The sequence below is a fragment of the Zingiber officinale genome, chromosome 11A (genome assembly GCF_018446385.1).
Source record: "Zingiber officinale cultivar Zhangliang chromosome 11A, Zo_v1.1, whole genome shotgun sequence".
Classification (NCBI taxonomy): domain Eukaryota; kingdom Viridiplantae; phylum Streptophyta; class Magnoliopsida; order Zingiberales; family Zingiberaceae; genus Zingiber; species Zingiber officinale.
The window spans coordinates 6857684-6929772 of record NC_056006.1 but is presented as its reverse complement, the minus strand read 5'-3'; the positions used below and the strand labels follow the sequence as shown (position 1 = coordinate 6929772).

General features: G+C 38.5%; 1 protein-coding gene and 1 long non-coding RNA gene across 2 annotated transcripts; both read left to right on the top strand.

Moving 5' to 3' along the window:
• The first annotated feature begins 30153 nt into the window (after positions 1 to 30153).
• On the top strand, positions 30154 to 30621 carry LOC122031196 (extensin-like). The gene has a single exon (XM_042590342.1). It carries the CDS (start codon positions 30154 to 30156, stop codon positions 30619 to 30621), a length of 468 nt encoding a protein of 155 aa, XP_042446276.1.
• Positions 30622 to 35150: 4529 nt separating this feature from the next.
• Positions 35151 to 36163, top strand: LOC122032381. The gene is made up of 3 exons (XR_006126057.1): positions 35151 to 35684; positions 35766 to 35885; positions 36103 to 36163. It is a non-coding gene; the product is annotated as an uncharacterized LOC122032381 (long non-coding RNA).
• The last annotated feature ends 35926 nt before the right edge of the window (positions 36164 to 72089 follow it).

Genomic DNA, 72089 nt, shown 5'->3' with positions numbered 1-72089 from the left:
AGAAAAGGAACGAGTTCGGCTGATGCTCAAAATGTTGAGGCCGGAAATAGCGATGAATGTGGCCGGTGGCATCCATAGGCCACAAACCACAGAAGAACTAGTGAGTAGTGCTCTGATCACCGAGCACTACCAGAACAGCATCAAGCAGCAGAAGCAAACCTCCTCAGATTCCAAGGGCCAAGGAAGTTCAGATACTCAGAAATCTCAAGGCCACAGCTCTAACTGGAAAGAGAACTCCAACAGCAAGCGCAAATCAGGGAGTGATCCAAAAGGAGGACCATCTAGCAAGCGACCCAGTTATCCAAAGTGTGCTACTTGTGGAAAATTCCACCCAGGGGTTTGTCGCAAGGGCACACGAGGATGCTTTGAATGTGGACAAGAAGGGCACATGGCTAAGCAGTGCCCGAACAAGACTGGTCTTCCTCAGCCACAACAGATTCAGTATGCAGGCCAGCCAGCTCAGTTATATCAGATGCAGTCCGCTCTAGAAGGTCCACTTATCAACCAGGGCAGATTAGAAGCCCCTCCAGCTATGGCGAATGCGAGGATCTACTCACTCACCAGAGAGGACGTAGCCAATGCCTCGACAGTTGTCACAGGTCAGATTAGCATTTTATGGTATAGTGCTACTGTTCTATTTGATACTGGGGCAACCCATTCTTATATAGCCAGGGCATTCGCCGAAAAGTTAGCAATACCCCCAGAGGTACTCAGTAGTCAGTTTCTGACAACATTACCTTCGGGAGAAGTTATGACATCCACGCACTGGTTCAGAACAGTGCCAGTCATGATAGCAGACAGAGAACTCTTTTGTGATCTGATAGTGCTAGACATGACTGACTACGATGTCATATTTGGAATGAACTTCCTGATCAGATACGGTGCCTCCATAGAGTGCCGTAAACAGAAAGTCGTATTCCAACCTGAAGCAGAAGCACAGTTTGAGTACATCGGAGAACCCAAGAGAAAAAGAGCAAGTTAAGTCCTCGCTATGTAGGACCTTACCTGATCAACAGAAAGGATTGGGAAAGTAGCTTACAAGCTGGGTTTACCACAAGACATGTCAGCAATACACAATGTATTTCATGTCTAAGTTCGAGGACGAACTTTTTATAAGGGAGGGAGAATTGTAACAACCCAATTTTCCCTATTTCGAGTTCTAAAAGCCCTTAAAAATATTTAGAAATGTCATAGAAATATTCTAGAGATTTTTAGAAATTTTTAGAGTATTTTTATGCAATTTTTGGAGTTCATTTGGTATTTTCACCAAGGAGAATAAGTTTTAAATATAAACTAAAATAAAGAAAAAAAAATTTAAGTTTGTAGAAGCTGGGGTTCGAACCCAGCTCCTCGGCCCGAGCAGAATCCGGCCCAGCCAGCTGAGCTACACGGACTTTGTCAATTCAATATGGAGAAAATTGATATTAAAGCATAGTTGTGATTTAAGCCGAGTATAAGAAAGGGAGTTAGGTTTTGATTTTCCAAAAAACCAAAACAATTCCTCCCGAAAACCCCTCTTCGCTCTTCTCCCTCGCGACGGCGCAATCTCGGCGGAAAACCTAGAGACAGCTAGGTCTTGAGATCCCGGCGCCGGCGAAGCTTCCCTCCGGCTAGTCTTCATCCACGGTGGTTGTCTCGAAGAAGAGAAGATCGGGAACACAAAGGGTTGCCGAGAGGATCCGCCCGAACCCTAAAAAGTTCCCCTTTCCTTCTTCTCGGTAGTAAGTGCAAGAAACTCTAGGTGAGTTGCTACTCACCTGCAGTAGGATAGTTTCGATTCCTTGTTCCTTTTCATCTCGAATTTCCTGTGAAGATTGGGGTTTAGGGCTTACTGCCGTGAGTTGTTAAGAAAGAGGGAAATGGTTTTGTTTTTATATTGGATTAGATTCTGAACCTTGCTTATTCCTGTTTTCAGATTATCTGTGAAGTTTTGTTTAGCACAGCAATTCATTTCTTTTGAAATTTTTGCTGCGAGTTCAAGGTTAGGCATATGAATTCGGTTTAGTTTGAGTTCTCCAAGTTGTAGCATAGTTCTAGCATTCGGATAAATAAGATGAGTTCCTGGTTTATAGATTGCCCTGTATAGGTTCAAGTCATGTATCAGTTTCATATAGGATTCTGTTCGAACTTTCAGCAAGCTTAATTTGGTTAGTTGGAAGGGATACAAGCCTTAGATTCCTGCTGCTAGGCTATGAATAAGAAAAGTTCAGTTTAATTAGCATGTAGTTCTGTTTTTGGTGGATTTCTGCCGAAGGGTTATGCTTTTGTTCCCTTACCGTAGCACTAAATAGAGAATGCTTGGGTTCGGTTGTGTTATGTAATAGGTGTGAACAACTTTAGTTATGGAAACATTCAAATGGATTTTAGTAGCTATATTAGACCCTCCTTTGTCAATTCTGTAACATGAGGGTAGACTTGGTGTTATTAATGTTGTTTTGACATGCAGATTTAGATTCCTTTGCAGTGCAGATTTTAGTTTAGTATTTCAGCTTCAGCTTCAATCTGCAGGTTTAGATTTCAGTAGAACAGCCCTCCTCCTTGTGTAGTTTTCCATGTTTCATTTAGTTCCTTAATAATAGCCTATGTTAGCTTTGCAGAATAGGTTTGTATGCCATTAACTGGACATGAACAACATATGCTTTAGTATATCATGTGGTAACTTTTGATTGTAGCAGAAATCATCCTTTCCTTATGTTCCACTTTGTTGGGATTAATTAGAATGAGCAGATTTCTTTTACATTGCTAATAGAAGAACAGTTTTCTTTTTCTAGCTTTTCCTTAGCTATTTGTAAGCATGAGCATACTTCTTTTCTATTGCTATTAGACGTACAGTTTCCTATTTGCTATTGGAATAACATGAGCAGTCCTATTTTTATAGCATGCAAATTTTAGATAAGCTTAGTATGCAGATTTTGATAAGCTTAATATGCAGATTTTTGTTAAGCTTTGCATGCAGATTTATGTTAAGCTTTGTATACAGATTTTCAGTACGTAGGGTGTGTTCTAGTGCACACCAAGTGCTTGATAAAATGCTTAGCTCAATATAATGCTACAGTAGGCATTTTAATAGCTCAGTGAATGCATTAGAAGCATTTAAAATAACTTATTTAGTCTTGCTTCAGCTTATATGGGACTACGGTCCAATGGGTGGGCTCCCACAGTCGCCTCTAGGTTCAGATAACCTAGTTCTAGGTTCAGATAACCTAGTAAAAGCAAGATAAGAAAATTAGCTATGAAATCAGTATTTTATTTTCAGCAGTGGCACTGTACTGGATTAGATATCCATTGGGTTGGGCTCCCACAGTCGTCCCTAGGTTTAGATAACCTAGTAAACCCTACTAGACTCGGAACTTGCAATCCCGGGTTTAGTTAGGGATGCGCGCACAGCAAGTACAGTTGCCGGGCCCATCAGCAGCATGATTACTATTTTTATCTATTATGTAAATAGTTTTCAAAACTTCACAAATTAGTTATGTGAATACAAGTTAGACTCAGTTTAGCATTAATTAGTTCAGCTTAGGTATTAGTTCAGTTTCTTATTGATACACATGATAGTTCCATGATTAGCTATACCTGTTTAGCATTTCAGTTAGTATGATTCCTTTATGGCTATATATGAGCATGAGTAGCTATACATGTTAGCTTTTCAGTTAGTTGATTTCTTTGCTATTTATGAGCATGAGTAGTTTTACATGTTAGCTTTCAGTTTTAGCATGTTCTTATTTATATACATGCATATCGAGTTTTTGTGAGTAGGATAGCACTCACTAAGCTTTTAGCTTATAGATATTATTTTCCTCCTACTGCAGATAAAGGAAAAGCTAAAGTATGAGGAAGAAGGCGACAAGGAGATGCTGTGACGGTGTGTGATGTGTGGACTATGGAGATCCTTGAGACTTAGCTAAAGAACTCACTTAGTTTAAGATTTGTTATGTTTCCTTTTCTTTTCTCCTTAATGCTATGATGAGGTTGAGATTGTAATTGAGTTTATTTCCGCATTTGTAGTTTGATACCTCCTATTGTTGGAGTGATATGGTTGTTTGCCATTGCTAGAGTAGTTTCATATTTGTATTGTGCTATTATACTGCGTGGTTGTGAAATTATATGTTCCAGCCGCCTGTGGCTGAGTATACATGTTATGTATCCCAGTTTGGGGTCACCGGTACAGGGGAGACTCTGCCGAAATTTTTCGGTAGAGTTTCTATGTGATTTTTAATCATACCGGTTAAGTAGAGTTAGCAGTTAAGTAAGCGTCCACCTTTAGAGAATAGTAGTAGTGTAGAAAGGTGGGTCGTTACAAAGGTTCGGTTATGTTGGATCTTTTTTAAAAGCTTAGGAGAATTTAAAGCAAAATCTAAGATGCTCATGATCTCCTTGATGAAATGACATGTAGCTAATCTAGTGGGCTCATGTTTATTGTTGTAAGGAAATTTAAATTCATGCTCTATATCATTCGGCCACATCATGATTTAGGACTTAGGGAACTTAGAACCTAACTCAAATATGCTCATGTTACTCCTTGATATATATGCTATGAAAGTTGTTTAAGATTTCCATGCTTTTAGGACACTTGAACCTAAATTTTTAGTCCTATAGTATTCGGCCATTACATGATGTATAACTTAGGAAACCTAGAACCTAACTCAATTATACTCATATTATTCCTTAATATTTTTGCTATGAAAGTTGTTTAAGGTTCCCATGTTTTTAGGGCACTTGAACCCTAATTTTAAACCCTACATGTTTCGGCCACATCAAGACCTAGGGCTTAGGGAACTTAGAACCTAACCCAACTATGCTCATGTTATTCCTTGATATATATGCTATGAAAGTTGTTTAAGGTTTCCATGCTTTTAGGACTTTTGAACCTAAATTTTTAGTCCTATAGTATTCGGCCATGTCATGATGAAGGACTTAGGGAACCCAGAACCTAACTAAACTATGCTCATGTTATTTCTTGATATTTTTGCTATGAAAGTTATTTAAGATTCTCATGTTTTTAGGGCACTTGAACCCTAATTCTAAACCCTACATGTTTCGGCCACATCAAGATCTAGGGCTTAGGGAACTTAGAACCTAGCTCAACTATGCTCATGTTATTCCTTGATATATTTGCTATGAAGGTTGTTTAAGGTTCTCATGTTTTTAGGGCACTTGAACCCTAATTTCAAACCCTACAAGTTTCGGCCAATACATGATGAAGGACTTAGGAAACTTAGAACCTAACTCAACCATGCTCATATTATTCCTTGAAATGTTTGCTATGAAAGTTGTTTAGGGTTCACAAGCTTGAATGATAGTCTTTAACCCAATGCATGCTTGATAGGGTTCGGCCATGATAAGTTGTAAGTCTAAGTAACCTAGAACTCTACCTATACTTGCTCATGATAGTTCTTATGGTATAAGAAGTGATGCTTGCTTAGGGTTCACATGTTGGGATGAAGTTTTCACCATAAACCTAAACTATATGGTTCGGCCACAAAGAGATATTAGGGTTAGAGATCGAATTATGTTTTCCATGTATCTTATATGCCATGATTGTAAGATTTCCATGCTTCTATGTTTAATTATGCACACTTATGATCTATATATGATGGAAAACCTTATGCTATGGTGTGTATTATTTATGATGAAGCTATGTGCAAATTTATGCATGAAGGATATGATGTGCTGTGTGCCTAATTTATGCATGAAATATATGATGAGCTATGTGCCCAAAAGTCTATATGGTATGATATGATAAGTGACACAATGTACAAGAAGAGATAAGAACCATGATATGTAAGAACATGCTATTTTACTTTATGTATGGCTTGTACCAAGGGTGGGCTCCATAAGCGCCCCGGGGTCGATGGACTAAGAAACGGGCCTCGTTAGGGATGGACTCCTAAGTGCCCCTAGGTCGATGGACTAAGAAACGGGCCTAGTATGTATGCCTTGTAGGGTTCAAGACTTGCTACCTTGGACCTACATAGGACGCGCGCATTTATGTATGTGGTACAAGCCAGGGCCCTAATCATGTTAAGATTATGTTTAAGTATGTATATTATAAGTTTTCAAAGGACATATTTGCATATGTTTTCATGATACATGGTTAGGAATTTACCTTGCATATACCTTATGATTATGCCATGATATTTATGATGATGTTATGATATGTCAGGGTGAAATTGATGATTTTGTTATGTTATGCCATGCTACTTTACGCTTATGTTGTGATATGCTATGATATGCTGCATGATATAATGAATTTCCTTCATGTGTTATGTCTTATGATTTTGATATATGTCATACGGTTTTTGTGAGTAGGAAAGGAACTTACTGAGCCATGAGTGCTCACAGCTTACTTTCTTGTACTACAGATAAATGCAAGGAATGGATGAACTAGGGGAGCAGCAGGAGGGGCTGGAAGGATGTGTGTGGTAGTGTCCTGGCTAAAGGAGAAAGACCTGCTTTTGTTTAATAAGAACCATGCCTAGTTATGTTACTGCTTTATGACTCCATGACATTTAATTTTGTGTTTGGGCATTATGACTTACAAATCATGTTAAGTATGCTATGTGATTTCTACATGTCCAGGTGATTAGTCACGTTGATTCATATAGGAAAAAAAAAAGAAATGTTTCTAAGTTTTATAAATAAGACTTCCGCTGTAGTAAGTAGGTATGTATATATATGTGTAAGTAACCCCCGTCTCCTTAGCAGGAGGGGCGGGGCGTTACACCTTGCTTGGGCACCAAGCAAAGGTGGCCGACCACTTATTGGAAGAAATAATTTTTTTTTTATAAAATTTTACAAGAAGAAATCCTCTTATAAAATTTTACAAGCTCTCTTTCCTAAAGTGGATTTTAAAAAGGAAAGTTTGAAAAATTAAAACTATGTTTTAAAATTTAAAACTTCTCTTCAAAAGTTTCTTTTTTTAACATGAATAGAAAATTTTAATTTTTAAAACTTCTCTTCCTTTTTTTCTAAAACCATGAGGATGGTTTAAAAAGGAAAGTTTTAAAACTTTTAAAACTCTCTATTAAACCATGTGGCCTAATTCAAATAAGGAAAGTTTTTAAAATTAAAATATCTCTTTTAAAACTTATAGTTTTCTACAAAGAGAAGATTTTAAAAATTCAAAACAACCCTCCTTGTTTGATTAATGTGGTCGGCCCCTACTTGTTTGGTCACCAAACAATTGGGCCAGCACCCATAGAAGAGGATGTAGCCGGCCCTTGCTTGGTCACCAAGCATTGGACCGGCCCCCTTTCTTGGACACCAAGATGGACTTATATTTGGATGGACTTGAGGCTTTAATGAGGCTACGACAGGGACTGAGAGGAAAAATTGGTTTTCGCCTTCCGATGAGCTTGAGTATCCCGTGTTCGCCCCGAACACACAACTCATGTTTATCGATAATAACTCATTCCACTAGAGAGTTATTATCGCACTACCGCACCAATCCCAAATTACATTATGGGCTCCTTCTTATCATGAGTGTGTTAGTCTCCCTGTGTTTAAGATAACGAATGTCCACTAATTAAGTAAGTTACTGACAACTCACTTAATTAATATCTAGCTCCAAGAGTAGTACCACTCAACTTCATTGTCATGTCGGACTAAGTCCACCAGCAGAGTTTAACATGACAATCCTTATGAGCTCTTCTTGGGGACATTCTCAACCTAAATAACTAGGACACATATTCCTTCTATAATCAACAATACACACTATAAGTAATATCATTTTCCAACTTATCGGTCATATTGATTTATCGAGCTAAACCTCGCCCTTTGATAAGTCAAAGAAATAAATATTAAATATATGTGCTTGTTATTATATTAGGATTAAGAGCACGTATTTCCATAATAACTAAGGTCTAGTTATTTTATTAAGTCAGTACAAAAAGAACTTACCTACAATGGTCCTACTCAATACACTTAGAGTTTATCAGTGTAATTTATTAATCAAGATAAACTAATACTTAATTACACTACGACTATTCTGATGGTTTGTTCCTTTTCATCTTAGTCGTGAGCAACTGTTTATAATTTATAAAGAACCGACAACATGATCTTCTATGTGTCACACCACTGACCATGTTTCTACTATATAAATTAATTGAACAATTATATTTAACAAATAAATGCAGATATTGACCAATGTGATTCTTTTATTTCAAAAATAAATGTTTACAAAAGCTAGGCTTTTAGTATACATTCCAACACTCACAACTCCAGCTATCACTACCCATGAGTAAGCGAGTGGGAGCATGACAGGACAAGCAGCACGCTCCAGCTACCACTATCCATGAGTAGCCGAGCGTGTGGCCCTGACCAACGACCCTCTCAACCACAAGGGAGAAATGGTCGCCGCCATGCGTGCAATGACATTGTAATACCCCGGTTCTGAGATTCTAGTTAAGTATGACTTAAAGGATAGATGGTACTATCCATATCACCAAGGTGCACCTTCCTTTTCGGAAGCCCAAACTTAAGAACTCCAAAGTTAAGCGTGCTTGGCTTGGAGAAATCTGAGGATGGGTGACCTCCTGGGAAGTTTTCCAGGGTGCGTGCGAGTGAGGACAAAGCACGCTGAAAGGACCTCCGGTGGTCTGTGGAGTTAGTCATCAAACCGATAGGTAATTCTGGTGTCGTTCCTGGTTCGGTTCGGGTGGGGCCCGCCCGGGCCGGGGCGTTACAGATGGTATCAGAGCGACCTTGCGACCGTGAGTGCGCCTGTGGTAGGAGCACCCAGGGCACCACCTAGCGAGGGAGATTCTGGGATTTATTTGTGGTGTGATTTGTGGTTACACAACGAGGACGTTGTGTCTTTAAATGGGGGTGATTGTAATACCCCGGTTCTGAGATTCTAGTTAAGTATGACTTAAAGGATAGATGGTACTATCCATATCACCAAGGTGCACCTTCTTTTTCGGAAGCCCAAACTTAAGAACTCCAAAGTTAAGCGTGCTTGGCTTGGAGAAATCTGAGGATGGGTGACCTCCTGGGAAGTTTTCTAGGGTGCGTGCGAGTGAGGACAAAGCACGCTGAAAGGACCTCCGGTGGTCTGTGGAGTTAGTCATCAAACCGATAGGTAATTCTGGTGTCGTTCCTGGTTCGGTTCGGGTGGGGCCCGCCCGGGCCGGGGCGTTACAGACATGATGCAGAAAATGTAGCAGTCTTCATATATATATAAATAGAAATCAGGTATGCTACATGAAGCCAGCATGCTTAGTAAGGTGTGTAATAAACAACATTTGAGCAAGTAAGCACGGTATCTAGTATATGCTAAATATCATAGATGATAAGAGAGACTGTATAGATATAGAAACGAGTAGCTCAAAGATCGGGTGGATAAGCACCAACTACAAGAAAAATATGAGTGGAGTTAGGATTCACACGGTAACTATCTAAATATTTAGCTCATGCACTAAGATCAATGTATTAAAGAGATAAAGCCAGAAGTACTTGCCTTTATATGTTGATCATGGTAAAAAATCTCACGTCGATACACTTATCTCGAATCAACATCCTACAAATAATATAATATATGGTTTAGCTAATACCATATACAACAACTAGCTAAACCCCAAAACTCAACCCTAATTCGATTAGGTAACTATGTTTCCATTCCATTTGGTAATCCAATACTTCTTCGTACATAAAATCTTGGTGAATTAATTCAACTAGAGAAATCAACTTATAAATGAATCTCTAATTTCATAACTAAACAGATTAAGCAACCCTAACCATTTAACTTCCAATTAGAGTATACTAGAAGCATAATCAATCTAAAACTCAGTTACTTCATTATCAATCGATGAACCCATCCACAAAGAATCACAACTACACTGGATTAAGCTAACATTAAGCATCATAAACCCAACCTACGTAGTCCATCCACATGATTAGTTTAGGTTTAATCATATCATCCAACAAATCCAATAATCCTCAATCAACACAATCATTTTCTTCTCCAATTCACTTTCATATTTAGCAATCTATATACAACCAAACTTAACAACATCATCAATTAACAAATCAAATCAAAGCAGAATTGAAATTCAACACTAAAACTCACACAAATTGGATTTCTCCGCTGTCAACTCATGGATGGAGGAGTTTCGTGTTAGTAATTATCCCTAAGAGCCAATCATGAGATGATTAGGCCTTTTGGTTACTAATTGAGTTAGAATCAAATGAACCCACTCATTGGATTGAGTCCAATCCGAATTAGACACATTGGATTAATGGGTTAGACTCAATGGGTTAGATTTATTGGGTTATTGGATTAATGGTTAATCCAATAAAATAAATCCAACCCATTAAGAGGAATATAAATAGACAAAAAAACCCTTGGTATTCATTAGATGAATATAAATAGGTTTTTAGATTTTATTTATCATTAGATGAAAAAAAGGTGACTCTTGAGATTCCATCTTCTTCCTCCTCCTTCCATGGCTGATTCTTGATGTTTGGCCGAAGGCTTTGTTCGTATGACGAACGAAGGATATATTCGTGTGGATACCGTAGAGGCGCGAACGCTTGAACGCGCTAAGATCTGGATCCAAAGAAAAGGTTGCTGTCGGGATTGCGAAGGGCACGCAACAATGGTATAATCCTATCATATAGCTTAGCATAGATTATTGCAATGAAAATTGTTTCTTCCCTTCGCATGGATCTACTGGATAAGAGGATCTAGTATTTTTTCGCTCATGATAGAAATGGATCACTAATATGGTTATGATAATTTTTAAAAAAATTAAATAATAATGTGAAATTTTCTTACATATTTTTTTGTTGGCATCATAATTTCCATGACCATTTAGGTAACTTAAAAATATTATAATTATCAATTTAATTTTATACAAAATAAACATTTCTTTACATACTTTAAATAACTTCCTACGTTGAAACTATAAAATCTTAAGTTATCCTTATCAGATAAAAGTAACATATGTTTCTAACCATATAAAATTAGAAACGGACATATTATTCAATTAAATTTAAAAGCTAATCAAGTTTGTGTTTCACATCCATCTTAATATTAGAGACATGATAATGGACACAAGGAAAATTAGCTTAGCTATCCTCTTTATGTTATCCATTTTTATTATTCCGACAACATCTAGAGAGCTTGCTCCTACACCATCTTTGACAGGAATAGATTTTTTTGAATTACTATGTAAGTTATTACTAATATGCAGTTAACCAACTTGCTGAAATTGCGAAAAAAGGACATGACATATTTTTCCCAAGGAATCAATTAATTGGAAATCATAACATGCATTGTTGGCTTTGCTTGGATCCCCCTAGACAGTATGATTAGTCATATCTATAAGAAATAAATATATCTTAAATAAACTATTTTTAAAAATATGTAATTTAGGTATGTGCATGAATTATATTTAAGTAATCTGAGATATTATACTTCAAATTATTTTCTAAAAAATTAATAGAAATATTGAGCCTATCAAAAATGAATATACATTTTATAAAAGCATTTAAATTAAAAATAAATTTATCATTTGAAAAATTATTGAAATTTTTATTAGTAAACTTAAGAATATACAAAACGATATTATAGTTTATATTAATATTAACTAAAATAAAGATGCAATGAACAAGTAAATATCAAACTATTCAATTAACAAATTATAACAATGCTTATAAGTGTCAATATTTGGTAACTACAATCCCCACGAGGTTCCCATTTAGCTAAAGGGGGGCAGACTAGGTACGGGGCAAAGGACCAATTCTCCGAGGGTGCATATTCTTTTGAGAAAAAAAACCCCTTCCACCCCCTAACCACTTGGCAATAGGCTATAAATTAAACCCGTGATTTACCTCACTTTATATAACTTAGGGACCAGTTGTAAGGGGCTCATAGGGTGAGCGTAATCACCTTTTATAATAAAAATATTTGTTACATATATGTCGATCATGGTAAAAAATCTCATGTTGATAGACTTATCTCGAATCAACGTCCTGCAAATAATATGATATATGTTTTAGCTAATCACATATACAATAACTAGCTAACCCCCAAAACTCAATCCTAATTCGATTAGGTAATTATGTTTCCATTCCATTTGGTTATCCAATACTTCTTCGTAGAAAAAATTTTGGTGAATTAATTCAACTAGAGAAATCAACTTATAATGAAGCTCTAATTTCATAACTAAATAGATTAAGCAACCCTAACCATTTAACCTCCAATTAGAGTATACTAGAAGCATAATCAATCTAAAACTCAGTTACTTCATTATCAATTGATCAACCCATCCACAAAGAATCACAACTACACTAGATTAAGCTAACTTGAATCAACTATTAAGCATCAGAAACCCAACCTACATAGTCCATCCACATGATTAGTTTAGGTTTAATCATATCATCCAACAAATCCAATAATCCTCAATCAACACAATCATTTTCTCCTCCAATTCACATTCATATTTAGTAATCCATATACAACCAAACTTAACAACATCATCAATTAACAAATCAAATCAAAGCAGAATTGAAATCCAACTCTAAAACTCACCCAAATTGGATTTCTCCTCTATCAACTCATGGCTAGAGGAGTTTCGTGTTAGTTATTATTTTAAATACTGAAATAGAGCAGATAACCATAAGGGAATTTGTCGTATTTTTTAGAAATGTTTTGAGAATTTTTCGGAGCTCGTATGACTTAGGTTACGAGGATAAAACAGGGTCCCGGGAAAGCCTGTTTAGTCTACCGATTTAAATGAAGAAAACTTTATTTATTTTATTCTTTTCATTTTTCTTTTCCTTCTCCCCTAAATGTCGCTGATTCTTTTCTTCCCCGAAGCCGCTCCAGTCGTTTCTCTTCTCTTCCCCCATGGCCGCGCCGACGCCGCCTTCGTGCCCGTTCCCCTCTTCCCCTCCAGTACAAAAGCGAGCCTTTCCCTGCATCGATTCAATTCCTCTTCACCTGTGCTCCTTCCCATCGCAGCACCGAGAGTCGCCGAGCCTCCTCTTGCTGAGGTTGTGCCCTAGCCTCTACGTAGTTCGCCATCGTCGAACGGAGAGCACTGACCGCCCTTCCTCTGCCCTAGATTCGCTCATCGTCGCCTTCCCTCGTGCCCTAGTGTCGATCCACCGCCTCCTCTGCCTGAGCCATTCCGCACGGGTCAGATTATGATTAGAGCCCTAAATTGGTGGAGATGATTGTGATCAGATTCCAGGCGATAACAGTGATCTTGGAGGTAGAGGAGCTGCTAGATTCCATCCGACCCCCATCACTGTTAGATGGAAGTTTGCATCGCCGGATCTGTGATTATTGTTAGCTAGAGCCATAGAGCCAATCATTTGATGATTGTATTTTGGACTTGTTGTATCATATTCTATATAAATAAAGGCATTTGGTTTTTGGTTATTATACTTACTTGTATTGGTGCCAAATAAACTAAGTATAATAACGTCCTTGAGTAGAAGGTTCTCACCTATATCAATCGGTTAGTTGAACCGATAGTGAGATTATATAGGGAACACTACTCTTAATCATTCCTATTCGAGTATTAACATTCAGGGACAATGTTAATGCAATAAGACTAGCATGTAGGCCAACTCGATGACTTGATCTCACAAGTCATGGATATAGAGATATCAAGTTGACATATGGGTATGCATTGGAGAATGTATACTGAATGACCCGCCATGAGAAAGTATCATGGATCGTTATATGATTGTCATATACTTTCTCATGTGACTATTAGTATGACTACTAGTCCTTAGACCTGAAGTCACTATGGTTCCCTACATAAGGAGTTATGTACTTTGGTTTCGTCAAATGTCACCCGTAACTGGGTGGACTATAAAGGCGATTACTGGGTATGTAACAAATTATGCGGAGGGATGTGAGTGACGTAGATGAAATCTATCCCTCCTATATGACGGGAGAGACATCGGTATTCTTGATAGAGTGAGATCACAAAGTGCATGGCCATGCCCAAATGAGCCAATATGAGATATTGAGCTCATTTGATTGAGTGAGTCTACTTGGAGTTCAAGATTTAGATTGATTAGAGGATGAAACGGTCTATGCCTCACATTGATCAATCTAGATATCTAGGATAGAAGGACACTTGTCATATATTGTGAGGAGTCACAATTAGTAGTCACAAGGTGATGTTGGATCTCAACATTCTTGTAACTTGGGTAGTAATGATGTATTGCTAGATACCGCTCATTACTTATGTTTCTAAATGAGTTTAGGGGCATTGCCAACGTTACAAGAACCTATTGGGTCACACACAAAGAACAAGTGGATGGAGATTAGGTTCATATGATGAACCAAGAGGATTAGATTCATTTGATGAATCAAATTGGATTAAGAGTAATCCTAATTGGGCTAATTGAGTTGGACTCAAGTTGATTCATGTGTTCAATGAGTCTAATTTAGATTATGACTCATTGAATCAATTTAATTAAATGAATTAGATTCATTATATTAAATTGACTTGAATTAAATGGTTGGATTAGATCAACCATGAGAGAGATTAAGTCAAGTTTGACTTGACTTTATGTCACCTCATTGGTGAGTTGGCATTAATTGGACCAATGATGATGCTCCACATCATCATGGTTACTTAAGTGAAGTGCCACCTCATGGGAGTTACCAAGAGTTGTGACTCTTGGTATCCCATGGAGGTTACAAACCACTTAATTAGATGAAAAGAGTTTCATTTTGCAAGTGTAACTCTCATTCAAGTGATCTTCCTCCTCCTAAGCTCTCTTCTTGCTCCTTCTCTTCTCTTGGTCGTGGGTTTCAAGCAAGGGAGAAGAAAGGAGAGTGAATCTAATCCAAGAAGAAAGGTTAGTGAAAGTCACATAGAGATTTTAGAGGAGTGTGTTCTCTTCTTTTCCTTTCTTCTTCTACCAATCCTACCCGAGAGCCCTAGAGAGTGCTAGCACACTTGTGGTGCTCTCTTCTCCGTCCTTGTGTGTTAGAGAACACATCTTGTTCGTGTGGATACTTCTAGAGGATTGTCTACGTTGACAATCACGAGATCCGGCGTACCATTGGACGAGCGGGATTTGCGAGGGCACGCATCGAAGGTATAAAATGTTTTTCCTTTGTAGATCTACTGTAGATTGAAGTTTGAAACTCATACTCATATTTTCGAAAGTTTTCTTCGCACGGATCCAATGGCTAGGGGGTTTCGGGGTTTCTGCGACGCGAAAAAATGATTTTCGTGGCCCGTAAAACCCAACTATGGTATCAGTGCCACGTGCGAAACTTGTATGAGTTTAGTTTTTTTTTTTTATGACAAAAATTCAGTTCTGTGATATTCTGTAATTTTATGATTTTTAGAGTTTTTATGGGTATTTTTCTCGTAGAAGCGAAGCACAAGTGTTTCGGCACTTGTAGGCTTCGACTACCGAGAAGAATTTACCAAAACGGCAAAGTTTCGCCCCAAAATTTTTTGGGACAGCGGGCTTAGGTGCTGTTAGATCGCAGAGGAACCCTCGCGATGGTTAGATCACGGGTAGGGGCACTGCCCCTGACCCTGCAAGGGAATTCGTTCCGCGATTGCGCCCGAAAACGCTAAACGGGACCGTCGGAAAAAATTTACTCATAAAATCTGTAAAATTATGAAAAATTACAGAAAATTATAAAAATATATAATTTTGAATTATATATTAATTTTGTGATAGTCATGGCCCAAAAGGACCCAATGTGATTGGATTTGTGTTGTAATTCATAATACGGCCTGCGTGCCGTCATGTGATGTGTGTGCTGTATTTTGATTCGCGACCTCCGCGTCGTGCTTTCTATTTTATTCTTGTTGTAAATTAGATTTAGACTCGAATGTAACTCGAGTTTCTAAAATTGTAATGTACAAAAATTGGAGCGGTGGAAGATCCACTCGAGACGGAGTTACGAGGAAGGCGCGAGCAACACAAGGTGGTCAAAAGGAAGGAGCTTGAGAAGCTATTGACCTTAGGTTGACCATCCGATCTTCTCATTGGCTTGAGAAGATCGTAGTAGGGCCATGACTAAATTACAAATTAATTTAATTAATTGCTTTTGTGTGTATGTGATGCATGCTAGTTAATTAAGTAATTAATTAGTGCCTAACGATTAGATTAGATCTAAGTCGTGCACATGATGCACCCTTCGATTAGATTAGATCTATCGAGTATATGATACGCATCATCGTTTAGATTAGATCTAAATCACGTCAACTCGTAATGCCTACCATGCCGTGATACCTACCACTACCTCGATCGCATGAAGTTGTTGAATCTGCCAAAGTAGAGCAACACATACTATCTTGGTAGGGTACGGAGGGACAATCTTGGTCCCGCCCATCAATGCATGGGTGAGTACAACTCAATTAGATTGAGTATTCCTAGTTAACTCGGTTGGATCGAGTATAACTATAGACATTCTTCCAATGGTTGGAAAGATAGGTCAAAATCACATATATATTAACTCTCGGGCGTATTAGCCAAAGCTAACTCGAGTTTTAATATAAATGCGGATATTGATCCTATAAACAAGAGTTGCATAGAGATGTAATTGGTAATCGTTACCTACCGATCATACTAAGTCTTGGGCGTATTAGCCAAAGCTAACTCAAGGGTTAGTATGATGTGGATCTTGTCCCACATGAATTATAGAATTCAGTGAGAGCATCATTTAGTTAAAGGCCTAATTAAATGATTAAGAATATGATATTTATTTCTGCATTTATTTCTGTTGTAGATTACCATGACGTCAAATACGAACACCTTCTCTCTGCGATCTGTCCTTAAGAAGGACAAGCTCAACGGAGCAAATTTCCTGGACTGGTACAGGAACCTAAGAATAGTTTTCACCCAAGAACGTAAACTGTACGTTCTGGAGCCTCCTGCCACTGCCACGCGAGCAGATCGAGATGCTTACAAGAAGCATCAAGATGACGCATTAGATGTGTCCTGTCTTATGCTCGCGACCATGAACTCTGAGCTTCAGAAGCAACATGAGTTGATGGGCGCTTACGATATGGTTGAACATCTTTGTCACCTATATCAAGGACAAGCAAGGCACTGGAAGAGGAACTCCAAAGAATACCTAGAAGATCTTAAGAAGAAGAGAAATAAGATTTCTACTTCAGGTATACATGTTATAGAAGTCAACCTCTCTATTTCTTCATCATGGGTATTAGATACCGGATGTGCTTCGCACATTTGTACTAATGTACAAGCGCTGAGAAATAGCAGGGCATTGACGAAGGGTGAGATAGACCTATGAGTAGGCAATGGAGCACGGGTTGCTGGCTGTAGGAACTTACCATCTATCTTTGCCCTCTGGGCTTGTACTAGAATTAGATGATTGTTGTTATGTGTCTGCTTTAATAAAGAACATTATATCTGTTTCTTGTTTGGACAAGAAATGTTTTTCGTTATAATAAAGAACAAATATTGTTCCGTCTATTTAAATGATATGTTTTATTGTAGTGCACCTCTGATAAACGGACTCTATATTCTAGACCTTGAGAGCCCTATCTATAACATAAATACCAAGAGGTTCAAGTCAAATGACATGAACCAAACCTACCTCTGGCACTGTCGCTTAGGTCATATAAATGACAAGCGCTTATCCCAGCTCCATAAGGATGGTTTGTTGGACTCATTTGATTTTGAATCATATGAGATATGCGAGTCATGCCTACGAGGCAAGATGACCAAGACTCCCTTTAGTGGGCCTAGCGAGAGAGCAACTGATTTGTTAGGACTCATACATAGTGATGTATGTGGCCCTTTCAATGTTGCTGCTAGAGGCGGTTATAGATACTTCATCACATTTACTGATGACTTCTGTAGATATGGTTATGTGTACTTGATAACACATAAGTCAGAATCCTTTGAAAAGTTCAAAGAATTCAAGAATGAAGTACAGAACTAGCTTGGCAAGAGTATTAAGATACTTCGATCCGATCGAGGTGGAGAATACCTTAGCCATGAGTTCCGTGACTATCTAGCTGAGTGTGGGATTCTATCCCAACTCACTCCTCCTGGAACACCACAGTGGAATGGTGTATCCGAAAGGAGAAATCGTACCCTATTAGATATGGTACGATCTATGATGAGTCACACAGATCTTCCGACATACCTTTGGGGTTATGCTCTAGACATGACAGATTTTATACTCAACCGAGTTCCATCCAAGGCCGTGATAAAGACACCATATAGGATATGGAATGGGAGAGATGCCCAGGTGTCTTTCATGAGGATTTGGGGTTGTGAGGCTTACGTTAGACGTCAAGTCTCAGACAAATTAGGACTCAAATCCGACAAGTGCTATTTCATTGGATATCCCAAGGAAACTAAGGGATATTACTTCTACATTCCCAGTCAGCACAAGGTAGTTGTGGCAAAGACTGGGGTTTTTCTAGAAAGGGACTTTATTTCTAGAAAGACTAGTGGGAGCGCGTTCGATCTTGAAGAAGTTGAAGATGCGAACAATAGCACTGATGCCTTGATGGAAATTGAACTAGAACCACAAAGTGTTGTGGATGATGATGTTCCACAAAGAGTTGAGGAACAACAACCAGTTCAAGTAGACATACCTCTTCGCAGGTCTAATAGGGTACGTCGTCAGCCTGAGAGATACTCATTTCTCTTGTCTGACCATGATGATGTTATGCTCATAGAGGATGAGCCTACCACCTATCAGGAAGCTGTGATGAGACCAGATTCCGAGAAATGTCTAGAAGCCATGAGATCCGAGATGGAATCCATGTACACTAACCAAGTATGGACTTTGGTTGATCCACCTGAAGGGGTGAAACCCATTGGGTGCAAGTGGGTCTTTAAGAGAAAGACTGACATGGATGGACTTATCTATAAGGGTCGCTTGGTAGCTAAAGGTTTCAAGTAGATTCATGGTATTGACTATGATGAGACCTTTTCTCCAGTAGCGATGTTTAAGTCCATTCGGATCATGCTTGCTATTGCAGCCTACCATGACTATGAGATATGGCAGATGGATGTCAAAACCGTGTTTCTGAATGGAAACCTACTCGATAATGTGTACATGACACAACCTGAGGGTTTTGTAGATCCACAACATACTAGCAGAGTATGCAAGCTGCATAGGTCCATTTATGGACTAATTTAAGCTTCTCGGAGCTGGAATCTTCGATTCGATGATGCAATCAAATAGTTTGGTTTCATCAAAAACGAAGATGAGCCTTGTGTCTACAAGAAGGTTGTAGGGGATATAGTTGTCTTCCTCATATTGTATGTGGATGACATACTACTCATTGGGAAGGACATCCCTATGCTTCAGTCTGTCAAGACCTGGCTAGGGAGTTGCTTCTCAATGAAGGACTTAGGTGAGGCATCCCGCATTCTAGGGATACAGATCTATAGAGATAGATCTAAGAGGTTGCTTGGCCTAAGTCAGAGTACATACATTGACAAGGTACTCTTTCGGTTTGCCATGCAGAACTCCAAGAAGGGATTTCTGCCGATGTCACATGGCGTGAGTCTTTTGAAGACTCAAGGTCCCTCTTTTAGAGAGGAGAGAGACCGCATGGATCAGATCCCTTATGCTTCAGCCATAGGATCTATCATGTACGCCATGCTATGTACTCGACCTGATGTCTCGTATGCTTTGAGCATGACGAGTAGATACCAATCAGATCCAGGTGAAAGTCACTGGATAGCGGTCAAGAATATTCTTAAGTACTTAAGAAGGACTAAATGTAACACCCACTAAGCTTTTAAGATAAATATGAGAATGATGAATTTACCTTAGAAAAATATTAGTAGAATGTTGAACCAAAAAGAAATAAAAAGAAATAAAATAGGGAGTTGTCTAGGATTGAACCTTCAACCTCTCATGATGTAAATGATAGGATTAATGGGTAATAACCAGTTGGGATAGGAATAATATATTGATAGCAAAGGAGGGAAACTCATGATAAGGGTGAGAGTAAATGCTAGCCAAAAGAAAACAAGAAAAGAACAAAAGAAAGGCAACTTGCCTTCCTTCTTTTCTCTCCCTCTTCTTCATTCTTTGCAATGACTTAAAGAGGAGAATTAAGGGGATTCATTCCCCCTTGTTTCATCATGAATGATGAGAACAAATAAATAAATAAAAATAAAAAGGAAATGAAAAAAAGGGCTAAGGGAGAAGGAAAGTAAAAACCGATTTTGCTACCTCTTCCCCCTTAACATAAAAGAGAGTATGTAAAGAGGAGATTTTATTTTTCTCTCATTTCTCTCATTCTCTCCTCTCCCTCACCGAGAACCTCAGTCCCTTCTCCTCCATCTTCGGCCCAAGCCAAGGTTTTCTCCTAAGAAAGCCTAAGATACAAGGAGGACTTAGCAAGGAATCAAGGGAAAGGAACTAGAAGAAGAGGCTACTTCTTCCATCACCACACCTTAGATCCACAAGAGAAAAGGAAGTAAGCTTCCCCTCACCTGTGGTACAAGGTGTTTTATGTGCTTTTCAGATTTTATGAGGATTATAAAACCTAGAATAGAATTTAAGAAAAATTCGGCCAAAGAAGAGTTTTCAAATCTAGGAAGGTTTAAACAAGTCCTCATTTCATGATATTTTTCTATGCTATGTAGGAAGGTTTTCCTTCATGTTTTTATACCTATATGATGCTTGGTCAGAGGAGTACCTAACCCTAGAATTTCAGCCAAAAATATTTTAAAGAGGTTAGGGAAATCATTGTTTTACCAAACTAGTACAAGATTCCCTCCATGAATTACTAAGGGTCTTTTGTTGGTTTTTCTTGCTTAAAAGTTACTTGGAACCAAAAGAAATCCACTCATATGTTTCGGCCAAGAAAAGAGCTTAGGGTTAGGAAGACCTTTAAATTTAAGTAACCATTTTTATATGATAGAATATAGAGTTCTCTTAAAGAATTGCATGTTGAATATTACTAGAAATTCATGAACTCTTCATTAAGATTTTTGGCCATGATAAGATGGATAGCTTAGAAAAGCTTAAACAAAATTTTAACATGCTCAAGACCTCTGTGATATTAAGATATGAAAATTGTTTAATACTCTCATGCTTAATTAGGGTATAGAGAATTTAGTTACATGATATATGACATGTAAGATCACAAGGGTCCTAGCTTGTTTATGAACCAAATTTGTATATGATGTTCTTAGTAATTTTTGCCATGAAACTTACTTAGGTTTTCCATCCTTTAGGCCACTTAAAACCTAGTTTAGAGATTGGTAGGTTTCGGCCATGAGGAAAAATAAAAGAAAAAGGAAAGAAACCTAGGAAGCCTAAGACACAATTCACATGTATGTTTATTATGCTTGTCTTTATACATGCTATGAAACTTGTATGACTTCCTATGCTTTTAGTCTATTTGAAGCAAATTTAAACACTGATGAGTCTCGGCCAAGTAGGATTTAAATGACCTAGAGGCCTTAGAATTGAAACCAATTGTGTTAAAAATGCTTCTTATGGAAATATGATAATATGTTGATTGAGTCACATGCTTGTATAATTTTTCCATGACCTAAATGGACCATTGTATGTTTCAGCCATGAAGGGATAGATGCCCTAGAAACCCTAGAACAAAAATTAAATATGCTTATGTCACTCTACATGAAATATGATAAGTAGAAAGACAAAGTTCTCATGCTATATGTTGTTTAATGACCTAAAATGAGGCTAGGGTAAGTTTCGGCCATACCCATTGTATGATGCCTTATTATGAATTTATACATGATGTTAGTTCAAATTCGCATGCTTGTATGCTTGCTTTTAGCCCTAATGAATACTTGTTAAATTTCGGCCATGACATATGTTAAGGGCTTGAAGAACTTAGGAACTAGCTCAAATATGCTTACGATGTTACTTGGAAAAAAAATGCTATAAATATGGTTTAAGGTTTCCATGCTTTCATGACATTTGGGACCTTGTTTCACACCTGATAGGGTTCGACCACATGAAGTTTAGGGACTTGGAGAACTTAGAAACCAAGTTAATCATGCTTATAATGCTTCCTATGAAATTGATGTGATGATAATTTAGGTTCCACATGCTTGGAGGTTGTTTTTACCTAAATTGAGATCTAAGGGGGGGTTCGGCCATGATAAGAACCCAAGGGATTAGGAAGCTTAGAACCCAAGCTAACTATGTTACCATGTTTCTTATGATAGTATAATCACATGATACACCCTTATGCTTAAACATGTATGCTTGTGATTTATACTTTCCATGATATGATATGTGCTTAGAAATATGCATGCTTTGATGATATGCTATGTGCTTAAAATATGCATGCTTTCATGATATGCTAGGTGGATAGAAATATGCATGCTTTGATGATATGCTATGTGCTTAAAATATGCATGCTTTCATGATATGCTATGTGGATAGAAATATGCATGCTTTGATGATATGCTATGTGCTTAAAATATGCATGCTTTCATGATATGCTAAGTTGATAGAAATATGCATTCTTGGATGATATGCTATGTGCTTAAAATATGCATGCTTTCATGATATGCTATGTGGATAGAAATATGCATGCTTTGATGATATGCTATGTGCCTAAAATATGCAAGCTCTCATGATATGCTATGTGGTGAAAATATGCATGCTTTTATGACATGATGTATGCCTAAGTGATGCATACTTTTTTTATGACATGATGTATGCCTAAGTGATGCATACTTTTTATGACATGATGTATGCCTAAGTGATGCATACTATTTATGATATGATGTATGCCTAAGTGATGCATACTTTTATGACATAACGTATGCCTAAGTGATGCATACTTCTATGATATGCTATGTGACTAAATGATGCATTTTTATACATGCTACTTTACTTTGTAAGGCTTGTACCAAGGGTGGGCTCCTAATCAGCCCCTAGGCCTTTGGCTGTGTGATCCAGGCTAGTAAAAACAAAGGGATGGGCTCCTTAGTACACCCCTAGGTCTATGGCTGTGTGATCCGGACCTGGTTCCTAGTATGATTCAAGGCTTGCTACCTTGGATATACTTAGGAAGCGCACATATCTACGTGATTTATCTATGTGTGGTACAAGCTGGGGCCCTGATTATATTGATATTATGTTCAAGTATATATGTAAGAAGAAATGGTTTTAAAGATCATGAGACATACACATGTTTTTCGGATACATGTTTTCAAAATCATATTGCATATACCTTATGATCATGTTGTGATGATGCTATGATTTATGATATGCCATGATTAGATACGATTATGTTATGTTTCAAGCTATGCTTTAAGAGCTTGATATGCCATGCCACCTTATGATGATACTATGATATGCCATGATTAGATATGATTATGTTATGTTTCATGCTATGCTTTAAGAGATAATATGCCATGACTAGTTATGATTTTGTTATGTTGCATGATATGCTTAAAGAGTATGATATGTTATGCCATGACTAGTTGAGATCATGTTATGTTGAGACATTCTTTGATCATGTGATGATTTTTGGTTTTAGTGAGTAGGAAAGGAACTTACTAAGCCATGAGTGCTCATACCTTACTTTCCTTGTACCACAGATAAAGGAAAAAGCTGGATGAGCTAAAGGAGCAGCAGGAGAGGCAAGGAGATGTGTGTGGCAGTGGCTAGGCAACCAAATAAGAACCTGCTTTAAAAACTTTTAAAGAACTATGCTTTGGTATCATTAATTGTAGTACCGTATGTGTGACTTGATGTTATGTTTCTACTAATTTTGATATCATGTTATTGATGCCATGATAGTGTAGTTCAGATTTGATGAAAAGAAAAATAAAAGAAAAGTTTTTATTAAACTAAGAAAATTATTTTAAGTCTTCCGCTGTTTTAAAAAAAGAAAAATTTGTACATGGAGTATCGTAGCCCCGTCCCTTAGGGTTAGCAGGGAGGGCGGGCGTTACACTAAAGAATATTTATTGATACATGGAGGCAATGATGAGCTAGCTGTAAAGGGTTACAGTGATGCCAGCTTCCAAATCGATCAGGATGATTACCGATTGCAATCAGGGTTCGTATTTTGCATTAATGGTGGTGCTGTCAGCTGGAAGAGTTCGAAGCAGGACACAATAGCTGATTCTACAACAGAGGCCGAGTATATTGCTGCATTAGAGGTAGCAAAGGAGGGAGTTTGGATCCGCAAGTTCATCACTAAACTTGGGGTGGTTCCTAGCATTGCTGACCCCATTGAGCTCTATTGTGACAACAATGGAGCTATAGCACAGGCGAAGGAACCTCGCTCACACCAGTGGACCAAACACATACTACGACGCTTCCATCTCATTCGAGAGATCATCGAGAGAGGAGATGTGAAGATTTGCAGAGTACCTACAGAGGCTAACATCGCAGATCCCTTGACCAAGGCTTTGGCACAGAGGAAGCATGATGGTCACACTAGGTCATTGGGGCTTAGAGCCTACACTGATTGGCACTAGTGCTAGTGAGAGATTGTTAGCTAGAGCCCTAGAGCCAATCATTTGATGATTGTATTTTGGACTTGTTGTATCATATTCTATATAAATAAAGGCATTTGGTTTTTGGTTATTATACTTACTTGTATTGGTTCCAAATAAACTAAGTATAATAACGTCCTTGAGTAGAAGGTTCTCACCTATATCAATCGGTTAGTTGAACCGATAGTGAGATGATATAGGGAACACTACTCTTAATCATTCCTAGTCGAGTATTAACATTCAGGGACATTGTTAATGCAATAAGACTAGCATGTAAGTCAACTCGATGACTTGATCTCACAAGTCATGGATATAGAGATATCAAGTTGACACATGGGTATGCATTGGAGAATGTATACTGAATGACCCGCCATGAGAAAGTATCATGGATCGTTATATGAGTGTCATATACTTTCTCATGTGGCTATTAGTATGACTACTAGTCCTTAGATCTGAAGTCACCATGGTTCCCTACATAAGGAGTTATGTACTTTGGTTTCATCAAACGTCACCTGTAACTTGGTGGACTATAAAGGCAATTACTGGGTATGTAACAAATTATGCGGAGGGATGTGAGTGATGTAGATGGGATCTATCCCTCCTATATGACGGGAGAGACATCAGTATTCTTGATAGAGTGAGACCACGAAGTGCATGGCCATGCCCAAATGAGTCAATATGAGATATTGAGCTCATTTGATTGAGTGAGTCTACTTGGAGTTCAAGATTTAGATTGATTAGAGGATGACACGGTCTATGCCTCACATTGATCAATCTAGATGTCTAGGATAGAAGGACACTTGTCATATATTGTGAGGAGTCACAATTAGTAGTTACAAGGTGATGTTGGATCTCAACATTCTTGTAACTTGGGTAGTAATGATGCATTGCTAGATACCGCTCATTACTTATGTTTCTAAATGAGTTTAGGGGCATTGCCAACGTTACAAGAACCTATTGGGTCACACACAAAGAACAAGTGGATGGAGATTAGGTTCATATGATGAACCAAGAGGATTAGATTCATTTGATGAATCAAATTGGATTAGGAGTAATCCTAATTGGGCTAATTGAGTTGGACTCAAGTTGATTCATGTGTTCAATGAGTCTAATTTAGATTATGACTCATTGAATCAATTTAATTAAATGAATTAGATTCATTATATTAAATGGTTGGATTAGATCAACCAAGAGAGAGATTAAGTCAAGTTTGACTTGACTTGAGAGGAAGATAAAGAGTCAAGTTTGACTTGACTTTATGCCACCTCATTGGTGAGTTGGCATTAAGTGAACCAATGATGATGCTCCACATCATCATGGTTACTTAAGTGAAGTGCCACCTCATGGGAGTTACCAAGAGTTGTGACTCTTGGTATCCCATGGAGGTTACAAACCACTTAATTAGATGAAAAGAGTTTCATTTTGCAAGTGTAACTCTCATTCAAGTGATCTTCCTCCTCCTAAGCTCTCTTCTTGCTCCTTCTCTTCTCTTGGTCGTGGGTTTCAAGCAAGGGAGAAGAAAGGAGAGTGAATCTAATCCATGAAGAAAGGTTAGTGAAAGTCACATAGAGATTTTAGAGGAGTGTGTTCTCTTCTTTTCCTTTCTTCTTCTTCCAATCCTACCCGAGAGCCCTAGAGAGTGCTAGCACACTTGTGGTGCTCTCTTCTCCATCCTTGTGTGTTAGAGAACACATCTTGTTCGTGTGGATACTTCTAGAGGATTGTCTACGTTGACAATCACGAGATCCGGCGTACCGTTGGACGAGCGGGATTTGCGAGGGCACGCATCGAAGGTATAAAATGTTTTTCCTTTGTAGATCTACTGTAGATCGAAGTTTGAAACTCGTACTCGTATTTTCGAAAGTTTTCTTCGCACGGATCCAATGGCTAGGGGGATTCGGGGTTTCCGCGATGCGAAAAAGCGGTTTTCGTGGCCCGAAAAACCCAACAATTATCAACGGCGATTGTCGAGGGAGAGGTAAGGTACACAAATGGTATCCAGAATTAAGTATTGTTTGATTTGTGATCTTCTTGCCGGATCTTATCTTGTTCCGCTCTGTGAAGGATTCCAACAGGAAAGGTTGTTCTGTGGACTTTCTGGTTCCGGCAGCAACCTCATTTTCACAGCAACGCTCCTTTTTGTGTGTAAAAATAGGAGGAAGGGGTTGGGGCTGAACTTGAGGTATGATGTAGGGATCTTGATACATTTTTTAATTAATGGGGTCTATAAATTTAGCATTTGCTTAGTTGTAGATCAGGTGTATTGGATTTTGTTAGATGATTATGTTTACATGTTGAATTTGGTAGGGTTAATGTTATATGATTAGGGGTTTACCCTAATTTTATTTAGCTATTCATTGGGTTGTAGCTAAATAAAAATGTATTTATTGGTGACAAGGACTTTGACGTGACACGAGTATCTCGACGTCGGATTTGGACTGGATTGGACCTTTCTTTGGAGGCAGGTACCTTGACCTATCTATTTTGATACGTCGTGTTGATATGTTTAGTAGATTTTAACAAGTAGTAATAATTATGATTATATCTGCATCGACATGCCACTATTTATTTCCGAGCATGTATTGTTTGTTACTTGTTTATTATTTATGTAATAGAGGTAGTGACATGTCATGCTCTATGATATACTGGACAGGTTAGATACCCTACTTGACATGTGTACCTAGATCATATTATTTGATCCACATATCTTGGTACACATTATATGGAGAGGGATAGAATTAGGATATTTCCTGACTTAGTGACATGCACCAATCTTGAATGATTGCATGCTGAGCGATTGACAGCTCCATTATTGTTGAGTGCATCGCTAGTTACATGGATTTGCCCACACCACCACTCACGGGTTAGTGGTATATCAGACAGGGTGTAGTCTTGGCTCTGACAGTGCTCTGTTGGTCCACTCAAGGGTAGCGTGACACAACGTGGTAGCACGTCAGTAGTCCCTCCACTGGATTGTCTCAGGGAGATGAGGCCATGAGCTCCCCCACTTATGATTTGGGATAGGAGGATAGGTGTACTCCGACAGCATCCCGTCCACTCGGTCACTCATCAGGAGCAATGATGACAGAGTGTACGGTTGTCACAACCCTATCCACTCGGTCTCACCATCGTGTGTGACATGATTGACTGGCAATAGGGGTGACCAAGATATGTTATTAGCATCATATGCGTTATTTGCATTTTTTGCTTGTGTTTGTTGCACTTTATATGCTGCATATTGGATGGATGCATTGTTTGACATGCATACAGGATTTATGATACTTTGGGTCTGACGACCTTGGTATCCCTATATCTAGGTTCTGGTTAGTATAGTTACTCCTTATCTTTCGATTCTGCACTTTCTGTATGTTATATCTGGAGACTGTACGCATAGTTATTGTTATTTGTTATAGTTTACTATGCATGTCAACTTTGTTGGTTAAACTTAGGAAAATGTACCGGTTCCACTATACAAAAATTTTTGTACAAGTGTCGAACCTTTCCTTAAATAACCTATTGTGTTCTTTAGAAGTTAAATAAGGAATCGCAGACGGAACTTAACATCATGGATTCCAAATTTAACTTATCTGTTCTTAATGGTTTAGATTTGAATCGCAAGCAGAACTTAACACTATTTATTCAAATCTACCTATGTTATTAATTCCATAAATATTAATTTTCAAAATTGGCTTCCAGGACTGCATGGCGAGGCACATGGCCTTCTTGGATATGGGAGCAACCACCACCGCCTAGGCAAAGCCTTTTAAAGAAAGCTAATATTTGTTTCCTTAAATAACTCTAGGTTAACCAAAAGGAACAATCGAATCACAAGTTCGAAAAAGAAGAAAACACAAACTCAAAAAAACTATTTCGAAAAACTAGATCTAATTGCCTCTTGTATTTAGAATTTTTACAAAGAGAAAAACTAGCATGATGCGGAAAACAATTGCTAATTATACCTTCTCTTTGTATGCTAATGACCTCAAGATCTTCTGCCGTATTCCTCGCCTCGCCTTGGACGTCGTGTGGGCAACGATCCTCCAAGATGAACACCACCCAAAAGCTTCCTCCTTCTTCTTTTAAAATCCGGCCACCACCACCACCAAGGAGAAGAGAGCAAAGGGAGAGGAAGAAGGGAGAGGGTCGGCCACCAAGAGATCACCCAAGCAAAAGAATAAGAGTTGTGTCTCATGAAGCCCCCGCACCCCTTCTTTTATATTACTTACCCAAGGCAAATGAGGAAAAACCTTTTACAAAAAATAAAATCATCCAAGAGTTTTTCCTTTTCCCTTTTTATTTTTCCTTTTCTTTCCTCTTGATTGAATCAATCATCAATCAATGGTTGAAATCAATCCTATTTGGTTTAGGATTGAATTTGGTTTAATCCTATTGGCCGACCCTTGCTTGGGCACCAAGCAAGGTGGCCGCCATAAAAGGAAAGGAAAAATAATTTTTTTAAAAATTTTACAAGAAGAAATGCTCTTATAAAATTTACAAGCTCTCTTTCCTAAAGTATGAGTTAAAAAAGGAAAGTTTCTAAAAATTAAAACCATGTTTTAAAATTTAAAAACTCTCTTATAAAATTTCCTTTTTTAATATGGTGATAGAAAATTTAAATTTTAAAACTTCTTTTCCTTTTTTTTCTTAAACTATAAGGATGGTTAAAAAAAGGAAAGTTTTAAAATCTTTTAAACTCTCTATTTAAACATGTGGCCTAATTCAAATAAGGAAAGTTTTAAAAATTAAAATCTTTCTTTTAAAACTTATAATTTTCTACAAAGAGAAGATTTTAAAAAATTCAAAACAACCCTCCCTTTTTGAATTATTATGGCCGGCCCCTACAAGCTTTGTCACCAAGCTATAGGGCCGGCCCGTTCAAGAGGATGTGGTCGGCCATTGCTTGGTCACCAAGCAATGGTCCGACCCCCTTCTTGGACACCAAGAAGAGTCTTACATTTGGATGGACTTGAGGCAATAATGAGGCTACGACAGGGACCTAGAGGAGAAATTGGTTTTGGCCTTCTGATGAGCTTGAGTATCCCGTGTTCGCCCCGAACACACAACTCAAGTTCATCGATAATAACTCATTCCACTAGAGAGTTATTACCGCACTACCGTACCAATCCCAAATTACATTATGGGCTCCTTCTTATCATGAGTATGTTAGTCTCCCTGTGTTTAAGATTATGAATGTCCAACCGTGTTGTTCCAACCGTGTTGGCCGATGTATATGTGGCCCTGAGGGCATTGTAGGAAATTTCATATTGTCATCCGTACAGGGAGATGCTGCCGAAATTTTCTATGGCAGGGACTACCTCGGGCGTGACAATATTTTTGGTATCAGAGTCAAGTTTGCGAGTCAAACTGGGTATTTTTGGATTTGTTTGGATTTCTATTATGATTATGTTTCGAAATTCCATTTTGGATTTGTATGGATTTTCATCGATTTTCTCATTTCAGATTTCCGAGGTCAAAAAGGGGGACTGGATAGTGACGGAACATCTCCAGACAGCAAATAGGTAAAAAGGTAATTTTATAATTTTTGAGACTGGTAGTAATATTTGAGTTATAATTGAATATATATGAGGCTAGGTGCATGTGCTCGGTACTCGAGACTATCAATCACATAATCAGTGAGAGACATCTACTGGAGTCGAGCCTGCCGGTCAGGGACAGACTCCGCATGGTACTGCGGGCGCGTCGGGTTCTCAAACTCTGATGGTTTCAGAGGTACCTACCCCAACAGTACCCGTCGTACCCACTCCTACGATATTTACGGTACCACCAGCGGTACCACCAGCATACCTGGCACCTACTCCAGTCGAGCCCACTACGTACCCGGTACCACCTCCACCAGTGCCTACGGCATACCAGGCACCATTGCCACCGGTGCCCACTTCATACGTGACATCCGCACCAGCAGCAGCAGTTGCTCCACCTCTGGTACCACCACCCACCGTACCTCTTACGGCACCTACCTATGTTGACCTTGCAGTGCCACCAATGACACCTGCCTCAGTCTATGCAGCAACACCGGTGATGCCTCCCCCGGCCTATGCAGCGATACCACCTGTTATACCAGCTCCAGTAGTTCCGCCAGTTCCTGCAGCTGTCCCTACTCATCTCATTGATATTGTCATAGCACGAGCCCGGATCCCAACGTTGGCAGAGTCGATGAAGAGTTGATTCACACACTTCCGAAGAGAGCCTGATCCGAGTGTGTCCCAATCTTGGTTAGAGACCATGGAGCGGACCTTCTTCTACATGGCTTGCTCCAAGTGGGAGAAAGCAGAGCTGGCTGCTTTCCATTTACGGGATGAGGCCGACACCTGGTGGCTTACCCAGCGATCCATCATAGGCGAGCAGAATATCACCTGGGCTAGATTCAGAGAGGCTTTTGAGAGCCGCTACTTTTCACGAGCCTATCAGATGACTCGTCGGCAGGATTTTCTAAGTCTACGATAGAACAATCGTTCGGTGATAGAGTATAATGATGAGTTTAATCGGTTGGCCAAATTCTGTCCAGAATTAGTTGTTGAGGACAATTCCCGTATGCATCAGTTTATTCAGGGACTGGATGGACATCTGCAAGTAAAGCTTGCCGGTTTTGGGAGTTCATCCTACATAGAGACATTGGACAGAGCCCTGATGATAGAGTCAGTTCAGCAGAGAGCATATCTGAAAAAGAAAAGGAAGCAGATGGATCAGACATCAGGACAGATCCAGCAGACACAGGCGACTAGGCAGCAGCAGAGTGGTCGCTGTCGGTCAGGATAGGGTACTTCAGGGGCTTCTGGTCAGCCTCAGAAGTCTGGGCGATCTTCATCAGGATGTTTCTAGTCTTCTCAGTTGAACCGGAAACAACCCTCCAGTGACACTCACTGCACCAGATGTGGGTCAGAGACCACGTCACCTCAGCCTTCTCCTTGGGACAACCAGTTTGCTATTATTGCAAACAGCCTGGGCACGTGAGACGAGATTGTTCATTGAAGGCTTTGCACACGGTTTCTGGGGTTACTGTTCATAGAGGATAGCACAGTCAGTCAGGGACTCGGTGAGGAGGGCAGAGAGCCCAATCTTAGTATAGTCAGCAAAGGACAGCTCCCCCTATCGTAGTTGCATATGGCATGCATGGACAGGAGCACTCCAGTGCCCTTATGGTACCACGGAGTTCTGTTGTGGGACCTCCATATCAGTTGCAGCCCCAGCCCCTAGTCTACTATCTGCATCCTCAGCCACTAGTTCAGTACTAGCCACAGCCACAGCCACTGGTCCAGTACTAGTCATAGCCTCAGCCGTTGGTCTAGTATCAGTCACAACCTACCTATCCGTCTCTGGCTCAGTACCCAACACCGTCACAGTGGCAGGCTCAGACTTAGGCATAGCAGCCTTTGGCAGCACTACCACCTCCACCACCACCAGAGACTGGACATATTCATGCGGTTACCAGAGAGGATGCACAGCGGGCCGACGGATCTGTTTTCCGCGGTATGATTTTACTTTATGCATTATCCACTGATATGCTGATAGATACTGGTAACTCGCATTCTTTTATTTTCTGTGCTTTCATGAGGGACATAGGTTAACTACCTAATCATAGACTGCAGCGACTGACTGTTTCCCTACCATCCGATGATTCATTAGATGCCACTCAGGAGGTCAAAGGTTGCCCGTTAGACTTTGGGAACATGATACTTACGGTAGATCTTTTAGTACTGGAAATGATCGACTTTGATATTATTCTTAGCATGGATTGTTTGTTAGCATATCATGCCACTATTGATTGCCAAATGAGGGTGGTCATATTCTGGCCATTATGAGTTTTTGGTAATGTCATTTGGGCTTACCAATGCTCCAGTAGTATTTATGGATTGTTGTGGTGGAGCATTGCTCCCACATATTATGGATTGTTGTGGTGGAGCATTGCTCCCACATATTATGGATTGTTTGTGGTGGAGTGTTGCTCCCACATGTTTTGGATTATTGTGGTGGAGTGTTGCTCCCACATATTGTAGATTGCTTGTAGACGAGCGTTGCTCCCATTTTATTGATGGTGGTAGAGCGTTTCTCCCACATATGTAGTATTTCTTGTGATGGAGTGTTGCTCTCACATTCGATGATCTATTTCGTTGGTGATTTGTAGCTAGTGATCATATTTTAGACTTGTTGTCGGGAATCTTATAGTTGACTATGCCTATTGTACGGGCATTATGAGTTCTAGGTTTTACCATTTAGGCTTACAAAGCCCTAAATGTTTTCATGGACTTGATGATTTTGGTATTCCTAGGTTGTTTGGATCGGTTTCCATTGTCTTTGTTGACAATGTTGTAATCTATTTCTGATCAAAGGAGAATCATGTACACCCCCTTCGCATACTTCTAGAGATGTTTCAACGGAAACATCTATATTTGAAGTTCACATGGGTAGAAGCCTACGAGACCAACTTCTAGGAGCTGAAGCGGAGATTAGTGTCGGCTCCAGTTTTGGTTTTGCCCGCTGGAGAGGATGGATTTGTACTTTACACCGACATATCTCTTCAGGATTTGGGCACTATTCTGATGCAGCACGGTAGAGTAGTCTCCTATGCATCTCGTCAACTGAAGGAGCATGAGAAGAACTACCCTGTACATGATTTGGAGCTAACCGCCATCATATTTGCTCTAAAAATTTGGCGGCATCATCTGTACGACATTAAATTTGAGATTCTCACTGATCATAAAAGTCTCAAATATATTTTCACCCAGAAGGAGCTTAATCTTCGACAGAGGAGATGGATGGAGTTCCTGAAGGATTATAATTGTACCATTAGCTATCACTTGGGGAAAGCTAATGTGGTTGCCAATGCACTCAGCAGGAAGTCCAGAGGTACTTTGGCTTGCCACCGAGTTTCAGTCACAGACTTGGTTCAGGGTTTCTCCGAGTTGGCCCTTCAGGAGCAGGGAGAGATAGAGCAGGGTATTCTTATTACCATGATTGCTTAGTCATCGATCAGGACGAGGATCCGAGAGGCCCAGGCCGATGATCAACATTTGTAGCTTCCGAGCAGCAGACTGAGTTCACCCGAGATGAGGAGGGTATTATATATTTCTGAGGCAGATTATACGTACCTCCGTCTCACCCGGTCTTACAGGAGCTACTTCAGGAGGCTCATCACTCTCGATTTGTGATCCATCCAGGTGGGACCCGCATGTATCGAGATTTGAGGAGTTCTACTGGTGGAACGGTATGAAGAAAGACATCACAGAATTTGTAGCGAGATGTCTTGTCTATCAGCAGGTGAAGGCCGAGCACCAAAGAACTGCAAGATTACTTCAGCGGATTTCTATTCCTGAGTGGAAATGGGAAAACATTACCATGGACTTTGTGGTGGGTTTGCCCAGGACGCGACGAGGCCATGACACGATTTGGGTAATTGTTGATCGATTAACCAAATCCACACACTTCTTAGCGATCCGGAAGACTGATTCCCTGGACCGATTGGAAGATCTGTATTGCTGGGAGATCATCAGATTACATGGTGTCCCTTTGAATATTATTTTGGATAGAGACCGTCGATTCACGTTTCGATTCTGGTAGAGTCTGCAGCAGGCCTTGGGCACTCAGCACCGTTTCAGTACAACTTTTCATCCGCAGACAAATGGACAGTCAAAGTGTACCATTCAGACTCTAGAGGACTTGCTGAGGTCATGTGTATTGGATTTTGGATGCAGCTGGGAGGACCATTTCCATTGATAGAGTTTGCCTACAACAACAGCTTTCATTTGGTTATCCAGATGGCACCGTTTGAAGCGTTGTATGGTAGGCCTTGTCGGACACCCACCCTCTGGGATGAGGTTGGGGATGGCCAGCTGTTGGGACCTCATAGAGCTCAGCAAGAGGCAGAGTTGGTCTGTACTATCAGAGGGAGGATGTTAGAGGCGCAGGACCGCCAGAAGAGTTATGCAGATCAGAGATGGAGACCCTTGGAGTTCTCTACTGGCGACCATTTTTTCTTGAGAGTTTCACCCATGAAAGGGGTGAAGAGATTTGGCCTCAGAGGTAAACTAGCTCCGCGGTACGTTGGCCCTTTCCAGATCCTGGAGAGGATTGGAGCATTAGCTTATCGTCTAGCACTACCACCGTCCCTGGCAGGCGTCCACGACATATTTCTTGTATCTATGATGAGGAGATACATAGCAGACCCAGCTCATGTGTTGTCTGATATACCAGTTTCCCTTCATCCTGACGCCACCTACGAGGAGGTTCCGATATGGATTCTGGACCATAAGGAGCGTCAGCTGCGGAACAAGACTATCTGGCTGGTTAAAGTCGGACGTTAGCATTATTCAGATGAGGAGGCTACCTGGGAGCTCGAGGATACTATCCGAGCTCGATACCCCCATCTTTTTACTTGAGGTATGTGATTTAATTTACCATTTAGCATTTATACTCTTTACCTGTTAGTATTTACTGATGGTAGATAATGAAATTTGGGGGACCAAATTTTTATTAGTGTGGGAGAATGTAAAATATCAAAAAATGGCAGATAACCATAAGGGTATTTTCTGGATTTTTCATAATTTTTTCGAGAATTTTTCGGAACTCGTATGACTTCGATTACGGGGATAAAACAGGGTCCCGGGAAAGCCTGTTTACGCTACCTCATTTAAATGAGGAAAAGTTTATTTATTTTATTCTTTTCTTTTTTCTTTTCCTTCTCCCCTAAATGTCGTCGATTCTTTTCTTCCCCCAAGCCGCTCTGGCCGTTTCTCTTCTCTTCCCCAACGACCGCGCCGACGCCGCCCTCGTGCCCGGCGTCCTCGTGCCCGTTCCTCTCTTCCCCTCCAGTACAAAAGCGAGCCTTTCCTTGCATCGATTCAATTCCTCTTCGCCTCTGCTCCTTCCCATCGCAGCGCCGAGCGTCGCCGAGCCACCTTTTGCCGAGGTTATGCCCTAGCCTCTCCGCAGTCCACCGCCGTCGAACGGAGAGTGTCGACTGCCATTCCTATGCCCTAGATTCGCTCAGCATCGCCTTCCCTCATGCCCTTGTGTCGATCCACCACCTCCTCTGCTTGATCCATTCCGCACAAGTCAGATTGTGATTGGAGCCCTAAATTGGTGGAGACGATTGTGATCAGATTCCAGGCGATAACAGTGATCTTGGAGGTAGAGGAGCCGCTAGATTCCATCCGACCCCCATCACTGCTAGCTGGAAGTTTTGCATCGCCGGATCTGTGATTATCACTGACGATTATCGAGGGAGAGGTAAGGTACACAAATGGTTTCCAGAATTAAGTATTGTTTGATTTGTGATCTTCTTGCCAGATCTTATCTTGTTCTGTTCTGTGAAGGATTCCAATAGTAAGGCTATTCTGTGGACTTTCTGGTGCCAGCAGCAACCTCATTTTCACAGCAACGTTCCTTTTTGTGTGTAAAAAATAGGAGGAAGGGGGGGGGGGGCTAAACTTGAGGTATAATGTAGGGATCTTGATACATTTTGTAATTGATGGGGTCTATGAATTTAGCATTTGCTTAGTTATAGATCATGTGTATTGGATTTTGTTAGATGATTAGGTTTACATGTTGAATTTGGTAGGGTTAATGTTATATGATTAGGGTTTTATCCTAATTTTATTTAGCTATTCATTGGGTTGTAGCTAAATAAAAATGTATCTATTGGTGACACAGGAATTTGATGCAAGACGAGTATCTTGACGTCGGATTTGGACTGAATTGAACCTTTCTTTGGAGGCGGGTACCTTGATCTATCTATTTTGATACGTCTTGTTGATATGTTTAGTAGATTTTAACAAGTAATAATAATTATGATTATATCTGCATCGACATGCCACTATTTATTTCCGAGCATGTATTATTTATTACTTGTTTGTTATTTATGTAATAGAGGTAGTGACATGTCATGCTCTATGATATACTAGACTGGTTAGATACCCTACTTGATATGTGTACCTAGATCATATTATTTGATCCGCATATCTTGGTACACATTATATGGAGAGGGATAGGATTAGGATATTTCCTGGAATAATGACATGCACCATCATGCATGATTGCATGCTAAGCGGTTGGTTGCTCCATTATTGTTGAATGCATCGCCAGTTACATGGATCTACACGTACCACCACTCACAGGTTAGTGTTATATCAGACAGGGTGTAGTGCTGGCTCTATCAGTGCTCCACTGGTCCACTCATGGGTAGCGTGACGTAGCGTTGTAGCATGTCAGGGGTCCCTCCACTGGATTATCTCAGGGAGATGAGGGCATTGTGCTCCCCCACTTATGATTTGGGGTAGGAGGATAGGTGTACTCCGACAGCATCCCGTCCACTCGGTCACTCATCAGGAGCAATGACGACAGAGTGCACGGTTGTCACAACCCTATCCACTCGGTCTCACCATCGTGTGTGACATGATTTACTGGCAGTAGGAGTGACCAAGATATGTTATTGGCATCATATGCATTATTTGCATTTTTTGCTTGTGTTTGTTGCACTTTATATGCTGCATATTGAATGGATGCATTGTTTGACATGCATACAGGATTTATGATACTTTGGGTCTGATGACCTTGGTATCCCTATATCTAGGTTCTGGTTAGTATAGTTACTCCTTATCTTACGATTCTGCACTTTCTGTATGTTATATCTGGAGACTGTATGCATAGTTATTGTTATTTGTTATAGTTTACTATGCATGTCAACTTGGTATTCGCTGAGTATTGGGCTACACCCCGTTATTACTCTTTTCAGGTTGAGGCTGTCCGGAGGAGTTCCAGTCGCTAGTCCCCCCTCCAGGTTACGGGGATTTCCACTTTGGATCCTTGCTTTAGTTTTTCTTATTATATTAGACTATGATTCAGACTTATATTTGCTCGAATTTTGATTTTGTATGATCCCTTGTTATCGATGGTTTTTTGTTTGGATGATATCGGTTTTGTGCTTTATGGGTGTAGTTGAGTAGGATATCGGTTTTGTTCTTTATGAGTGTAGTTGAGTAGGATATCGATTTTGTGCTTTATGAGTGTAGTTGAGTAGGATTTTTTTTTTGTGATGTTTTCCTTATCTGTGCTTATGTTTAATTTTCATTATAAAACTACGTGGAAGTTTGTTATATTTGTACTCTTATATATTATTACTGTTCCGGTCGTGTTGGCCGATGTATATGTGGCCCTGAGGGCATTGTAGGAAATTTCATATTATCACCCATACAAGGGAGATGCTGCCGAAATTTTCTCTGGCAGGGACTAACTGGGGAGTGACAAATTAGCCCTAAGAGCCAATCATGAGATGATTAGGCCTTTTGGTTACTAATTGAGTTAGAATCAAATGAACCCACTCATTGGATTGAGTCCAATCCAAATTCGACAAATTGGATTAATAGGTTAGACTCATTGGGTTGGACTTATTGGGTTGTTGGATTAATGGTTAATCCAATGTAATAAATCCAACCCATTAAGAGAGTTAGAAAGAGACAAAAAACCCTTGGTATTCATTAGATGAATATAAATAGGTTTTTGGATTTTATTTTCCATTAGATGAAAAAAATGAGACTCTTGAGATTCCATCTTCTTCCTCCTCCTTCCATAGCCGATTCTTGATGTTTGGCCGAGCCATGCTTCTTGCTATCACAAGAAGATGGTTCTTCTCCCAAGGCTTTGTTCGTGCGATGAACGAAGGATATGTTCGTGTGGATACCGTAGAGGCACGGACGCTTGAACGCGTTGAGATCTGGATCCAAAGAAAAGGTTGCTGTCAGGATTACGAAGGACACGCAACAAAGGTATAGTCCTATCATGTAGCTTAGCATAGATTATTGCCATGAAAATTGTTTCTTCCCTTCGCATGGATCCGCTGGATAAGAGGATCTAGTATTTTTCCGCTCATGATAGAAATGGATCACTAATATGGTTATGATAATTTTTAAAAAAATTAAATGATAATGAGAAATTTTAGTACATGTTTTTTTGTTGGCATAATAATTTTCATGATCATTTAGGTAACTTAAAAATATTATAATTAACAATTTATTTTTATACAAAATAAACATTTCTTTACATACTTTAAATAACTTCCTACGTTGAAAGTATAAAATCTTAAGTTATCCTTATCACATAAAAGTAACATATGTTTCTAACCATATAAATAGTAGATCCAAATGGACATATTATTCAATTAAATTTAAAAGATAATCAAGTTTGAGTTTCACATCCATCTTAATATTAGAGACATGATAATGGACACAAGGAAAATTAGCTTAGCTATCCTCTTTATGTTATCCATTTTTATTATTCCGACAACATCTAGAGAGCTTGCTCCTACACCATCTTTGACAGGAATTGATTTTTTTGAATTACTATGTAAGTTATTAGTATTATTTTCACACATTGTTTGAAAGTAAAAATCTTAAGGCATTGGAGTGAAAGATGCTATGAAACTAAGTGACACTACATATTTAGATAATCACCTTATCTTTATTGTTCCTAAATTTAAATCTCAAATATTTTATACAAAATATTTATTTTTGTGTGTATGATTATCAAATTACAAATACTAAGAGTGCTCATTTCTATTTACTAATATGCAGTTAACCAACTTGCTGAAGTTGCGGAAAAAGGACAAGGCATATTTTTCCCAAGGAATCAATTAATTGGAAATCGTAACATGCATTGTTGGCTTTGCTTGGATCCCCCTAGACAGTATGATTAGTCATATCTATAAGAAATAAATATATCTTAAATAAACTACATTTAAAAATATCTAATTGAGGTATGTGCATGAATCATATTTATGTGATCTGAGATAATTTACTTCAAATTATTTTGTAAAAAAATTAATAGAAATATTGAGCCTATCAAAAATGAATATACATTCTATAAAAGCATTTAAATTAAAAATAAATTTTTCATTTGAAAAATTATTGAAACTTTTATTAGTAAACTTAAGAATATACTAAACTATATTATAGTTTATATTAATATTATCTAAAATAAAGGTATAATAAAAGATGCAATGAACAAGTAAATATGAAACTATTCAATTAACAAATTATAACAATGCTTATAAGTGTCAAGATTTGGTAACTATAGTCCCCACGAGGTTCCCATTTGGTTAAAGGGGGGCATAATAGGTATGGGGAAAAGGACCAATTCTCCGAGGGTGCATATCCTTTTGAGAAAAAAAACTCATTCTACCCCCTAACCACTTGGCGGCAAGCTATAAATTAAACCCGTGATTAACCTCCCTTTATATAACTTAGGGACAGGTTATAAGGGGCTCATAGGGTGAGCGTAATCACCTTTTATAATAAAAATATTTGTTAAATATAATTTAGTGTAAAAATAGCATCACTATTTTTACTAAAATTATAATTTTAATATAAAATATGCTTTAAATTGTAATTATTCATATTTTTGACTTTATAAATCCTAAAATTTAGTTGATAATTTTAATAATTAGATATAATGAAAAAAAAATATTGATGAAAATAAATAAAAAAATTATCAATACTATGAAATATTTAAATGAAAACATAAGTTTTTTTTTTACAAAATTACAATTGATCAAAAAAATGTTTTTATTATTATCCCTATATATTTAAATGAAAACATAAACATAAGTTTAACCCTATGTTGCTTGAAAAAAATATACAAATCACTAAAAATTTTAATATTTCAAAGAATGGTTTCCTCGAAAAATCATAAAGTTACATGAACATCATCAAAATTTTCAAAAATGATACAAAGTTGAAAGATGACAATAAGTTTCATTAAATTCAACATTAAATGCCTTAGTTTTGAATCAATACAAGAAAAAACTTTACTTTTGCATACACACTAAAAGAAAATTTTAAATTTTGATATTTGATATAAATATAACCTATCAATACATTGAACTTCTCCTGAGCTAATCAATGATTACTATTTTGAAACTTTTGATTCAATAAAAAAATTATAAATTCTAGTTTATTAGCTTACCATCTCACTTGAAATTTAAAAGTCTCAATTCAAATATTAAGTTCAACCCTATCTTTTAAGTGAGACATAAATAATGTATCAAAACTTTGTTATGTGATGATGCAAATCTAACCTTGCAATGCAAAGCAACAACCATTATATAAAGATATTGGTCGAAATTCAACATGTCTGCTTTTTTAAAATATAATATGGAAGAGTTAATTATTTGGGGAAAAAATTTAAATTTGACCAGAATTGATTCACCACTTACTCCATACGAACCCATATCCTAAAAATAAACTTTTATTTCATAGCTTCTATTAAATACTCCAAGATAGGACTTTTGTTTCTTAGATTCCTTGTAAACAATCCATTTTTTTATAGAAATTAACCCTTTATCTCTCAAGATCATGTTCCACATGGATTTCTAGTCCTTCATCACAATTTTTGATTACTTGATACTGGTTTCAGAGCCACAGATTTACGAGGTCTATTATACATGTTTCTAATTTTATGGTTTGTTTTTTTCAATGTGACTTTTGAGTTCTAGGACTAGGCAACTGTAGGACATCTCCAAGATATAGGAAATGAAGTTATATTTCTGGTGATTATCTAATCTTTTGTGTTCACTCCCTTTTATACGTCATGGATAGTCACTCTCCAATTTATTTGGATTGTGTATCTATCTCTATACCAGTCTAGTAGGTATTCATTAACTTGATGTAGCATGATGATACTTATTCAATCAGCTCTATTTTCAATTATGGTCAGGGTTGACTATGGAAGTGTCTAGTTGACACGTTGAAGACTCGACCTTGATGAAGAGAATGTTGAATCTCTAGTAGCACCGACTGATATCGAGTTGGAAAGTGAGGGTCAAATTTATCAACAACCTAGTGGAGATCAGAGATTATAGTCTCAGGGAATTAATCATACCCTACCACCAGTGGTACCAACTCTTGCTACTACCATCTAGGTGAAAGATAGAGTTGTATACAATTATCGGCTTGGTTAGTAAAGGATCAATTGATTCATGTTGTCTCGATCAATAGAGGACTAATTTAGCCTATTTCATGGAGTTTCTGACCTTTGAGTAGCTTGTGACTAGTTAGATAACCTAGAAGGAACACTTGAGTACATAACTTGTACAGACGTAGAAAGGACTGAATTATATATATACCATTGTTAGGTTGACTAGTCAATAGAGGATCGAGGTATCTTATTCTAAGACTTTTACGATGGACTATATATATATGGTTTGGATAACTTAGTAGATATATTTAGGTAGATGACCCCCAATGATATGGAAAAGTGTAGAGGTAGTTGCTTAATACTTATGTGATACAACTATCACGCCTCGAGAGTAAGGTAGTCTGACGAAAATCGGACAGCACATCCCCTGTAACAATGACAATCTGAAGTATATATACATACATCCACAAGATATATACTTTAGCCCACATGACTGGATATAAACACACCGACAGTTTATAAGTATCCCACACGGCTTGAAATAATCACAACCAATGCAGTTAATAGTCAACCCACATGGTTGAAACATAGCACAACGAAAATCACAAAATAAAGAACATGAAACAAACAAAACAACTAACTGCGAGGCGGCTCAGCTGGACACATCATCACCAAACCAAATACAAGATTCCACAAAACAAAACTCCATATAAAAGAATGCAGAAATACAAGAACAAGTGCAAAACCAATAATGTGAATGGAAGCACTAACGGTAGGAGAAGCTCGATTTACACACTGCAAACAAAATCTCAAGGTGAGTGCTGGGATTCAACGGGTAATAGACAGATAGTACATGAACATAATAAAGAACTAGAGATACAAGTTATACAATCTCGTAGGGAAAATAGCAGATACTACAATGATATCATAATATGTGTCCATAATTGAAACCATATCCTAGGCTAGTAATAGAAAGTCAGGAGTAGCAAAGACCTGCTACAGTACTACTCATAACTACATGGGTAACATGTGAGGTATATACATATTAACAATAAGTAAGCCAGTGCCTAAACACATACCATAGGTATATATCTAAACCTATTTAAGCATATCAGCATAAGTAAGCAACAACATTAGCAGGTATAATAATAATAGCGTATGCACGGATGGTCACTCCCGCCCACCCCTCTGCACCTTGACCCCTGTATGGTCAAGAGGTTACGTCAGTGATATACTATACACCACTCCAGCTACCACTACTCTCGATTGACCGAGGGTATAGTTGCATAGTAGTTAACTAACTACATCTACGACGGGGGTCCCTGCTGCTCACTGTTGGTTAGTCCTAGGAAAACCGTACCATCTCCACTGTACAAATATTTTGAACAAGTGTCGAACCTTTCCTTAAATAACCTATTGTGTTCTTTAGAAGTTAAATTAGGAATCGTAGACGGAACTTAATATCATTGATTCCAAATTTAACTTATCTGTTCTTAATGGTTTAGATTTGAATCGCAAGCGTAACTTAACACTATTGATTCAAATCCACCTATGTTATTAATTCATTAAATATTAATTTCTAAAATTGGCTTCCAGGACTGCATGGTGAGGCACATGGCCTTCTTGGATATGGGAGCAACCACCACCGCCTAGACAAAGTCTTTTAAGGAAAGCTAATATTTAATATCCTTAAATAACTCTAGGTTAACCAAAAAGAACAATCGAATCACAAATTCGAAAAATAAGGAAAACACAAACTCGAAAAATAAATTTGAAAAACTAGATCTAATGCCTCTTGTGTTTGGAATTCTTACAAAGAGAAATAACTAGCATGATGCGGAAAACAATTGCTAATTATACCTTCTCTTTGTATGTTAATGACCTCGAGATCTTCTGCCATATTCCTTACCTCACCTTGGGCGTCGTGTGGGCAACGATCCTCCAAGATGAACACCACCCAAAAGCTTTTTTCCTCTTCCTCTAAAATCCGGCCACCACCACCACTTAAGGAAAAGAGAGCAAAGGGAAAGGGAGAAGAGAAAGGGCTGACCACACCAAGAAAATCTCCAAGCAAGAGAATAAGAGTTGTGTCTCATGAAGCCTCCTCACCCGTTCTTTTATATTACTTGCCCAAGGCAAATAAGAAAATTTTTTTATAAAAATTAAAATCTTCTTCTAGTTTTTCCTTTTCCCTTTTACTTTTCCTTTTCTTTCCTCTCGATTGAATCAATCACCAAATCAATGGTTGGATTGATTTAAGCTTGGCCGGCCCCTTGCATGGGCACCAATCAAAGGTGGTCGGCCACTTATAGGAAGAAATAATTTTTTTTATATAAAATTTTACAAGAAGAAATCCTTTTATAAAATTTTACAAGCTCTCTTTTCTAAAGTGGATGTTAAAAAGGAAGTTTTAAAAATTAAAACTATGTTTTAAAATTTAAAACTTGTTTTCAAAAGTTTCCTTTTTAACATGAATAGAAAATTTAAAATTTTAAAACTTCTCTTCCTTTTTTTTTCTAAAACCATGAGGATGGTTAAATAAGTAAAGTTTTAAAACTTTTAAAACTCTCTATTAAACCATGTGGCAAATTCAAATAAGGAAAGTTTTTAAAATTGAAATCTCTCTTTTAAAACTTATAGTTTTCTACAAAGAGAAGATTTTAAAAATTCAAAACAACCCTCCTTGTTTGATTAATGTGGCCGGCCCATACTTGTTTGGTCACCAAACAATAGGGCCCACCCCCATAGAAGAGGATGTGGCCGGCCCTTGCTTGGTCACCTAGCATTGGACCGGCCCCCTTTCTTGGACACTAAGATGGACTTATATTTGGATGGACTTGAGGCTTTAATGAGGCTACGACAGGGACCTAGAGGAGAAATTGGTTTTCACCTTCCGATGAGCTTGAGTATCCCGTGTTCGTCCCAAACACACAACTCAAGTTCATCGATAATAACTCATTCCACTAGAGACTTATTATCGCACTACTGCACCAATCCCAAATTACATTATGGGCTCCTTTCTTATCATGAGTGTGTTAGTCTCCCTATATTTAAGATAACGAATGTCCACTAATTAAGTAAGTTATAGACAACTCACTTAATTAATATCTAGCTCCAAGAGTAGTACCGCTCAACTTCATTGTCATGTCGGACTAAGTCCACCTGTAGGGCTTAACATGAAAATCCTTATGAGCTCTTCTTGGGGACATTCTCAACCTAGATAACTAGGACACAGATTCCTTCTATAATCAACAACACACACTATAAGTAATATCATTTTCTAACTTATAGGAAATATTGATTTATCGAGCTAAACCTCACCCTTTGATAAGTCAAAGAAATAAATATTAAATATATGTGCTTGTTATTATATTAGGATTAAGAGCACACACTTCCATAATAACTAAGGTCTAGTTCTTTTATTAAGTCAGTACAAAAAGAACTTACCTAAAATGGTCCTACTCAATACACTTAGAGTGTATCAGTGTAATTTATTAATAAAGACAAACTAATACTTAATTACACTACAACTATTCTGATGTTTTGTTCCATTCCATCTTAGTCGTGAGCAACTGTTTATAATTTATAAAGAAACGACAACATGATTTTCTGTGTGTAACACCTCACACCATGTTATCTACTATATAAATTAATTGAACAATTATATTTAACAAATAAATGCAGATATTGACCAATGTGATTCTTTTATTTCAAAAATAAATGTGTACAAAAGCTTGGCTTTTAGTATACCTTCTAACAATCTCCCACTTATACTAAAAGACTAAGCTGCCATATCTGTTACCATACATATGATTCCCATCCCTCCCACATGTCGATCAAAAGCTTTCGCCGGAAGGGCTTTAGTGAAAGGATCTGCCAGGTTATCTGCTGATGCAATCTTGGTGACGACAACTTCTCCTCGCTTGACGATGTCTCGTATCAGGTGGTACTTGCACTCTATATGTTTGCTTACCTTATGGGCTCGTGGTTCCTTCGAGTATGCAACTACACCACTATTATCACAATAAATTATGATGATTTTGGGCAAACCAGGAATCACATCTAAGTCCATTAGGAAATTTATGAGCCATACTGCTTCTTTGGCTGCCTTAGAGGCTGCCACATACTCAGCTTTCATGGTTGAGTCTGAAACACACTTCTGCTTAACACTCCTCCATGCAATGGCTCCACCTCCTAAAGTAAACACATAGCCTAATGTAGACTTACTGTTGTCCCTATCTGATTGGAAATCCGAATCTGTGTAACCCAAAGGGAGCAAATTGTCTGCTTGGTAAACTAGCATATAATCTCTAGTCCTTCTCAGGTACTTCAATATATACTTTACAGCAGTCCAATGTCCTTGTCCAGGATTACTCTGATATCTGCTAACCATGCCCACGGTAAAACAAATATCAGGTCTCGTACATAGCATTGCATACATTAGGCTTCCCACAGCCAAAGCATAAGGAACTGCCTTCATGTCCTCTATCTCTTTTGATATCTTCAGAGATATCTCTTTAGATAAAGCTACTCCATACCTAAAAGCTAAGAAACCTTTCTTGGAGTTCTGTATGCTAAAACGAGTAAGGATTGCATCTATATATAAAGCTTGGGATAGGTAGAACATCCTTTTCTAGCGATCCCTTATGACATTGAACCCACCCAAGAATGTTTGCACATTCCCCTAAGTCCTTTATATCAAATTGTTTGGATAATCATACCCTTACGTCCGATAACACTTTGACATTGTTACCAATTAACAAAATATAATCTACGTATAGTACAAGAAATACCACCACATTTTCGTTACACTTCTTCTATACACAAGACTCATCCGGACACTGAATAAATCCATATGACTGGATTACTTCATTAAATCGGATGTTCCAAGATCTTGAAGCTTGCTTCAATTCATAAATGGACCGATTCAGTTTGCATACTAGATGCTCTTTGCCCTTTTCAATGAACACCTTTGGTTGCTTCATATGGATGTTTTCTTCAAGACTTCCATTAAGGAAAGCTGTCTTGACATCCATTTGCCAAATCTCATAATCCATATGAGCGACAATGGATAAGAGTATCCGGATAGACTTAAGCATAGCTACAGGCGAAAAAGTCTCCTCATAATTGATTCCCTCTTTTTGAGTATACCCTTTTGCAACAAGCTTAGCTTTGAAGGTTTCTACCTTACCGTCTGTCTCTCTTTTCCTTTTGTAGATCCACTTGCATACAATGACTTTTACACCATCAGGTGGTTCTCCCAGACCTTATTATAATACATAGATTTTATTTCAGAATTCATTGTCTTTTGCCAAGATACTGCATCTTTATCTTGGAGTGCTTCGTCATATGTTCGGGGATCAGGTTCATGTTTACCCGGGATCAAGTCTGAAGACTCTCCCAAAAACATGAATCTCTCAGGTTTTCATACAACCCTCCCACTACGATGAGGCACTGTCTCTGGTTGTGTATCATGTGTGACACGTGTAGCAGTTTCTAGTGGTACTTCATCTTGTACTGTTGTTACTAAAGTAAACGTGGACTCTCTTATTTCTTCTAGAACTATTTCACTTATGGGCTTATGGTTCATTACATAATCCTCTTCTAAAAATCGAGCATTGGTGCTAACAATGATCTTCTGATTTTTAGGATTATAAAACAAACCACCTTTCGTTCCCTTAGGATATCCCACAAACAGACAAACTTCTGTACGTGATTCCAACTTGTTAGTATCTCCCTTCAGCACATGTGCTAGACTACCCCATATCCGGATATGATTCAGACTAGACTTACGCCCATTCCATAATTCCATGGGAGTAGAAGGAACTGTTTTAGAAGGTACCATATTCAGAATGTACACTGTTGTTTCTAGAGCATATCCCCAAAATGAATTTGGTAATTCTGAATAACTCATCATTGATCTAACCATTTCCATAAGAGTCCTATTCATTCGTTCTGCAACACCATTCTATTGGGGTGTACCAGCAGTAGATAATTGGGATTGAATCCTGACTTCTGAAAAGTAACTCCTAAACTCTCCAAAGAGGTATTCGCCACCACGGTCAGATCGTAGTGTCTTGATACTTTTACCAAGATGTTTCTACACATCATCCCTATATTCTTTGAAGTTGTCAAAGCATTCAGACTTGCGGTGCATCAGGTAAATGTATCCGTATCTTGAATAATCGTCTTTAAAGGAGACGAAGTATTCATAACCACCTCTTGCCTAGATAGACATAGGACCACACAAATCAGAACGAACCAGTTCTAACGCATCTTTGGCTCTTTACCCCTTGGCTTTAAAAGGTCTTTTGGTTATTTTACCTTCCAAGCAGGATTCACATGTTGGAAAGTTTTCCAACTCTAATGAACCCAAGAGTCCATCGGCTACAAGCCTTTGAATCCTACTTAAGTTAATATGACCAAGCTTTAGATGCCAAAGATACGTTTGGTTCATTTTCGAAGGTTCTTTTCTCTTATTAGAGTTAGAAGATGTGTTATTATTTTCCATATTTTGTTTTGTGGGAGAAATTGGATTTAAAGTATATAAATTGCCAACCAATGCACCAGAACAGATAATTACCTTATTTCTCTTTATAACGACCTTGTTACTAAAGGAAACAGAATATCCATCCAAATACAGTTTAGAAACTGAAATTAAATTCTTTCTAAAAATGGGTACATAAAGACAATTTCTTAAAATCAAACTTCTATTCCTATCAAAAGATAAGTAGATGTCTCCCATTACAACAGCCATCACCTTAGTAGCATTGCCCATGTAGACGGTTATCTAACCTTCAAATAGTCGTCGGGTTTCCTGGAACCCCTGCAAAGAATTGCAGACATGATCAGTGGCTCCCATATCTACACACCAGGTGTTGATAGATAACATCGCTAAACATGTTTCAACTACTAGAGTATGAGATATACCTTTATTGTTCTGATTACTACGAGGACAGTTCGCCTTCCAATGTCCTAACTGCTTGCAGATGAAGCACTTGCCCTTCGGCTTCTTCATTCCAGCTTTTTGTCCTGTACCCTGAGGTTTATTCACTCTCTTTGCAGAAAATACCTGTTTCTTCTTCTTCTTGCCTTTTGACTTAGAAGTAGAACCATTTTCAGGATAGTGAATCTGAGAACTATGACGAAATATACCTTCTACTGCCTGTAGTTCTGTCAGAAGTTCCACCAACGTATACTCTCTTTTGTTCATGTTATAGTTCAGGCGGAACTATTCAAAACTTCTGGGTAGCGTTTGAAAAATTATATAGACCTGGGTTTCCCATCGATTTCTCCTCCAAGGACTTGTATTTCGTTCAGATAAGCCATCATTTTGAGGATATGATCCCTTACGGGTGCCCCCTCAGTCATGGTGGCTGTCATTAACTTTCTAATTGCCTCTTGCCTAGCATTCCGACTCTGGTGCCCAAAGAGTTTTTTGAGATTGTTCATTATATCATAAGCTGTTGGTAAATCTTGATGCTGATGTTGCAATACATTTGACATTGAAGCCAAAATGTAACATCGCGCCATCTCATCTGCTTTTACTCATTTCCTATGATACTGTAACGACCCACCTTCTACACTACTACTACTCTCTAAAGGTGGACGCTACTTAACTACTGACTCTACTTAACCGGTGTGATTAAAAACCACATGGAGACCCTACCGAAAAATTTCGGCAGAGTCTCCCCTGTACCGGTGACCATATTCAACTATACATGCAATATATATACTCAGCCACATGCGGCTGAAACACATAACATTCAACCACGCAGTATAATAATTTTAACTCAGTAACAATAAAGGAAAACTAATCCATAACCACAACTGAATAGCAAATATAGTATTAAGTGTCCTTATAAACAATTATCAAATTTCCTTAACACATAAAGACTTAATTAACTCAAAGAAACCAATCATAATTCATTTTATTCGCAAGGATCCCTAGGACTTCCATAGTGCAGACATCACACACCCCTCTTACATCTCCTTGTCGTCTTCCTTCACATTAGCTTTCCTTTTTCTTTATCTGCAGTAGGAGGAAATGCAAACTATAAGCAAAATGCTTAGTGAGCGCTATCTAACTCACAAAATCTTGATATGCATGTATATTTGAATATGGTCACCGGTACAGGGGAGACTCTGCCGAAATTTTTCGGTAGGGTTTCCATGTGGTTTTTAATCACACCGGTTAAGTAGAGTCAGTAGTTAAGTAGCGTCCACCTTTAGAGAGTAGTAGTAGTGTAGAAGGTGGGTCGTTACAGTTGGTATCAGAGCAAGTTCCATTCTCCAGCATCACACATCAGCATCATCCTTGTCGTCTTCAAGTAAGAAAGTATTTAAGTTTTCTTTCTTATGCTTTCTTCATTAATTGCAGTATAAAATATTTTCTTGTATGCGTTTTAGTAAGATAGAAGTTTGTTTTCCTTGTATTCATATATATATATGATTAGAAAGGGTTAGAGAAGCTATTTAGTCTTTTTCCTCTACATAATTGGATGTCAAGAAGAGGGCATCCCCGTACCGTTTATACTGAGGACCGAGTTCAGGAGAACAAAGAGCCCAGAACCCCTGGGCCTATTCTCTCTGAAGTTGTTGCTCAACTTCAGAGACAAGTAGCGAGCAGTAACAAGTGATTGCCAATCTAATGGCCAATCAGAAGCCAGCTTCTCCCACTCCCCAACCATTAATGTGGAGACTCCAGTGGTAACTGAAGTCCTATCAGTTGCTTTGGAAGTCGCCACAACACCTAGAAGACAAGAAGCATACCTCATCCAGTGGCTGAAACAGAAACTGAAACCAGAAAGCTGAGCCCTTGGGTGCCGAGGCTTGGTTCAAGACACTGGAAAGCACCATGGAGCTTCTTGACTGGCCAGAAGTCGAGAAGGTCAAGTGTGCCTCATTCTGCCTGTAACGACCCAATTTTCCCTATTTCAAGTTCTAAATGTCGTTAAAAGTATTTGGAAATGCTTTTAAAATATTCTAGAGATTTTTAGAAATTTTTAGAGTATTTTTACCTAATTTTTGGAGGTCGTTTGGTATTTTTATAAAACGAAAGAAGTTTAGACAAAAATTTGTCAAAGCCAAGATTCGAACCGTGGACCTCAAACCTGAACCAAACCTTAATCGAATTCGGCCAGCCAACTGATCTGCGCCTTTTTTGTGAACATATATGGGACGAAATACATTTAAGCAATAGTTAAGAATAGTTAAAATAAAAGGGAAATTAAACGCTAGACTGAGGTTTCGAAACCGCGATCAGAGGTTTCAGTCAAACACAGCCAACCAATTGTTCCAGCAGGCGTTTCTTATTAAAGAAGGGGAAATATTCTATTTAAGCAGTAGTTAGGAGCATTTTAAATAAAAGGGGAATAAAACGCTGGGCTGGGGATTCGAAACCACGACCGTTGACTTGGCCAAATCATGGTTGACCAGCTGTGCCAGCGAGTCTTGTTAATTAAGGAAAGAGTGAATAATATTTAAGTGGTAAGTTAGATGTGGAAATAAGAGGAAAAAAAGGGGTTATAGTTTTAATCCCGACCCGAGGTCAAAACGCAGCTAACCAACTGTTCTGCAAGTGTTTTGTTAATCAAGTAGGGAACAAAATGTATATAAGCTATAGTTGGAACCGAAAATAACCCTAAGTATAAAGATCTAATTTCTTTTCCCCAACCTGAATCCCGTTATTTTTTCTCTTCCTCCTCACGCGCGGCGTTGCTTGGGCGAAGACGAAGCCGAACTTAGGGCTTCACTTCCGGCGGTCGGCGAGCACTTCTCTCCGTGGGTTCTTCACAAATTCGAGGTCTCCTTGACGAGGGGAGCTCGGAAACACAAAGAAGAGTCCAAGATCTTCACCTCATCCGAACCCTAGATCTCCCTCTTAGTTGTAAGTACTACTCACCTGTGGTAGGAGTTGCTCCGAACTTCCGGTTTTCGTTTTCCTTGCTTTCGGAATTTATTGTGCTAGGGATTTAGGTCCCTCTTGGTTAAGATCAAGTTGTATAGGGCTTATTGTACCAAGGTTGTTTCGGATTATAGTGTACAGAATTGGGATAGTCCGGGAGTTTAAGAGTAGCATGCGTTCTTGGGGTTTTCCTCTTAAGTTCTGTTGTAGGAAAAAAATTAAGATCATGTTGCTCTATAAAAGTATAAGAATTGTAGTCATTTTAGCTTGTTTTCAGTTGCTGTTGCTGGACATCAGATCTGTTTTAGAAGGGAATGCATGATTCATGCTGGGTTTCGGGAATTTGAAAGGATAGTAAGGTTGTTAGGAGTTTAATAGGAGTCTTTCTTTTAATTGCTAGAGAAATTATAGGTTGCACATGCCATTTGTATTGCTGGATTTGATTTAGTTGCCCTTTCCTATTAGCAAGTGCAGAACCGGATTATGTCTTTTCCTATTAGCAAGTGCAAACTTAGTCTAGCTTCTTTAAGCAAGTGCAGATTTGTTTATGATTTAGTTTTGTTTCTAATAGCATTGCAAATTTAGTCTGCTTGGTTTTTTTATAAACATGAGCAGTTTGTGATATGTTGCTATGTGAGCATGTGCAGAATTCACCTTTACTGTCAGTAGAAGCAACCTTTTGTTATACCTTGCTTAATTGGAAATAATTCAACATGGCACGAACAGTTTGTATTAAGCATGCTATATCAAATTTGATTGAGCATTTAATGTGTATAAACAGCCTGATAATTCTAACATCTTAAATGTTATTATTCATTCGGTGTCCCTGCCATGTTATTGTTTTGAGCAAGTGGTGAGATGACAAATGTTATTATTCATTTGGTGTCCCTGCCATGGCCTAATGCAGTAGCTTTATTCTCTGATTTTCATGGAGCAGTATCATTGCATGTCTAAGACTACACTTGTATATGTTAAGAACGTTAAGTGCTTGGATTTGTTCTGCTGTCACAGTGTGTTTAAGAGTGTGGTTTAGTTTCAGATTTCTTTGAGCTTGGTCTAAGTATACCATTTTGGATTTCTTACAGCCCTTGAGTTCTGCATTTAAATTCAGGATTTCTTGATAATGAACAGTTCTCTAATTTAAAGCTTACACTTTAGTTTCTTAGCTATTTTAACAAGCAAGAACAACCATGTATTTTAGTGAAATGATTAGTAAGCTCAAAGTTGCTTTCTTTTGCTCTATTTTATAGCATGATTAGTAAGTTCAAAATTTCTTTCTTTTGCTCTATTTTATAGCATGATTAGTAAGTTCAAAGTTTCTTTCTTTTGCTCTATTTTATAGCATGATTAGTAAGTTCAGATTTGCTTTCCTTTGCTTTGTTTTATAACATGCTTAGAGAGTTCAGATCTGCTTTCCTTATGTTATTTTTATATAACATGCTTGGTTAGTTGTTATCCTATACTTGTTAGATATCTATAGGATTCTAATAGGCTCCAATAAAATATTATAAGAAGCATGAGTAAAGAAAAAGACTAAAGTCTAGTTAAAAAAAGATAACAAGTAAATTAAAGTAAGAGGCTAGTACCTGACTTCCGAGGTTGTCGTTAAACAAATCCAGGTGACCAATTCTGAGGTCTTGGTCCTGGTAAGACCGAGGTCTTTATCCTCATAAGGTTGGAGGCTCGCTACCCAAGTCACTATTAGAGAGCGCGCAAAACAAAGATGGTACTAAGCCTGGGCCCAAAGAAGAAGAAAAGAAAAGAATAAAAGAAGAAGAAAGTAAAGGAGAAATTAAAAGATTAATTTCTAGTATAAAGATGTAAGAAAATGAAACGAGCATTATGATTAGAAACAATAGAAGTTTAGTTCTTTAATTCTAAGCCTACAGTAGTAGTTTCATTATTTTCCTGTCAGTTAGTGAGCATGTTTAGTATTCAGCTTTATTTCTGTATACCATGAGTACATGCAGCTTTCCTTTTAGCATTTCAGATTTAGTATTGTTGCATTACTTTTATGCACTTCAAGTTTTTGTGAGATAGATTAGTACTTACTAAGCGTTTCGCTTATAGTTTTATTTTCTTTCCTCCTACTGCAGATAAAGGAAAAGCTAAGATATGAAAGGGAGGCGACAGGGTGGTGGTGGTGATGAAGGTGAGTGATGACTGGACTGTGGAGAGATCCTGAATTAGCTGGCAAAAATTGTCAAGACTTTATGTTTAATTCTTTTAGTTTCCTTAAGTGTTATTATAAGTTGAGACTTTATTTAAGTTTATTCTGCACTATACTTTTATTATTTATGGAGTGATGTAGTTGGTTGCTTTTGCTAGAGTAGTTGCTTTGGTTATAGTATGATTTTATTACTGCGTGGTTTTGAAAAATGTGTTCCAGCCGCCTGTGGCTGCGTATATATTGTTTGTATTATGGATTTGGTCACTGGTACAGGGGAGACTCTGTCGAAATTTTTCGGTAGGAATTCCTCTAGGGCCGTGATAAATCTAAGTGTTGTTAATATTAGTATAAGTGACACTAGTAAGTAGAGTATAGATAGGTAACAGTCGCCCTTAGAGAGTAGTAGTAAGAAGGGTGGGTTGTTACAGTTGGTATCAGAGCAGCGTTCCATTCTCCAGCATCACGCACACATCAGCATCATCCTTGCCATCTTCAAGTAAGAAAGTATTTAAATTCTTTCTTTATTCTGCTTTCCTTATTATTAACTGCAGTATAGGGTATTTGTTTTTAAGTGCTTAAGTAAGATAGAAGATTTTGTTTCCCTTTTCTTTATTCATATATATATATGATTAGAAGGGTTAGAGAAGCTATTTAGTCTTTTTCCTCTCCATAATTAGATGTCAAGAAGAGGACATCCCTGTACTGTTCGTACTGACGACCATGTTCAGGAGAACGAAGAGCCCAGAACCCCTGGGCCTATTCTCCCTGAAGTTGTTGCTCAACTTTAGAGACAAGTAGTGAGCAGTAGAAAGTGATTGTCAATCTAATGGCCAATCAGAAGCTAGCTCCTCCCACTCCCCCAACCATTAATGTGGAGACCGCAGTGGTGACTGAAGTCCTATCGTTGCCCTAGAAGTCGCCACAACACCTAGAAGACAAGAAGCATACCTCATCCAGTGGCTGAAACTGAAACCAGAAAGATTCTCAGGCACGATTGAGCCCTAGGGTGCTCAGGCTTGGTTCAAGACACTTGTGAGAACAATGGAGCTTCTTGACTGACCCGAAGTCAAGAAGGGTAAGTGTGCCTCTTTCTGCCTATCTGGAGGTGCTTGTATGGGATGGGAGCGAGTTAAGAGTGTGAGAGCAGTCAACCAGATGAGCTGGGTTGACTTCGAGACAGAGTTTTATGAAGAATTCTTTCATCAACGGATCACCAATAAATAGTATGAGGAGCTTATGGAATTTAGACAAGGTGACCTACCAGTAGGAGAAGCGGTCAAAAGATTTAACAGGTTAGCTCGCTTTTTCCTAGAGTTAGTAAGTATAGTGAAAGAATGAGTCAGACTGATGCTCCTAATGCTGAGACCAGAAATAACACCTAATGTGAGTAGTGAAACTCACCGACCATAGATTGGTGAAGAGCTGGTCAGCAGGGTATTAGTGAGCACTATCTGAACAACATCAAAGCACAACGAGCACAGCACAAGCTAGTGAAGATAGAGGTCGAGTCAGCAGGAAGTCAGAAATCCCAGGCAAGAAAGCAAAATAGAAGAAAGAACAAGAAAGACCCCAGCAGGAGGAGGTTCGGGTAGTATGCGAGTATCCAGAAGTATTTCCAGAAGAGCTACCTGGACTATCTCCCAACAGAGAGGTGGAATTTGAGATTGAATTGGTTCTTGGAACTGGTCCAATTTCAAAAGCTCCGTATCACATGTCTCCAGCAGAGCTGAAGGAGTTACAAGAACAACTACAGGAGTTACTTGACAAAGGCTTCATTCGCCCCAGTCACTCACCTTGGGGAGCTCCTGTGTTGTTTGTCAAGAAGAAAGATGGATCAATGCGGATGTGCATAGACTACAGAGCTTTGAATCAAGTGACAATCAAGAACAAGTACACCCTTCCCAGGATCGATGACTTATTTGATCAGTTAAGAGGAGCAACAGTGTTCTCAAAGATAGACCTGCGCTCTGGGTACCATCAGCTGAAGGTGAAAGAAAGAGATATACCCAGAATGGCGTTCAGGACCAGATATAGACACTACGAGTTTGTGGTCATGCCTTTTGGAGTGACTAATGCACCTGCGGTCTTCATTGACTTAATGAACAGAGTGTTCAGAGAATATCTTGACAAATTTATCATCGTATTCATCGACGACATTCTGGTCTATTCAAGGACCCTAGAGGAGCATGACACGCACTTGAGGATGGTACTACAGACTCTACAGCAAAAGAAAATTTATGCTAAATTCTCGAAGTGCGAGTTCTGATTGGAGCAAGTGGCGTTTCTAGGTCACATTATTTCTAAAGAAGGCATCCAAGTGGATCCTGCCAAGATAGAAGCGGTCAATAACTGGAGTAGACCCAAGAACGTCAGAGAGATCAGAAGCTTCCTTGGTTTAGCTGGGTACTATAGGAAGTTCGTGGAGGACTTTTCCAGGATAGCCTCTCCACTAATAGCCCTCACCAGAAAGAACAAGAGATTCGAATGGTCAGATAAATGTGAGCAGAGTTTCCAAGAGCTAAAGAAGATATTGATTAGTGCTCTCATTCTGACTGTTCCACAAAGCGACAAGAGTTTCGACATCTACAGTGATGCTTCCAAGATGGGCTTAGGAGCTGTACTCATGCAAGAAGGAAAAGTCATAGCTTATGCTTCCAGACAACTCAAAGATTATGAGAAGAACTACCCTACTCATGATCTTGAGCTGGCAGCTGTGGTTTTTGCACTGAAACTCTGGCGACATTATTTGTATGGAGTTCAGTGTAGAATCTTCATAGATCATCAGAGTCTTAAGTACTTCTTCACTCAGAAGGTCTTAAACATGAGACAGTGCAGGTGGTTGGAGTTAGTCAAAGATTACGACTGTGAAATCCTCTACCACCCAGGCAAAGCTAACAAAGTGGCAGATGCACTCAGCATAAAATCCAGTGCATCCCTGATGTCTTTGTCATCATTAGCCCTGCCACTGTAGAAGGAGTTGTCAGATTTTGGACTTGAAATTATTGAAGGGCAACTCTCTGCATTGACCTTAGAGTCTACATTGCTTGAGGAGATACAGAGAAAGCAAAGTAAAGATCCGGACATCCAGAAGATTAGAGGGAGGATTGAGACTGCCCAGAGTAGACAGAAGAGTTATTCTGACACACGCCGTAGGCCACTTGAGTTCCAAGTAGGGGATTCAGTTTTTCTCAAGGTTGCTCCGATGAAGGGAGTGATGAGATTTGGCAAGAAGGGCAAATTACGTCCTCACTATGTAGGACCCTACCTGATTACAGAAAGGGTTGGGAAAGTGGCTTACAAGTTAGATTTACCACAAGACATGTTAGTAATACATAATGTATTTCATGTCTCACTGCTAAAGAAGTGTCTCCACGACCCAAGCCAAGTGATTCAACCTCAGTCAGTACAGATCCAAGAGGATCTTAGTTATGAGAGCAGACCTACACAGATAGTGGACAGAGCAGTCAAGAGACTAAGAAATAAAGAAGTACCACTAGTGAAGGTCATCTGGCAGAACCAGAAGCACGAGGAAGCCACTTGGTAGCGGGAGGACAGTATGAGACAAAAGTATCCAGAACTATTCTAAGTTCGAGGATGAACTTTTTATAAGGTATGGAGGATTGTAACGACCCAATTTTCCCTATTTCAAGTTCTAAATGTCCTTAAAAGTATTTGGAAATGCTTTTAAAATATTCTAGATATTTTTAGAAATTTTTAGAGTATTTTTACGTAATTTTTGGAGGTCGTTTGGTATTTTTATAAAACGAAAGAAGTTTAGACAAAAATTTGTCAAAGCCAAGATTCGAACCGTGGACCTCAGACCTGAACCAAACCTTAATCGAATCCTGCTAGCCAACTGATCTGCGCCTTTTTTGTGAACATATATGGGACGAAATACATTTAAGCAATAGTTAAGAATAGTTAAAATAAAAGGAAAATTAAACGCTAGACTGAGGTTTCGAAACCGCGATCAGAGGTTTCAGTCAAACACAGCCAACCAATTGTTCCAGCAGGCGTTTCTTATTAAAGAAGGAGAAATATTCTATTTAAGCAGTAGTTAGGAGCATTTTAAATACAAGGGGAATAAAACGCTGGGTTGGGGATTCGAAACCACGACCGTTGACTTGGCCAAATCATGGTTGACCAGCTTTGCCAGCGAGTCTTGTTAATTAAGGAAAGAGTGAATAATATTTAAGTGGTAGAAGTTAGTAACAGGGAATAAGAGGAAAAAAAAAGGGGTTGTAGCAAGATTTGAACCCGCGACCAGAGGTTCCGGTCAAAACGCAGCTAACCAACTGTTCTGCAAGTGTTTTGTTAATCAAGTAGGGAACAAAATATATATAAGCTATAGTTGGAACCGAAAATAACCCTAAGTATAAAGATCTAATTTCTTTTCCCCAACCTGAATCCCGTTTTTGTTTATCTTCCTCCTCACGCGCGGCGTTGCTTGGGCGAAGACGAAGCCGAACTTAGGGCTTCACTTCCGGCGGTCGGCGAGCACTTCTCTCCGTGGGTTCTTCACAAATTCGAGGTCTCCTCGACGAGGGGAGCTCGAAAACACAAAGAAGAGTCCAAGATCTTCACCTCATCCGAACCCTAGATCTCCCTCTTGGTTGTAAGTACTAATCACCTGTGGTAGGAGTTGCTCCGAACTTCCGGTTTTCGTTTTCCTTGCTTTCAGAATTTATTGTGCCAAATTTATTGTGCTAGGGATTTAGGTCCCTCTTGGTTAAGATCAAGTTGTATAGGGCTTATTGTACCAAGGTTGTTTCGGATTATAGTGTACAGAATTGGGATAGTCCGGGAGTTTAAGAGTAGCATGCGTTCTTGGGGTTTTCCTCTTAAGTTCTGTTGTAGGAAAAAAATTAAGATCATGTTTCTCTATAAAAGTATAAGAATTGTAGTCATTTTAGCTTGTTTTCAGTTGCTGTTGCTGGACATCAGATCTGTTTTAGAAGGGAATGCATGATTTATGCTGGGTTTCGGGAATTTGAAAGGATAGGAAGGTTGTTAGGAGTTTAATAGGAGTCTTTCTTTTAATTGCTAGAGAAATTATAGGTTGCACATGCCATTTGTATTGCTGGATTTGATTTAGTTGCCCTTTCCTATTAGCAAGTGCAGAACCAGATTATGTCTTTTCCTATTAGCAAGTGCAGATTTGTTTATGATTTAGTTTTGTTTCTAATAGCATTACAAATTTAGTCTGCTTGGTTTTTTAATAAACATGAGCAGTTTGTGATATGTTGCTATGTGAGCATGTGCAGAATTCACCTTTACTGTCAGTAGAAGCAACCTTTTGTTATACCTTGCTTAATTGGAAATAATTCAACATGGCACGAACAGTTTGTATTAAGCATGCTATATCAAATTTGATTGAGCATTTAATGTGTATAAACAGCCTGATAATTCTAACATCTTAAATGTTATTATTCATTCGGTGTCCCTGCCATGGCCTAATGCAGTAGCTTTATTCTTTGATTTTCATGGAGCAGTATCATTGCATGTCTAAGACTACACTTGTATATGTTAAGAACGTTAAGTGCTTGGATTTGTTCTGCTGTCACAGTGTGTTTAAGAGTGTGGTTTAGTTTCAGATTTCTTTGAGCTTGGTCTAAGTATACCATTTTGGATTTCTTACAGCCCTTGAGTTCTGCATTTAAATTCAGGATTTCTTGATAATGAACAGTTCTCTAATTTAAAGCTTACACTTTAGTTTCTTAGCTATTTTAACAAGCAAGAACAACCATGTATTTTAGTGAAATGATTAGTAAGCTCAAAGTTGCTTTCTTTTGCTCTATTTTATAGCATGATTAGTAAGTTCAAAATTTCTTTCTTTTGCTCTATTTTATAGCATGATTAGTAAGTTCAAAGTTTCTTTCTTTCGCTCTATTTTATAGCATGATTAGTAAGTTCAGATTTGCTTTCCTTTGCTTTGTTTTATAACATGCTTAGAGAGTTCAGATCTGCTTTCCTTATGTTATTTTTATATAACATGCTTGGTTAGATGTTATCCTATACTTGTTAGATATCTATAGGATTCTAATAGGCTCCAATAAAAGATTATAAGAAGCATGAGTAAAGAAAAAGACTAAAGTCTAGTTAAAAAGAGATAACAAGTAAATTAAAGTAAGAGGCTAGTACCCGACTTCCGAGGTTGTCGTTAAACAAATCCAGGTGACCAATTCCGAGGTCTTGGTCCTGGTAAGACCGAGGTCTTTATCCTCATAGGGCTAGAGGCACGCTACCCCAGTCACTATTAGAGAGCATGTAAAACAAAGATGGTACTAAGCCTGGGCCCAAAGAAGAAGAAAAGAAAAGAATAAAAGAAGAAGAAAGTAAAGGAGAAATTAAAAGATTAATTTCTAGTATAAAGATGTAAGAAAATGAAACGAGCATTATGCTTAGAATCAATAGAAGTTTAGTTCTTTAATTCTAAGCCTACAGTAGTAGTTTCATTATTTTCCTATCAGTTAGTGAGCATGTTTAGTATTCAGCTTTATTTCTGTATACCATGAGTACATGCAGCTTTCCTTTTAGCATTTCAGATTTAGTATTGTTGCATTACTTTTATGCACTTCGAGTTTTTGTGAGATAGATTAGTACTTACTAAGCGTTTCGCTTATAGTTTTATTTTCTTTCCTCCTACTACAGATAAAGGAAAAGCTAAGATATGAAAGGGAGGCGACAGGGTGGTGGTGGTGATGAAGGTGTGTGATGACTGGACTGTGGAGAGATCCAGAATTAGCTGGCAAAAATTGTCAAGACTTTATGTTTAATTCTTTTAGTTTCCTTAAGTGTTATTATGAGTTGAGACTGTATTTAAGTTTATTCTGCACTTTACTTTTATTATTTGTGGAGTGATGTAGTTGGTTGCTTTTGCTAGAGTAGTTGCTTTGGTTATAGTATGATTGTATTACTGCGTGGTTGTGAAAAATGTGTTCCAGCCGCCTGTGGCTGCGTATATATTGTTTGTATTATGGATTTGGTCACCGGTACAGGGGAGACTCTGTCAAAATTTTTCGGTAGGAATTCCTCTAGGGCCATGATAAATCTAAGTGTTGTTAATATTAGTATAAGTGACACTAGTAAGTAGAGTATAGATAGGCAACAGTCGCCCTTAGAGAGTAGTAGTAAGAAGGGTGGGTTGTTACACTGCCTATCTGGAGATGCTCGTATGTGGTGGAAGAGAGTTAAAAGTAAGAGAGCAGTTAATCAGATGAGCTGGGCTGACTTTGAAGCAGAGTTTTATGAAGAATTCTTCCGTCAGTGGATCACCAATAAACAGTATGAGGAGCTTATAGAATACAGACAAGGTGATCTACCAGTAGAAGAAGCGGTCAAAAGATTCGATATGCTAGCTCGTCTTTGCCTAGAGTTAATAAGTACAGAGAAAGAACGAGTCAGACGAATGCTGAGACCAGAAAGGACACTTAATGTGAGTAATGAAACTCACCGACCATAGATTGGTGAAGAGCTGGTCAGCAGGGAAGTGGAACTTGAGATTGAATTGGTTCCTGGTACCGGTCCAATTTCAAAAGCTCCGTATCGCATGTCTCTAGCAGAGTTGAAAGGGTTACAAGAACAACTACAGGAGTTACTCGACAAAGGCTACATTCGCCCTAGTCACTCACCTTGGGGAGCTCCTGTGTTATTTGTCAAGAAGAAGGATGGATCTATGCGCATGTGCATAGATTATAGGGCTCTGAATCAAGTGACAATGAAGAACGAGTACCCCCTTCCCATAATCGACGACTTATTTGATCAGTTGAGAGGGGCGATAGTATTCTCAAAGATAGACCTGCGCTCTGGGTACCATCAGCTAAAAGTGAAGGAAAGAGACATACCAAGAACGGCTTTCAGGACCAGATACGGACACTACGAGTTCGTAGTCATGCCTTTTGGTGTGACTAATGCACCTGCAGTTTTCATGGACCTGATGAACAGAGTGTTCAGAGAATACCTTGACAAATTTATCATTATGTTCATCGACGACATTCTAATCTACTCCAGAACCCCAGAGGAGCATGACACGCATTTGAGGATAGTACTGCAGACTCTTCAGCAAAAGTAGCTTTACGCTAAATTCTCAAAGTGCGAGTTCTGGTTAAATCAGGTGGCATCTCTAGCTCACATAATTTCTAAAGAAGGCATTCAAGTGGACCCAGCTAAAATAGAAGCAGTCAACAACTTGAGTAGACCCAAGAATGCCAGGGAGATCAGAAGCTTCCTTGGTTTAGCTGGGTACTACAGGAAATTTGTGGAGGACTTTTCCAGGATAGCCTCTCCACTAACAACCCTCACCAGAAAGAACAAGAAGTTTGAATGGTCAGATAAATGTGAGCAGAGTTTCCAAGAGCTCAAGAAGAGACTGACCAGTGCTCCTATTTTGACTGTTCCAGAAAGTGACAGGAGTTTTGACATCTACAGTGATGCTTCCAAGATGGGCTTAGGAGTTGTACTCATGCAGGAAGGAAAAGTGATAGCTTATGCTTCCAGACAACTCAAAGATTATGAAAAGAACTACCCCACCCATGATCTTGAGCGCTGTGGTCTTTGCACTAAAACTCTGGCGACATTATTTGTATGCCGTTCAGTGCAGAATTTTCACAGACCATCAGAGTCTTAAGTACTTCTTCACTGAGAAGGACTTAAACATGAGACAGCGTAGGTGGCTAGAGTTGGTCAAAGATTATGACTGTGAAATCCTCTACCACCCAGGCAAAGCCAACAAAGTGGCAGATGCACTAAGCAGAAAATCCAGTGCATCCCTGATGTCTTTGTCATCATTAGCCCTACCACTGCAGAAGGAGTTGTCATATTTTGGTATGGAAATTATTTATGGGCAACTCTCTGCATTGACTTTAGAGTCAACCCTGCTCGAGGATATACAGAGAAAGTAAAGTGAAGATCCTGATATCTAAAAGATCAAGCAAGGGATACAAGAAGAAGGAAATTCAGAGTTTCGAGTATCAGTCAGTGAAATTCTTTATCAGGGGAGCCGCCTGTGTGTCCTCAATGATGAAGAGCTGAGAAAGAAAATTTTAGAATAAACTCATAGTACACCTTATTCCATGCATCTTGGTTCTACCAAGATGTATCAAGACGTGAAACAGAGATTCTGGTGGTCTGGACTCAAAAGTGATGTAGCTAAATATGTCAGTACATGCCTGACATGTCAGAGGGTCAAAGCAGAACTCCAGAGACCAGGAGGAGTTCTACAGCCTGTTCCTATACCAGAGTGGAAGTGGGAAGACATATCCATGGACTTCATAACAGGTCTCCCAAGAACCACAAATGGATATGATGCAATATGGGTGATAGTGGACAGATTGACCAAGTCTGCTCATTTTCTAGCCATCAAGGTGTCCCACTCTATAGAGCAGTTGGCACAGTTGTATGTTAAAGAGGTGATCAGACTTCACGGAGTTCCTAAATCTATTGTTTCTGATAGAGATGGGCACTTCACCTCTCACTTTTGGGAGTGTGTTCAGACTGCACTAGGCACCAAACTCAAGTTCAGTACAGCCTTCCATCCTTAGACTGATGGACAGACAGAGCGAGTAAATCAGATTCTGGAAGATATGCTCAGAGCTTGTGCATTAGATTTCAAGGGAAGTTGGTGCAAGTACCTGTGCTTAGCTGAATTTGCCTACAACAACAGCTATCAGGCCACCATCAAGATGGCACCTTATAAGGCATTGTATGGCAGGAAGTGCAGATCACCCATTTGCTGGCAAGAAGCAGGTGAAAGAAGAGAGATGGAAGAGGAACTGGGCATTCAGACAGAGCTGATAGATGAGACTACTCAGGCTATTCAGAAGATCAGACAGAGAATTGAGACTGCCCAGAGTAGACAGAAGAGTTATGCTGACACACGTCGTAGGCCACTTGAATTCCAAGTAGGGGATTCAGTTTTTCTCAAGGTCGCTCCTATGAAGGGAGTGATGAGATTTGGCAAGAAGGGCAAATTAAGTCCTCGTTATGTAGGACCTTACTTGATCACAGGAAGGATTGGGAAAGTAGCTTACAAGCTGGATTTACAACAGGACATGTCGGCAATACATAATGTATTTCATGTCTCTCTGCTAAAGAAGTGTCTCCACGACCCTAGCCAAGTGATTCAGCCTCAGTCAGTGCAGATCCAAGAGGATCTTAGTTATGAGAGTAGACCTTCACAGATAGTGGGCAGAGCAGTCAAGAGACTAAGAAATAAAGAAGTGCCACTAGTGAAGGTTATCTGGCAGAACCTGAAGCACGAGGAAGTTACTTGGGAGCGGGAGGACAGTATGAGACAGAAGTATCCAGAGCTATTCTAAGTTCGAGGACGAACTTTTTATAAGGTATGGGGAGTTGTAACGACCCAATTTTCCCTATTCCAAGTTCCAAATGTCCATAAAAATATTTGGAAATGCTTTTAAAATATTTTAGAGATTTTTAGGAATTTTTAGAGTATTTTTATGCAATTTTTGGAGTTCGTTTGGTATTTTTACCGAGTGGAGAAAGTTAAAAAAAAAAAGTTGTAGAAGCTAGGTTTCGAACCCAGCTCCTCAGACCCAAGTACAACCGGCCCGACCAATCGAGCTAAGCTTGTTTTGCTAACTAAATATGGGAATAAATATATTTAAGGTATGGTAATTAATAAAAATCATAGTTATAAGAAAGGGGTTTAAGTTTTCCCGAACCCTAAACGTTTCTCACCCGAACCTTTCCTCCTCCCTCGCGACGGCGCCTTCTCTCTCGGGCGGAAACGCAGCAGCGGCTAGGGATTGTTTTCCGGCGGCCGGCGAGCTCCCTTCTCCGCGGATTTTTCACAAATCCGAGTTTCTCTCGGCAAGGAGGGCGTGCGGGCACAAAGAAGAGCCGAAACAACCACATCTCCCGAAGCCCTAGAAGCCTCTTTTTCCTCTCCGGTTGTAAGTCCAAGAACAGCGATGTAAGTTGCTACTCACCTGCAATAGGATAGCTCCGGGATTTTCATTCATTGTTTTCGATTTTGCTGTGCTAATTTGCTGTCCTAAGGGTGCTGGGCCAAATTTGCCAAGTTAGGGCAATAGGTTTCGGATTTCTATGCTAGGGTTTTCCTTTGGAGTAAGATTGGGTTGCTGTTGAAAAGAATTATAAGCTAGGGTTTCCCTTTCATTTCTGTAGCATACATATTAAGCATGCTAATTTATGGATTAAGTAAGTGGGGTGTTTTACTCTTATTGGTTCCTACCGTGGCACTAAACAGGGAAATGGACTATGGTTCTGGGTTGTTTTGAAGTAAACTTGAAGAATTCTATTGCTTTATGTTGTGAACATGTTTGCAAAGATTTTAGTTACAGCAGTACTTTCTGGTTGGTTTGTGCCGGGGAACATAACAAGAAGAAGAAGCATGTTTTGGATCCATATTAGCTATAGACCTTTTATTGAATTGTTAGAGCATGAAATGCTGTAGATTTATAGCTCTTGTTGGATTTTCTCCTTGCTGCGATAAAAGAACAGCTTTGAAATCAAGCATATCAATCTTAGACTTCTTTGTTACCTTAATTAGCATCTCAGTCTTAGCATACTAGTTTTATTTGCATTTCTGCAAGCATGAACAGCTTTGTTTAGAGCTTAGAACAGTTTCTCTTTAATCGCATATTCGCAAGCAAGAACAATTTCATTTAGGACCTAGAACAACCTTTCTTTATTTGCATTTATGTTTGTGTAGCAATAGATGTGCATGAACAGATTTTCTAGTTTTAAGTTGCATCCTTTTGCCCTATTTTACAACATGTTTAGGAAGCTTAAAGTTGCTTTCTTTTGTACTATTTTAAAGCATGATTAGTAAGTTCAAAGTTGCTTTCTTTTGCTCTATTTTATAGCATGATTAGTAAATTCAGATTTGCTTTCCTTTTCTTTGTTTTATAACATGCTTAGAGAGTTCAGATATGTTTCCCTTATGTTATTTTTATATAGCATGCTTGGTTGGTTGTAATTCTACACTTGATAGATATATCTACAGGATTTTAATAAGCTTTAATCAAGGAGTATGAGAAGTATGAGTAAAGAAAAGAAAGAAAAAGGCCAAGGCCTTAAGTAGATCCCAAAGTCAAGACTTTAGGGATTTTAGCACACAAGGTGCTTATTAATATGCCAAGGCATTTAAAGAAGTAATTAAGATAATAAGTATTTTACTTTTAAGAAGAGGCTAGTACCTGACTTCCAAGGTTGTCGTTAAACAAATCCAGGTGTCCAATTCCAAGGTCTTGGCCCTGGTAGACCAAGGTCTGCTCTTTTAGGATTGGCGGCTCGCTACCCCAACCTATTAGGGAACGCGCATAAAATGGTACTATGCCTGGGCCCAAGAGAAGTTGATTATTATTTTCAAGTATTAAATTATAAATTTTAAACAAGTGAAATAAAAGAATAAGTTTAGAGTAAATGAAGTAAGTTTCACTTTGTTTTAAAGATCAGCAAGTTTAGTTTTCTTTTATGCTAGCAGCTTTTACATGTTCAATTTCTTACATGTTATTTATTTGCTAGTTGATGAGCATGTTTAGCTTTATATGTTAGCTTTTCAGTTAGTTGATTTCTTTGCCATTTATGAGCATGAGTAGCTTTACATGTTAGCATTCAGTTTTAGCATGTCTCTTTTATTTATATACATGCATATCGAGTTTTTGTGAGTTAGATAGCGCTCACTAAGTATTTTGCTTATAGTCTGCATTTCTCCTACTACAGATAAAAGATAAAGGAAAAGGAAAAGGATAAGAAGGAAGGCGACAAGGAGATGCTGTGACGGTGTGTGATGCCAGGACTATGGAGAGATCTTGAGACTTAGCTTAAAAATTTATTAAGATTGCTTCCGTTGAATTGTTAAAAGAATTTAGAACTTGTATATGCAATTTTTATTGAAGTGTTTTTATCATGCATTGATAGAGTTATTTCTTTCAGTATTTTGATTCTTTTTCATATATATAAACTGCGTGGTTGTCTGATATATGTTCCAGCCGCCTGTGGCTGATGCATACAGTGTTGGTATATCAGTTTAAGGTCACCGGTACAGGGGAGATTCTGCCGAAATTTTTCGGTAGGGTTTCCATGTGGTTTTTAATCACACCGGTTAAGTAGAGTTAGTAGTTAAGTAGAGTCCACCTTTAGAGAGTAGTAGTAGTGTAGAAGGTGGGTCGTTACAGATACTCAATCTTCTCTGGGGTAGAGTTACCGTTAGGTGCATTAGGGCAAGCCTCAGCCAGTACAAACTTATAGCTCTCGGCAGTAAGAACAATGTCCAGGTTCCTTTTCCAATCTATATAGTTGGGACCAGTAAGTTTGTTCTCTTTCAGTATAATGGCCAGTGGGTTGAAAGTCATCCTAAGAATCACAAAATAAATTTTGGTCAAGACTCTAAATTTAGAATAATATTGATTCCTCAAACAATACTATTTAAATTTACCAACACCTCAAAACACCGTGAATATTTCATGCCACATTAGTGTGGACGTATACAAATTCAACATTTATAAGAGGAGGGAGTAACCCATTAATTTTATTATCTTGTCATCCTAACTTTATGACAAATAAAATTAATAGTTGGTTTTCCTTTGGTCACATAAAACAATAGAAGTGGCTCTGTTGGGGAGGATATTATTGAATGTGTCTAAGTGTATACCATTACTTAATACTTAGTCCATTAAATAGGATTGTGCCCCTTCAATTGGAGAAGATCACACGCTCCTAAATAATTTCCTATAACCATCCATAAAGGAAGTTTGATCTAGTGATCTGCAACAAAGCCATCCGTTGTGGTGGGAGGCACTCAGAGCCAACACGTAAGCTTGTTGCATCACTTATAAACCATTAATGGAGACCGTGGAATTTATTAAAATCCCTCTCCCACTTAGTTGTTTAAAAATGAGGATTTTAACATATGCTAGCATACATCACATGTACATAAACATCACAATAAATAAAAGCAATAAATTTAGAAATTAATTTTTCAACTATTATGGCCTTTTCCATCACTGTATTTAGTATGCTCCAACCCTAGCTGCTGCCATCTTTAGCCACCACCATCGGGTTGAGTTGTCGCATCTATCTTGCTTCTTATTCCGCTGCGTCTCTGGTCCTCCAAAAGCACCACACCTCATAAAGATATGATCCGCGACAAATATAGAATTTTACATATATCGATCCTATATTCCATAAAGGAATATACATGTATTCTAGATTGAACAAAAATAAAATTCTAAAAATAACACAGCTCCTACTGTATTTGATACATACAATCATGCACACAAAATAATGCCCTTGACATGTCCAAGGGTCCAATCACACATAATATCTAAATGCCATTATAGTTGGAGCCTGCAACCATAAAATTAGCACATCCTACTATTATCCTGCCTAAATTATGTATGACATGTCCATAATTAATTTGAAAATCAAAACACACAGAGGCAAATCCTAGCTCTGATACCAATTGTTGGTTAGTCCTAGGAAAACCGTACTGGCACCACTGTACAAAAATTTTGAACAAGTATTGAACCTTTCCTTAAATAACCTATTATGTTCTTTAGAAGTTAAATTAGGAATCGCAGACGGAACTTAACATCATTGATTCCAAATTTAACTTATTTGTTCTTAATGGTTTAGATTTGAATCGCAAGCTGAACTTAACACTATTGATTCAAATCCACCTATGCTATTAATTCATTAACCAAAATTGGCTTCCAGGACTGCATGGCAAGGCACATGACCTTCTTGAATATGGGAGCAACCACCACCGCCTAGACAAAGCCTTTTAAGGAAAGCTAATATTTAATTTCCTTAAATAACTCTAGGTTAACCAAAAAGAACAATCGAATCACAAATTCGAAAAATAAAGAAAACACAAACTCAAAAAATAAATTCAAAAACTAGATCTAATGCCTCTTGTGTTTGGAATCTTACAAAGAGAAATAACTAGCATGATGCGGAAAATAATTACTAATTATACCTTCTCTTTGTATGCTAATGACCTAGAGATCTTCTGTCGTATTCCTCGTCTCGCCTTGGACGTCGTGTGGGTGACGATCCTCCAAGATGAACACCACCCAAAAGCTTTATGTAACAACCACCCTTCTTACTACTACTCTCTAAAGGTGACTGTTACCTAACTACTACTCTACTCACTAATGTCACTTATGCTATTATTAGCGACACTTAGATTTATCACGGCCCTAGAGGAATTCCTATCGAAAAATTTCGGCAGAGTCTCCCCTGTACCGGTGACCAAATCAACAATACAAACACAATATACACAGCCACAGGCGGCTGAAACATATTTTTCCACACCCACGCAGTAATAATAACACAGTAAGTAAAAGAAAACTATTCTAGCAATAGTAAACAAATATCTAACTCCAACAATGGGACATATCAAGCTACAAGTACGGAATAAACTCAATTACAATCCCAACTTCATAATAGTATTTAAACTAAAAGAAACATAAACTGAAACTCTAAATAGGTAGGTCCTGAAAATTCGCTAGCAAACTCTGGATCTCTCCATAGTTCAGTCATCACACACCTCCATCACCACCACCTTGTCGCCTTCCTCTCATATTTTAGCTTTTCCTTTATCTGCAGTAGGAGGAAAAAGAAATCTATAAGCGAAACACTTAGTAAGTACTAAACTATCTCACAAAAACTCGAAGTACATAAAAATGCAAATGATACTGAAACTGAAATGCTTAAAGAAAAGCTACATGTACTCATCTATTAGCAAAGTACTCAATTAAACTGCATACTCATGATAAACCAGAATAAAGTTGAATACTGGAAATAAAATTGAACATGCTCACTAAACTGATAAGAAAAGTAATGAAACTCATGCTGTATGCTTAGAATTAAAGGAACTAAACTTTTGTTGATTCTAAACATAGGTGGTACTTGTTTCATTTACTTATAGCTTTATACTTGAAATTAATCTTTTAATTTCTTTTACTTTTACTTTTCTTTCTTCTTCTTTTTCTTTGGGCTCAGGCTTAGTACCATCTTATGTGCGCTCTCTAATAGTGACTGAGGTAGCGAGCTTCCAGCCCTATGAGGATAAAGACCTTGGTCTTACCAGGGCCAAGACCTTGGAATTGGTCACCTGGATTTGTTTAACGACAACCTTGGAAGTCGGGTACTAGCCTGTTACTTTAATTTACTTGTTATCTTTTATAACTAGACCTTGGTCTTTTCCTTTACTTATAGTTACCCATAATCCTCAAAAGGTTTAATAGGGCACATAATTATTCCACTAAAATACGTGGCTATTAATCTTATTAAAATAGCAAAAACAACTAACTATATGCTTCAGATTAAAGAGCTATTAAAAGCTATCTAACACATATATATGCATATGCATCAAAACAGGAAACTAGAAACTGAATTATAATTCGATACTGCTCATGATATTCGAATACTACAAGTGTATCTAACAAGTAGAGAATTGCAACTAACTGAGCTGCTATAAAAATAAAGCAAGCAAATCAAACTACAAGATAAGCTTAATAGCTGTTCATGTTCAAGAAATTCAAGAAACTAACACTACATACTTTAAATGAAGGTTGTTCTTGCCTTTCTAAGTAGCAGGGAAAATGCTAAACCCATTCTAACTAAATAAAGGGTTGTTCTTGCTCTTTGAATTGCAAGGAAAATACTAAACCCGTTCTAACTAAATAAAAGGGTTGTTCTTGGATAAGGAGCTACTCATGCCTATTTAATAAACTTTCCTACTTAAAGCAAAGCTGTGAAATTCGGCAACTGACTTGCATGTTGAATACAAAGGAAACTAAGCAATTGAAATGCAAAGAAACCAACCAACCCTTCAAGCTATACAATTCCCAACCTTCACAGGACTATAGTACCAAATAAAATCATTAACATAATTGGAAATGTGCACCCTTCATGGAACTCGGAACATAGGAAAGGTCACTGCTGCTATCAAGCATCTACACATGATATACCAAAGCATGCATCACTAAATCTACCCATGTTGAATTATTTCCAATTAAGCAAAGTGTAAGAAAAGGTTGCTTCTACTGACAGTAAGGGTGAATCCTGCACATGCTCACATAGCAACAAATCACAACGGCTCATGTTTATGAAATAACCAAGCAAACTAAATTTGCAATGTGATTAGAAACAAAACTAAATCATAAACGAATATGCACTTGCTTAAAGAAGCTAGACTAAGTTTGCACTTGCTAATAGGAAAGGACATAACCCGGTTCTGCACTTGCTAACAGGAAGGGCAACTAATTTAAATCCAGCAATACAAATAGCGTGAACAACCTCTAATTTCTCTAGAAATTAAAGGAAAGACTCCTATTAAACTCTTAATAAATTCTTAGCAAGAACCCAATCAAATCCTCTAGCAAGGAAAGAAAACTCTAGCATATGTTTCTACTCGGCACTGTGAAGTCCGGAAGCAAGGGAAGAAACACTAGCATGTATTTCTACTCGGCACTGTGAAATCCGGAAGGAAGGAAGAAACCCTAGCATGTAATTCTACTCGGCACAGCAAAATCCGCAAGCAAGGAAATCAAATCAAAGCTCGGAGCAACTCCTACCACAGGTGAGTAGTACTTACCCCTTGTTTTCTTGGACTTACAACCGAGAAGGAGATCTAGGGGGTTCGGATGAGCCCCCAACCGAAGGAGGAAGGAGGTTCTAAGTGAAGATCTCGGCGGCTCTTTGGTGTTTTCGGGCTCCCTTCGTCGAGGTAACCACACACGGGTGAAGATCGGCCGGAAAGAGCCTTTCGCCGGCGCCGGAAGGAGGAAACCCTAGCCTCCAGCTGTGATTTCGTCCGAGAAGAGGAGCGACACCGTCGGGAGAGAAGGGTGAGGAAAGGGAATTAGGGCTCGGGAATAAGTGAGCTCCCTTTTGTAACTAGGGCTTCATTATAGCTTAACTATATTTCGATGTAGGTTTAATTAAGAAACATTCGGCTGGTCTGTTGGTTAAGCGAATCTCTTCTTAACCCGAGGTTTCCGGTTCAAACCTCAGCTTTGACAATTTTTTGTCAAAACTTCTTTCGTTTAGTAAAAATACCAAAAGACCTCCAAAAATTACATAAAAATACTCTAAAAATTTCTAAAAATCTCTAGAATATTTTTAAAACATTTTCAAATATTTTTAAGAACATTTAGAACTCAAAATAGGGTAAATTGGGTTGTTACACTTTCTTCCTCTTCCTCTAAAATCCGGCCACCACCACCACTTAAGGAGAAGAGAGCAAAGGGAAAGGGAGAAGAGAGAGGGCCGGCCACACCAAGAAAATCTCCAAGTAAGAGAATAAGAGTTGTGTCTCATGAAGCCTACTCATCCCTTCTTTTATATTACTTGCCCAAGGCAAATAAGGGAAGAATTTTTACAAAAATTAAAATCTTCCTCTAGTTTTTCCTTTTTCCTTTTATTTTTCCATTTCTTTCCTCTTGATTGAATGGTTGGATTGATTTAATCTTGGCCGGCCCCTTGTGTAACACCCACGAAATTATAAGATAGGTGTATGAATATTTTTATTTTTTTCCTTAGAGCATAGAAATGAAAAGAATAAGAGAAAAAGGAAAATAAAAACAAAAAAAGAAGAAATATAGAATAAGAAGAGGTGAGTGAGGTCAAGGATTGAACCTTGAACCTCCCACAAATGAT

Bases quoted from the DNA above. Each gene is read 5' to 3' on its own strand.
- LOC122031196 (XM_042590342.1), top strand. From the start codon at position 30,154: ATGGTTTCAGAGGTACCTACCCCAACAGTACCCGTCGTACCCACTCCT.